This window comes from Macrotis lagotis, chromosome 5 (genome assembly GCF_037893015.1).
Source record: "Macrotis lagotis isolate mMagLag1 chromosome 5, bilby.v1.9.chrom.fasta, whole genome shotgun sequence".
Taxonomy (NCBI): Eukaryota; Metazoa; Chordata; class Mammalia; order Peramelemorphia; family Peramelidae; genus Macrotis; species Macrotis lagotis.
In genome coordinates this window covers 165,624,564-165,676,671 of record NC_133662.1, presented here as the reverse complement: position 1 = coordinate 165,676,671, position 52,108 = coordinate 165,624,564, and the positions used below count along the sequence as shown (strand labels likewise).

General features: G+C 35.1%; 1 long non-coding RNA gene across 1 annotated transcript; it reads right to left on the bottom strand.

Annotated features, from left to right (window-relative positions):
• Positions 1 to 1,836: 1,836 nt before the first annotated feature.
• On the bottom strand, positions 1,837 to 24,043 carry LOC141488090 (uncharacterized). Its single transcript, XR_012468580.1, has 3 exons — positions 23,773 to 24,043; positions 6,846 to 7,033; positions 1,837 to 1,944 (listed from the first exon to the last, which is right to left on the bottom strand). It is a non-coding gene; the product is annotated as an uncharacterized LOC141488090 (long non-coding RNA).
• Positions 24,044 to 52,108: the final 28,065 nt, after the last annotated feature.

The following is a 52,108-nucleotide window of genomic DNA, read 5'->3' as shown; positions in this document are numbered from 1 at the left end:
GAACTCCACATTTGGAATCATGAGTATTTAGCTCTGGATCCTGGTTCTGGAACTAATAATGAGACTTTGGGCAAGTCACTTGATCTCTCTATGTCTTAATTTTCTTATCTTTAAATTGAAGAGGTTGGAGTAGATGATCTCTAAGGTCATTTACTACTCTAAATCTATGGACCTCTGAAGTTCATGAGATAAAATGGAAACTTGGGAGTTTTGAGAGATTTCAGAATCATAGAATTTCAGAATTGGCAGAGACCTCTCTAATCCAAATAAAAACAAATATAACTTTAATGAGGGAAAATCCAAAACTTCTGAAGACATTTTTCTAAATCACATTTTTTCAACTTCTACTTATTGTTCTCAGTTTTGACCTCCCTGAGTCAAGACTGAACAAATCTGTTAAATTTTATTTTTTCTAATTACATGCAAAAATACATTCAATATTTATCTTTTTGTAAGATTTTGAGTTCCACATTTTTCTAACTCCCTCCCCAATAAATCTAATTCACTTTCCCCAGAATAGTTGTCAAATCTTCTCTTAGCCGTCTCTTCTCTAGGATCACTACCATAGGTCTTTTAACTGATACTTATTTTCAAGGATTCAAAAACCTTTACCATTTTTCCCCCTTCTCCCTTCCCATATTCAGATAGTTGTCAAGTCCTGTTGAATGGGGGTAAACCACAATAGTAGCTTCCTGTTTGTTTCCCCTGCCACCAATCTCTTCCATCTCTAATTTATCTTCCATAGAATTGCCAAAATAATATTCTTAGAGCTATGATCATTTTACTCCTTACTCAAAAGTCTTCATTAGTTATTTTCTCTTTAGCCTGGAATTTAAATCCTTCTGCCAATTCTGATATAATTATCCAACTTTCTCATTTTTCCTTTCATACATCCCTTATTCTGGTCTAACCAACAACTATTTGTTCACTGAACTAGGTATGACATCTCCAAATTCTGGGTATTTTCTCACACCAACCACCACTCCTAGAATGAATGTACCCTTATCTTTCTTTAAGGTTCAGCTCAGGTAATATCTCCTCAAGGCTTTCCCTGAATCCCTTGTCTCCTCTATTAGTGCTCTCTTTACTCCTCAAATAGTCTTATAATTGAATTTTCCTTTGGATTCTTTACTCACTACTAAATTTGTGTTATAGCCCCTGAGCAGACTGTAAGTCTAAGGAAAAGAATGGTTTTATTTGTCTTTGTAACCTCTGGAACCTAGCATATCGCTTTGCACTTATGTTGCACCTTGTCTGAGTCTTTGTGAACCAATGCACCATAGCATGCTAACAGTGTCCATGGGGTTTTCTTGGCAAAGATATTGGAGTGGTTTGGCATTTCCTTCTCCAGTAGGTTAAAGCCGACAGAGGTTAAGTGACATTAAATCACACAGCTTTGTTCAGTTCTTTCAGTCCTATTCAACTCTTGGTTATCCCATTTAGAATTTTCTCCAGTCTAATTTACAGATGATGAAACTGAAGCATACAGGGTTAAGTGACCTGCCTAGAATCACACAGCTAGTAAGTGTCTGAGATCAGTGTCTGAACTTATGAGGATGTCTTCCTGATTCCTAGAACTGTCCCTTCCTGACTCCAGTCCCTGAGTTACCAAATTGCCCTTTGACTAGTAGACTCTCAATAAATATTTCTTGAATTGACTTCACCATTTATAAGAACCCAGATAGTGTTGTCAGTGGACACAATGAGTTAATAGAGTAGAGACATAGATATTCCTTTACTCTAGAACAGGTAGATTGAAAAGATTCTGAGAATTCTACTGGGAGTGGCAGACATCAGAACTAGATTAACCATCCAAGAGTCATTGATATCCTGGGGAAATTTTATTACTAGCTTTTTTGCCAATAGATCTATAGAAGAATGGAGGTCATGGTCGAGGGATAGTTGATAGATTGTTCTCCCTTGTGCATTTTCTGAAGGAGGAACCTAGGGTAAATCAAGTAAATCAGGAAGAAAGCAGTCAAGTCAAATCAACAAGCATTTATTCATTACTGTGCTAAATGAACAGAAAACTAAAAGTGTTATTAAATACCATACCACCTCCCCTCTCTACCACTCAAATTCAGTAGTGTTCTTATTTATCTTAGTCTATATTTCTGGTGGGAATAAATATCTACAAAAAGGAAGAAAACTTGTTTTTCTCTGGGAAACATTCTGGCAAGATTCTAAGAGTGAAGAGAGACCTTAGTATTGGTCTTCAAAGAGAAATGTTCTATTCTGGAGCTAAAAAGCCTGTATCTCATTCTCAGCCCTTGCTCAAATTCCTGACCTGTTTCAATGTCTAAAGGATTTAAAATCACATGAAACAGAAATTTATGTAAGGTGACCAAAATGGGGAAAAAAAGGAAACTGCCTGGATTTAAAAGTATGGCTTAAATTTAAAAGAAGGGATATTTATACTACTAAAATTATATATATATATATATGTATTATAAATATGTGTGTATGTATAATATATATATATATATCAATGTGTAAGTAATGTAGCATAAAACTATGACTTTGAATAACTAATGTCTACATTTTTAGCCTAGAAAATATAATTTTTACAGTTATAGGAGGCACTGGTATCGATTTACTTTGGTTTCAAAGTTTAGTATTTTTGACAGTTTCCTAAAAAATTAATTTTTACAATGATCTAAAACACCTTTTAAAAAAGGCACCTTGCAAAAATGACAGATGATGGAATATTGAAGGTCCCAAAAGGAAAGACAAGACACACTAACTCAATGTTGGTGAAACTATGAATTGATCAAACCATTCAGGAAAGCAATTTAGAATTATGCTAAAGAAATGAATAAAACATTCATGCCCTTTGATCCTGAGAGTCTTCTGACATTTACCATAAAAAAGGTCAAAAATAGGAAGATTCCATATATTCCCAATTAGTCATTATAATACTTTCTCTGGCGGCGAGAAGTCATACAGATTGGAAACAATGTAGGTGTCCATTGACAGGGCAGTGAGTGGTGAAACAAATTCCCTGTAAACAACATTTTGTGATTGGACTCCATACATTTACTTAGGAAGTGCCATATGCTTGGAGTGCCTTACTCCTCATCTCTACCTATTAGAATTCCTACTTTCCTTCATTCCTTCTTGCATGAAGCCTTTCCAAATTCCATAGATACTAGTGTCTCCTTTTTTACCTTATATTTTCTTTGTATATATATATATGTATATATATATATATATATATATATATATATTTAGATATAATTATCTAAAATCTAAAATAATTAGATACATGCACATTGGCTCCCTTGATAGATTATAAAGGTCCTTGAGAATAGAGACCATCCAAGAACCTGATCAAAAACAGGACTTAGCATATATTAGGTATTTAGTAAATGTGAATTGATTGCTATGTAATACTCATCAGATTTCCAAGAAGTTAGTTCATATTGAGTCTTACTTTTTTTTATAAAGTAAAATACTAATAATCAGAAAAATAATTTTGTCAAACCAAAGGCAGTGGAATCTCAATCATAAAATTATGATTAGCTAGAGCATGAGGGGAGACCTAGTCTTCAATCACTTTTGCATTCTTTCAACTTACAGCATTAGACACAAAATAAACACCTACAAAATTTCTTTTAGTAGGTTAATGACTATCTTCTAATGAAGTGCTAAATACAGAATTTTAAGTTGTCATACAAAAGGTTATAGTTAGCCTTCAACTTTAAAGCCTTCTTGAAATACAAAATCTTTATTTTAAGAAGAAATTTGAGATCCTGAGTTCCTACTCAATTCAAATCATTCCTCAATGCTAGTTCATAATACTGTGAAACATTGTTTTCTTTTTTCTTTCCTAATCATGAAATGCTTAGACAATATAAACCCATAAAATTATATAATAATATATAACAGATATGCCTTGTTTTATAAATAAGCTCTCTGTATATAAGGAATCACAATGTTTCTGAACTGACATGACCTCTCAATTTTCTTGCTTTTTTTTTAATGGTCAGAAGGAAATCAATGAAACCTTTATCACACCAGAAATCTAATCGTGGTAGGGAAAGATGATCAGATCTGTTAGGGGAAAAGGTCAAGCATTCAAGATTTCTTTCAGGAATGCTTGCTTGAATCCTGTAACCTTCTATGATACTGAGATCCATTAAAATTTTAAAACCAACATGATGAAACTCTGAATTATAATGGAATAGTTTTTAGATACAATGGAAGAAATAACGAAAATATAGAGTATTTTTTATTTTTTTCCTTTATTGATCTTTACCATGCAAATTGCAAGAAAAATCAGTGATCAGAATCATTTCATTGAATTGAGCATGATTCCTAATTTCTGAATAGATAACTGCAAAACATTCGTATGGTATATATATATTTGATGTAGAATAGAATTGAGTTATACATATTCTTTCCATTTTCATTGCTTCATGGTTGAGGACTGTCTCCATTAGATACAATTAAAAATTCCACCCATAACTGAGTCAACAACTCAACAAATACTTTTTTTTTTTTAGGATTTTGCAAGGAAAATGGGGTTAAGTGGCTTGCCCAAGGCCATACAGCTAGGTAATTATGAAGTGTCTGAGGCCGAATTTGAACTCATGTCCTCCTGACTCCAGGGCTGGTGCTCTATCCATTGCACCAACCTAGCCACCCCTCAACAAATATTTTTAAGGCCCTTACTATGTACTAGGCACCAGGATAATGAAGTTTGAATGAGATAATGCAAGCAAATAGCCTTATAAACCTAAAAGAGCTATATAAATGTCATCTATTTTTTATTATTATTTATTTATTTAACAGATATTATTTATTTAATATTATTTAACAAATAGATTTATCAAGTTTAAGAATTCTAAGCTGCTTTCATCTGAGAAGCTAAAACTGCTGCCAGGACAGGAGGGTTACAATTACTCCAAAAGACGTTATAATGGTAAACTTTAAAAATATTTAAATATTCAAAAGGATGAAATGTTGACAACATTGCCATATGTTGCTTTTAATGATATTTTTGCTTGATTTTCTTTATCACATGTTCAGTCTAGAGGGATATGTGTTAAAAACCCAGAGGGGCAGTTAGATGATGCAGTGGATAGAACACCATCCCTGTAGGGAGAACCTGAGTCCATATTTGGCCTTAGATCTTAATACTTACTTAGCTTTGTAACCTTGGGCAAGTCACTTAATTCCATTACCTTGCAAAAATAAAAAATATTTTTTTTAAAAATGGCTCAGAGAAGAGAAGATGAGGGGGGTGAGAGGTAGAAACATGAAAGTATCTTCAAGTATTTATAGATGTTTTTGTGAAAGGATAACATTAATTTTGCTTTATAGCTAATAATAATAGGTAATATGCATATAGTGCTTACTACATGTCTCGAATCTTACAATTATTATCTCATTTGATCTTCCCAACAATGCTGGGAGATATTATTATTATCCCCAATTTATGGATGAGGAAACTGAAGTAGGCAGATTAAATGACTTTGTAAGGATCCTACAGGTAGTTAAATGCTTAAAATCAAATTTGAATTCAAATCTTACTGATTCTAGGCCTAGCACTCTGTGCATTTTGGTACCCACCTAGCTGCTCCTGTTTTGCACTGTAGAACAGAACTAAGAGTGATGGGTGGTATTTACAAAGAGACCAATTCCCTAACAATTAGAGTTGTCCAAAAAAAAGGAATGGACTACAACAAGACATAGTCAATTTCCCTTCATTGGAGATCTTCAAGCAAAAGCTAGATGATGTTAAATAGACAGATAGATGATAGATGATAGATAGATAGATAGATAGATGATAGATAGATAGATAGATGGATAGATAGATAGATAGATAGATAGATAGATAGATAGATAGATAGATGATAGACAAACACACACACAGAGATTATAGAGAGAGATATATTTATAGATAAGACATTTTAATATAGATATTTTATAGTGGAATTTCCTTTTCAAGAATGGGTTGGGGGTAGCTAGGTAAAGCAATAGATAGAACACTGGCCCAGAGTCAGGAGTACCTGAGTTCAAATCCAGTCTCAAACACTTAATAATTACCTAGCTGTATGGCCTTGGGCAAGCCACTTAACCCCATTTGCCTTGCAAAAACCTAAAAAAAAAATGGGTTGAACTAGATAATTGTGGAGTTTCCTTTCATCTCTAAAATTCTCTTATTCTGTGAAAGATGAAAAAAGATAAAAGGCAGCAATGAAACATTCTAATGTTCCATTTTTATAATCCATTCCCAGAATGAGACCAGCTCCATATTAACCCCCACCTCCTCTCTCAGTTACATGTCTACCTCTGCTCCTTGATACACTCTTTGGGGTTTTCATGTAGTGACTTTCTCCTGTTTCTCCTCCTATTGAGCTACCCCTTCTTCTGTCTCCTGTGCTGGTTCTGTACCAGTATCAAGCCCTGAAATTCTGGTCCTGAATATCTTAGTTTCTCTATCTAGTTTCACTTGTTGAGCTCATCACTTTCATGGATTCAATGATTAACTGTATGTTAATGATGTTCAGATCAACTTGTTTAGTGCTCTCCTCTCCTGACTTCCAGTCTTGAATCTCCAATTGTCTTTTAGATATCTTAAACTTAACATGTTCCAAAATGAACTCATCTTTTCCTGAAAATCTTCCCTTCTTGAGGAACCCCTGAGGAGTTGAATTATTTCTTCTCTTAAGATGTTTCCTCAAGACTCATTTCCAAGTGTTTCCCCTCTTAATTGTTAGAGCTTAACCCCCTTAGTTCTACTTTAGCAATTAGTATCAATCACCTTTTACAAAGATATAGTTAATTTGAGATATAGAAAGAAATATCAAGGTTTCCTTTAATATCTCATGGGGGCTCACCGTACATAATTTTCTCATCAGAATGGGCTTTAGCCAAATACAATTCCATTTAGCATTGGTCCCATTTGAGTGCAACAGAAAAATACTAGGCTAGGTGGGAAAGATCATTCTTCAACTCCTGGACTGTCAGCGTCAAAATGGCTGGCTGCATCCTCATCAGAGATGTGAGCTTAGCAATTGTGCTTCAGCTAAAAAGAGGAAAAAATGCAAAGAGGAAAAGAGTGTGTTTTCCTTAGCTATATGTATGTATGTATATATAAACACATAATACATATACAACTAACCCTTTAGAATTAGTATTTGATAGTAATGGGTTTTATATATATGAATCTGCCATATTTCTGTTCTCCTTTCAGCTAAGTGTAAATCCAGGAAGACCTGAGTTCAAATCCAAATCCAGATACCAATTGTTTGAAGCTGGGCAAGTCAACTTAACCTCAGTTTCCTTATCTGTAAAATGGAGATAACATCTACCTCCCAGGAGTGTTGTGAGGCTCAAATGGCACAATAATTGCATTTAACGCTGTGACTAACACATGGCAAGCACTATATAAATGTTAGATAGGAGTAGTAGGAGTAGTAGGAGTAGTAGTAGTAGTAGTAGTAGTAGTAGTAGTAGTAGTAGTAGTAGTAGTAGTATCATCTATGAGCCTATGAGCCTAAGATGTACATACTTTATTTGGCAGTCTAAAGAGGCAAGACTCTTTGAACTTCCTTTGCTGATTAAAGGAAATAGCCTCTGGAGTTTATTAGAGATATCAATTCACCATTTGTCTGAATAAAATAGTAATTGAGTTGAAGGATGAATGCTTTTATTATTTAAATATCATTCCTTAAATATAATATTCACTGTTTTTCTCAACACAAATGATGTAAGAGCAACTTCCTTTCATTATAGTATCATGGAAGAATTCAAAACTAGATGATAATAAAATGAGAATCACTCCACTTTCCAAGCTTCAGTGACTTAGAATCTAGGAGTCAGAAGATGTAATTAAAAAAAAAAGTTTGAACTTCATTTAAAACTTTACTTCCCCATTCAGTTTTTGATCTTATTTGGATTCCATTCATTGGTGCCTTTCTCCTGTCTCTATGTTCCTAATAAAAAGCTGCAAGTTTCATTTTAATATACTCTCAAAAGCTTTCCTCCTATTTCCTTATTCCTCCTATACTTTCTTTAGGCAGAAAGAAATAGAGCATGTTTTAGGGAAAACTCATCAAATCCTCCCTTTTTTGGTTACTTCTGTCTCATTCAACTGTTCTGAAATTCTTAGAATCTCAAAAAATAGCATATAGATCAGGGACAGGGAACATTCAGTCACAAGTTTATAAGACCCCCAAAATCATTTGGTCAGGTCCTGCCATAGAAACTGGAGCAATGAAACCGAAACTCAAGGCTTGCATGTCACACAGCTGGGTGATTGTTGGGTGTATGGGGCTGGATATGGGCTTGGGTGCCTCCTGGCTCCAGGGGTGGTGCTCAGTCCACTGCACCACCTAGCCATACCTACAATTATTACTATTATTTTTTTAATTTTAATTTTAATTTTTTTCTCTCCCCCTTACTTTATTGCTCAAGTGAGTATATTTTTTGGGGGAGGAGGTATTTTGTTTACTCTTAAACAAGAACATTTTATTAATGTATATAAAAAAATTGTACAAAATGAGAATAAATAAATATTAAATTAAAATGTAGGAAAAAAAGAAACTCAATGAATCTAAGAACTTTTTAGGGGTGAATAAATGTCTGACTAAATTTAGCAGGCTAATTTTTAAATTGATAATTTTGTCTTGTCTTTGAATGATATTATAAATAACCAAAGGACCTTTGGCAGAAAAATGGTTCCCCACTCCTGATATAGACCAAGGATTGGAACCAGCACCATTCTGAGGTATAGAAGGGGGTCAGTGGTGGAACAGTAGAATGCACCAATCTCTTTGGATTTGGGCAGTTCAATGAGCACACCACCTTGATTTTCTTAAAAAGTTCTAATATCAATAAAAGTACTTTCAATCAAATCTTGCTAATTTAATTGACTAGCCTTTCTGTAACTTCTTTGTTCTATAGTAGTGTGAGAAGAACACTGAATGGGATGTCTGAAGACCAAGATAAAGTTACAGTCATGATTCTTCTTTAGGGAAGAGAATAGAGAGGGGACCTCAGAACCAAGAACTCTGACCTATACTGGCTAAATGATACTTGGCAAAAAAATTTAATCCCTCACTTGTCTATGCAATCCTCAATTGCACAAAGTGTTTACACCTGCTTTGAAAGGAGTTTTTGAATTGATCCAGTCATTCTGGAGAGAAATGTGGAACTATGCCCAAAGAGCAATAAAACTGATCATACCCTTAGATCCAGCAATACCAATACCAAGTCTATGTCCCAAAGAAATCATAAAACATGGGAAAAGTCTCCTGTCCAAAAATATTTACAACAACTCTTTTTTTTGAAATGGCAAATAATTGCAAACTGAAGGGATGTCCATCAATTGGGGAATTATTGAATAAGTTATGGTATATGAATGTCATGGAGTACTATTCTTCAATAAGAAATCATGAGCGGTTAGAGAAGCATGGTAAGAATTACATGTATTGATGAGTGAAGTAAGTAGAATCAAGAGAACATTGAACCCTTTAACAACCACCATGTGAGATGATCAACTATGATGAATGCACTCCTCTCAGCAGTTCAGAGATCAGTGACAACTCTGGAAAATGCCATCCATACACAGAGGAAAAAAAAAACAGAGACAGTGCATACTCTGTTTACTTTTTAAAAACTTCTTTTATGCTTTTCCTTTCTTTCTCATAGTTTATGTTTTCTCCTTAGTTCTAATTTCTCTTTTGCAACACAACTAATATGGAAATATTTTAAACAGTATTGTACATGTACAACTTTTACTAGACTATTTACTGCCATGGGGAGGGGGAAAGAAGGGAGGGTAGTAGAATTCATAAATTTGCAAATGGATTTATGTTGAAAAACTATCATTGCATGTAATTGGAAAAATAAAATAAAATTTCAATTAAAAAAAAAAAGAAAGGAAGATTTCTCAACTGGGAGGTAACCAAAATTGAAGCATTGAAATCACAGGTTAGGTCCTATTCTCCTTATAATAATCTTAAACAAATCACTTAATTTACTTCCATTTCCTCAGTAGTAAATTAAGGCATTTAATTAGATTATCTAAGGGCCCTTCCAACTGTAGATCCTGTGCTTTTTTTTGGTTTGGAAAACAGTCACCATGGACCTCTTATCTAGTCATTTCCTCTTGATACTCCTAGTCCTTGATGGGAATAAATAAAAAAATACTGAAGCAATTACTTAACAATGGCATTCCTCTTCACTTTCTTGTCTACTGGCTGCTTCCCTGCTGCTTACAAACATTCTCTGATCTCCCCCACCCTCAAAAAATCCTCCCTGGTTCACTCCATTCAGGCTAGCTTACATTCTATATCTTTCCTTTTTTGCTTTTCCCCAGTTCTCCTATTTATCCTACCCCTCCCCTCTGTCTCCTTTGCTGGATGGTTTTGTCCTGGATACCCTTCTTCCACTATTTTGTTTCACTAGATTTCATTAGCTCCCATTGATTCAATTAACATCTGCATGCTAATGATTCTCAGATCAAATTTTTCTAGTCCTTCCTCCTTTTTCACCCAACTTCCAGTTTTGCATCTCTATCATAAACCCTTAATAAATTGAATTCTCTCCTAATCCTCCCTTCATTCTAACTTCTTGGTGTTTTTTTTTTGCAAGGCAATGGGGTTAAGTGACTTGCCCAAGGTCACACAGTTAGGTAATTATTAAGTGTCTGAGGTCAGACTTGAACTCAGGTCCTCCTGACTCCAGGGCCAGTGCTCTATCCACTGTACCACCTAGCTGCCCCCCATCCTAACTTCTTTATTACTGTTGAGGGTACCTTCCATCCTTCCAAGTATCCAAGCTCACTTCTATTTTATGCTCTCTCTCTTACCATGTCATCAGTACTCAAATCCTATTGTCTCCACCTTCATAACAGTCTTTCCATGAATCCCCCCTTTTTTTTTTTCCTGTGACATTGACACTACCCAGGTACAGGTCTTCTTCACCTCCAACCTGGACTGTTTCAGTAGCCTTTATCTAGTTGGTCTCTCTTTGTCTCAAATCTCTCCTGAACTCTAGTCCATTCATCTGTTAAATTGACCTTCCTAAAATATGAGTCTGATCCAGTCACGCTGTTATTTTGTTTTGTTTTGTTTTAGGTAATCAGGATGAAGTGACTTGCCCAGGGTCTCACAGTCATTAAGTATCTGTGGCCAGATTTGAATTCAGATGTTCTTGACCCTTGGACCAGTACTCTATCCACTGTACCACCTAGTTGCCCCCATACCCCAATTCAATAAACTCTAGTGCATCACTATTTTTTTCAGGATAAAGTATAAATCAAATATAAAATGTTCTAACTTTCAAAATCCTTGGCAACCCAACCTTTACCTATTTTCCCCAGACTTCTCATACTTTCTGATCCAGTTTCATTGGCTTCCTTGTTGTTCCTTGAACAAGACTTTCCATCTCCCAATTTCCAGAATTTTCACTGGCCTTCTATCATGCTTTGAATTCTCTTCCTCTTCATCTTTGCTTCATGGCTTCCCTACCTTCTTTCAAGTCTCAACTGAAGTTCCACTTCCACAGGAAACCTTTCTTAATCCTCCTTATTGCTCATACCTTCCCTTCATTTTTTATCCAATTTATCTTGTATATAACCTGTTTATACATAGTTGTTTGCCTATTATCTCACACATTCATCAGTGGGATTAATCCCTTAAGAGCAGAGATTGGTTTTTTGTCTTCCTTTATATTCTCAACTCTTTAAAAAAAAACAAAAAACAACTAAGGGGCAGTTAGGTGGTACAGTGGATAGAGCACTGGCCCTGGAGTCAGGAGGACCTGAGTTCAAATCCAACCTCAGACACTTAATAATTACCTAGCTGTGACCTTGGGCAAGTCACTTAAAACCCATTGCCTAAAATTTAAAAAACAGCTAGAGATTATTATTTTATGATTAATAAATTATCAAATTGATTATGAATTTCCCCACAACTAAATATCACCATTCAGAAAGTACAGAATTTGGTACTTAACCTGATATGTATTCCCAACTCAACAAAGTATCTGACACTAAATAAAGTTGGTGTTTGAGAAATGCTATTTGACTAATTTATAAGACAATTGCTCATAAGTGATGTTTTCTATGGCTGCATAGTTTCAGTTCAATTAAATAAGCATTTATTAAGCATCTGCTGTTTACAAGACATTGATGATTCAGAGACAAAAATGTAATATAGTGGTTAACTTATATAATAATATGCAATATAACTTATGAAATACTTATATTTTTATATAAGTATGCTATATAATACTCATGTACTTATTTATATAATAATATAAGTAAACTTAATAATAGTACTTGCCTTTCAGGAGTTTACAGTGTACTAGGGAAAGATCACAGATAGATAAGAGAATTCAGTATTATTATATTCTGTCCTGTTTATGTAATAATAGTGGATAGCTAAGTGACAGTGAATAGACTGAAACCTGGAGTCAGGAAGACTCATCTTCATGAGTTTAAATCGGGCCTCAGATACTAATCACTGAACAAGTCACTTAACCCACTTTGCTTCAGTTTCCTCAACTGTAAGATGATCTGGAGAAGGAAATAGCAAACCACTCCAGTATCTTTGCCAAGAAAATCCCAAAAAGGGTCATGAAGAGTTGGACACCAGTGAAAAATTACTAAACACAATAACAACAAAACATGTAATAGATATAATTTGCGGGGAAGGGAACACTAAGAGAGAAGGAGAAGAAAGGAGAAGGGAGGAAGAATCAAGAAAGATCTCTTGTAAGAGTGTTTGAGCTGAATTTTGAAGAAACTAGGAATTATAAAAGGAGGCAGGGAGTAATAGAGGAAAGGCTGTATACAGTTGCAAAGTGTAGAAGACACAATGTCTCATAGGAGACCTTATGCAGGTCAATTTGACTGGAACATAGAGTATATAGGGAAAGAATATTGAGTAGACAATGTATGCTAAGCTTATATTGGTAATTATCTATATAAAAAGAATATAGCCCATCTGTTGATGGAATTTACCATTTAACAGAGGTAACATTAGAAAGGTAATTTGGAGGAGGTTTATAAAGGGTCTTAAATGCCAGATTAAGGAACCAAGATCTATTTCCTCATCTTTACAAGCTAGTTGTTGGATACTGAGTAATAGATGAGATCAGTTTGGAATTGGTAGACTCATATTTTCCCAATAGAAATATTAGTGTAAATTATCTATCTATCTATCTATCTATCTAATCTATCTAATCTATCTATGTTAGGTCTGGATTCATTGAACTTGTGTGCAAGAGAACTAGGAAATGAAAGAGGACTTACTTCCACTGAATTTGACATTTATAAAATGACATTTAAAGAAAACTGAATGTTTCATTGAAAATTATCTCCTTGTTCTTTATCTGATATAGTTTTCTACTAATATATACACTGTGAGAGGTAGAAAAAATATTAAGTATATATTTTTTTCTTTTTGAAATATTTCATTTAGGTTCTTTTTCTTTTTTCATTGTTATTTTTCCCCCAGTTATTCTCCCTAGTGTACCCCAATAGTATCTTCTTTTATAACAAATAGTCAAGTAAGCCAATGATCACATTGATCATGCCTGAAAAATACGCCTCATTCAGCACCTACTGTCAGATATCTTTATAAAGAGAGGCGGAAGGCATCCTTCATAATCCTCTGAAAAATATCTATGCGGACAGTGTATGAAAACTCATATAATTTATTTACCAGAGAAAGACACTTTGATACTCAGAATAAAAATTTTTTTGATGCTTGGAATAGAAAACATTTTAAAACAATGCTTGTTTGCTGGATTGACTTAAAATAAAATTAAAAATAAATAAAAAATAAAAAAATAAATGCTGCTTGAACCGATATTGGTTTATTTAGTCCTTACCCTAAGACAGTGACTAATTTAGTGTATTGCCTCTGAAAATGATTAATTGTAGCTAATAAACCATCATTTTCTGCATGAATTTTGCAGTCAAGTTAAAAAATATTTGTTTTACATGCAAAATGTCATAGATGCTGTGAAAACATTATTTTTCAAGGATTGTTAAATGACTCTTGAATATGCAAGGATACCTATTAAATCCTAAGGAATTTTTTACTCTCAACAGGTTAAGCAAAAAGCATTTTCCAAGCATCTCCTTTTGTCCTGGTATCTAAGATACTAGATCTGATCCTATCAGAATCCACTGGATAAAAATCCAAATGGTGCTATTCATGTTTTAGTCAAAAGGAATGCTGTAGTTGAAACTTTTAGTTTCAGCTCAAGGTCAGGTTTGAGTATTCATGAGAAAGAACTATGACTACAAAATGAGGTCATTATTCAGCTATGTCCCCCACCCCCACCCCAACAATTTTTCAATGAAAGCATTGCTATAAAAAGAGAACCAGAGAAAGATTTCTCTAGCAAGTGTGATCTTTTGTGGTCTTCTCAAAGGTGTGGAAAGAGCAGAGAGATACCTTTTCAAGAATAACAAAATCCCATTCAATTTTTATTAAAACTATAAGTAAAAATAGGGACTTTTTTGCTCTGCTTTCTTGCCAAATTTTTATAGTATGCTCCTTACTTTTAAGAGGTAAATTTCTGAATTAAGCTTTTAAATCTGTAATGGAGTGTCACATTGATAAGAGGACTTCTTGGAAATAAAGGCTATTATTCTTAGAGAGAAAGTCATTTTCCCAAGAGGCCCATTTGTAACTAGCGTCTAAGAAAGGTAAAATAAACACACCTTATAGTGGAAATAACTACTTTGTCTTGGAGGCCTAAGAAAAGTTTATGGTTACTCAGACAATAGAAGTAATAAGGCACTTGAAATGTATTGAGTAAATCAACATTTGTAAAGAATACAATTGCTTAACTGGGAGTAGCCAAGATTAACCAAACCCAAAAAAGATCTAAAAGGAAATTCCAACCAGATTAAAGAGAAAGTGGAGGATTTAATTATTGGGGCAATACAGAATTTGAATTAGATTTAGAATTAGTATGTGAAAATGTTTGCTTTTACCAAATAATGTTTAATCAGTGAAATTGACTTATATTGATTGTTCTTATTCTCTTATTTTTGAATGATTGGTTATCTTTGCAAGAATGTTCCCTAAGGAATGACCATTACCCCAGGAAAGGAAAGTCAATTGTTATATTAATAAGGTAGAAATTTTAAATCAGTGATGACTCTTTATTGAACTATTATATGTCTCATAGTGTTAGTCAGCTTTTATTTTACCTACAGAATTTGTAAGGTCTTTGAGGAACAGGGCCATGAACTTGATACTTCACTGTATCCTGCCATCCCCTCCAAACCCTTCCCTGCAGAAAAACTCAGTAATTGTTGATTTCCATTTTCATTTTGTCATAAGAAAAATTGATGTTTTAAAAGAGATTTTCACTTTTAGAAGAAAATAAGAGAATGAAAAGTGCACTGAAAATGATTTGTATCCTGGGCATACAAAAGGTGAAAAAAAAGGAATGGGTAAAAGGGTATCTTTGAGAAGGGGTAGATATATAAGGCGAGTGAAGTTTGTTTTTAAATAAATATTTCTCAAAGATACCTCTGAATCTTAGTAAAGCCAGAAGATTAATATATTAAAAAAACCTCCTGAAATTCTGAAAAGTGAGGACTGCTGGTCTAGATAATAACAAAATGTGACTAGGAGAGGCAAATATCTATACTTACCTATAACATATTTATATATTATTATTTTATTTATTGCCTGTCTCTCTGGGTTATGAAAGTTGGAATGAAATAACTCAACAACAGAAATAGTCTTCAATGCCCTATTTTCAGGTTTAACATTTTTATTTTCAGAGATTTTCTTAGTCTCTTTCTTATCTCCAGAATATTTCCCCTTTTCCAATCTCCAGTCTTTACCCTAGGCTTCCTTTTTTTTTTTTTTTTTTTGGTTTCCCTTTTTCTCTTTTCCTCAGTCCATATTTACTTCTTTTTATTTTCTTAGGGAGATTTTTTTTTTAACTTCTGGAGCCAGTTAGGGTCAGTGTAGAATGAAATCATCAGATTTCAGAAGGGGGAAAGAAAATTCAGATTGCCCTCTATCCCCACTCCCTTCCCCCTCACTTCTTTCCTTTTGCTTCCAGGTGCCTGTCAGAAGTGTAAAAGTGTTTGTTAAAGTACCCATTTGGGCTCCCACTACCACATTTGCCCATCCTTCAGATCTTTGAGACAGGAATTACTGCCTGGGGAGAGACTACCTAGAGAGAAAGGCAAGTAAGCTGATTGGATCAAAGCTTTGTTCTGGTCAGTTGTTCAAAAGTGAGACATTTGAGAATTTCAAACAGCCCACACATGTATCTAAGGCAAATAATTTCTGAGATATAACGATTATTCAAAAGGCTTAAACATGCATTTTGAAATTTGAAAAAGAGAAAGGACAAAATTGAGAAAGCATTTGTATATCATACATTTCTTTGGCCCTTTTAATTTCTGTAATTATGCTGAATATAAATAGTATAAGAAATTAACTTCTAAAACTTCTTTTTAGAGGCAGCACTTTGAAGTTGGAATATATTTAACTAGTGATAATTATAGTAGTGTTTCCATTTTCTAGTTTCTCCCCACAGCTAGACATATTGTATTAAAGGAGTATAGATATCTTCGATTATTTTAAAAATTATTGTTGATAACATTTTGTCTGGACACAACAGACACCACTTCAATAAAACATCTTTCCTCCCCATCAACACTGTCCCAAAAGAGTTCAACAAAATGGAGCCATGTCACTTTATGCTTTTTAGAATTTATAGACTGTTAACAGAAAGGAAGGCAATGTTAAGCGTTGCAGTTTGGTACCAATGTGGTCTCTTTAATTGATCTGAGTTTTCTTGCCTATTAACATATATTTATTATTTTATATGTTTATTTATGTGGCTGTAATCATTTTGTGTATTTTTTTCATGGGGCCATAACTCTAGATAACATGTCCAAAGACATCTAGTCTAATCCTCTAGTTTTACAGACCAGGAAATAGAAGTCCAGTAATAAGACTTACCCAAAGTCTCACAAGTAGTAAATACTGGAGGAAGGATCTTTTAGATGCTTCTTTCACTGAATCTTTATGAAGTTATCTTATTACATTCATATCAAAAACTTGGTCCATCATTCATCAATTTTTTTTTTTAGGTTTTTGCAAGGCAAATGGGGTTAAGTGGCTTGCCCAAGGCCACACAGCTAGGTAATTATTAAGTGTCTGAGACCTGATTTGAACCCAGGTACTCCTGACTACAGGGCTGGTGCTCTATCCACTGCGCCACCTAGCCGCCCCATCATTCATCAATTCTTAGGCTCATAATTTGTTTCCAGGTTTGTTTTTTTTATTATAACGTTATTTATATTTTTGAATGTATATATCTTTTCTTGCTATAGTTGAACTTGGTGGTATAAAATCATTAGTAGGATTTTTGTTTATTAGGGTAAGAATAATTCCATAACTTTTCTTGCAGAGTTTCAAATTGTTTCCTAATGATTGGAACCCTTAAACATTCTAAAAGTAGCAAATTAGAAAGTGCCTAAATGTCAGAGGCACTTTAATAGATAAATTTTTTCTCTCTAAGAGGTAATTTTTCTCTTTAATAGGTAATTTTTTCTATCTTTTACAAACTTCACTAGTTCAATTGATATAAAGTAAAGTTTCATGGCTGTTTTAATGAAAAATTATCTTATATTAGTGTGATTTTTATATTATTTTCTTCTGATTATTGATAATTTAAATTTCTTTTGAAAATGATGAGTTCATTTTTTTGAATTGTGGTTAATAGTTCTTCATCATAAAGTTCTGCCAATTGCTCAACAATTTTATATTTGTCAGAAATAATTAATACAAATAGTTTTCCTAACATATATCTTTTTTTCCCCCTAATTTCTTCCTGCATTGATTTTGATTGTGCAAAATCTTTAAAATCATTGGAATTGTTTATCTTTTTTTCTTTTATAATACCCTCTATTCTTCTCTGGTATGAATTGCTCCTTATTAATACATGAAAGGTAGAACTTTTCCATTCTCTAATTTTTATGCTATACCCTTCTATATTTAGATTATTTATCCATTTTCTGTACAACAAATTAGATGTATTACATTGTAGAAGATTTTGGTTCAAAGCGATTTTCTGCTGACTTTCCATTTTCCTTTGTAATTCTTGAATAAAATGTTATTTTCTATAGTTTATTGAACATTAATAAGCAACTAGTACATAGTAGATATTTAATAATTACTTGTTGAATAATGATAACTGACAGTTATTTAATACTAAAATGTTTTACATATAATCACTTGATCCTCACAACAAACTTGGAAGACAGGAAACTGCAAATATTATTGTCTCTTTTTTTATGTAGGTAGAGCTTGAGAGAGAGACAAAGAGAGCAAATATTAATGAATGTTTATTATAGTTAGACATTGTACTAAATTTTGAGACTACAAATACAAGAAAACAAGTTAACTCCTGACCTCAAGGAGCTTATGTTCTAATTGGGGTGGGGGGGGGGGGGGGGGCGGGTGTCTATATATAAAAGAAAAACATGAGTTTAGAGAAGTCCAAGAATTAAAGTAGATGCTTGGATCTGGGCAAGATAAGATAGCCTACAAGTGTTCGGAGAAATTCCATGGAGAAGGCATTTCTCTCAATTCAACACATTTTTTAAGTTGTTTTTCAATTGTTTCTGCCTCTTCAGGTCTCCATTTGGGGTTTTCTTGGTAAAGATACTGGAATAGTTTACAGTTCCTTCTCCAGCTCATTTCACAGTTGAGGCAAACAGAGGTAAATGACTTGCTCAGTATCACAAAGCCAGTAAGTGATATGAACTCAAGAAAATGAATCTTTCTAACTCCCTGCCCAGGAATCTATTATCTAATTATCCTTCATATTATTCACTTGATTCACAAAGAATTCCATCATTGTAATCTGTCTCTTTTTTATTTATATTCCTAGGAGTTAGCATAGCTCTTGTCACTTAACATGTGATTAATATATATTTTTATCATGAATTCATATTTTTCATCGGTCAGCTATAAATTTTTTTTGCTTACTCTTTTGTGTTTTTCCAAATAAAGCATCATATCTTTTGTAAATACCATGACTTTCCTTTTTTTATACCTGTAATTATCCCTTTCTCTTCCCTTTTTGGTTGTCTCTAATATTTCTAGTTGTCAAATATACCATATATAGTAGACATTTTGTCTCATCTCTGATCTTACTGTGAAAATTTTCAGCATTCATTAGACAAAGTGCTAGCTTTTACTTTTATGGTAAGTACTTTTGATGGCAGTGAAGAAAGTGCCTTTTATCCCTGTGATTTTTAGTATTTTTACATAAATGAGTTTTAGATTTTGTAAAATGCTCTTAATTGTATTTTTTGGATGTAATATTATTATTGTTGTTTTATCATTAATTTAGTTTATTATGTGAATTATCTTTTTTTATTTTTTTTACTTTTTTTAGGTTTTTGCAAGGCAATGGGGTTAAGTGGCTTGCCCAAGGCCACACAGCTAGGTGATTATTTAAGTGTCTGAGGCCGGATTTGAACCCAGGTACTCCTGACTCCAGGGCCGGTGCCCTATCCACTGCACCACCTAGCTCCCCCTATCTTTTATTCTTGATTGAATTGCTTGTTACCATTTTATAATCCACCTTTGTCCTCAGTTTTGCTTTTCTAAGTGAGATAAAATCAAAACCACTTTCAAACTATTGCTATTAAAAATAGAATCATCCTTTGTTGTTTTTTTTTTAAAGGGGCGGCTAGGGCGCAGTAGATAGAGCACCGGCCCTGGAGTCAGGAGTACCTGGGTTCAAATCCGGCCTCAGACACTTAATAATTACCTAGCTGTGTGGCCTTGGGCAAGCCACTTAACCCCATTTGCCTTGTAAAAATCTAAAAAAAAAAATTTTGAAGATATTCTTTTCTATTTTTAAAATAACTTCCACTTCCAAATGATTTTCTGCCTCCATAGAAACTTCCTTATAATGGAAAAATATGCAAAAAAAATACATGGGCTTTATTCAAATATTTATGCTTCATTTTCTACTAGTTGTCTACTATCCCTCTTGAAGTCATGACTACTCAATCCATTGATCACAGTTCAGAAGTCTTTCAGTGTTTGTTGCTGTTGCTATTGTTTACATTACTGTGTTCATTGTAAAAATCAGTCTTTGGTCCTTTTCAATCTGATTTAGTCTGGTGATTGATCTCAAATTTCACTGAATTCTTCATATTTATCTTTTTAATGATATGGTAATATTTACAATATAATTGAATACCATGAGTTGTTTCATCCATTCTCAAACTGATAAAACACTTTTCTTTTAAGCAATTCTTATGTGCTTATTTCTATCCCTTGTTTAGTGAAGCTAATATTGAGTTATCCTTGCATTTTTAATATAATAATCTATCATAGTCAATAATTTTTTGAATATGTTGCTGTAGTACCTTTATAACTTTGGAATTCATTGCATGAATTGCTGGCAAAGGACCACCTAGCATAGTATGACCATATCAAAGATGAGCTCTAGGAGCAATGTAGAACAGCAGTGGCACAAAAGAAATATGAGATGCGCAAATTTAGAAATATCTCCATCCCAAATGTTCATAATGACTATTTGTGCCTGACTTGTGGTAGAACCTTCTGAGCTCATATTGGTCTGATCAGCTCAGTTGGACACCTTGATTCTAACATAGTGGTGTCATGATGATGTTTGTCTTTTATTTTTGAAGAAGACCATGAAACACACTTGAATTGGAGAGATTGTGGGAAAATAGCTATTCTCGAAAACAATTTGGAACAATGCCACAACAGTCTCTAAACTATGCATATCTTTGGAGGCAACAATATCATTACTAATTTGTACCCCAAGAACATTAAAAAAAAAAGAAACAAAGAGATTGTGTGTATAAAAATATTTATAGTAGCTCTTTTGTAATACCAACAAAAAAGAAAACAAAGGTATGTTCATTAATGAGAGAATGATTTATGCAAAAGGAATGGAATACTATTGTATGAAATAATTGATGTTTTCATCTCTTCTTTAACCTTGGAAGACTTGTTTGAACTGATGCAGATTGAAATGAGAAGATTCAGAAAAGAAGATATCTGACTAAGTATATTTCTTAAAAGTATTTTGTTTCTTTCTCCCCCCCCCCCCCCCGGGGGAGTGGATGACAAGGAAAGAAAATACATGCAATTTAATTAAAAAATAAATTTAAATAAAAAAAAATAAATTTAAATAAATGAGTAATGAAATAATAGCAAAATTACCACATATCATACCATGTCCTCTTCATGTACATTACAAGGTAATGAAAATGATCAAATCTAATGTCACAAGATAAATCAAAAAGTTCAAAATTATCAAGAAGAATGTTTGAAATATACATTTATAGTCATTAAGGTTAATTATGGAGCCTGTCCTAAGTTTATAATGTGCCTTGAGAAATTAATGACAATGACAATGACTAATGACAATATGAAACCATTATAATTACCAAGACATGTAAATTTCTGTTGCCCAAAATGATCCAAAAGATTTTTATCATACTTAGAAAATGTAGAAACAATTTTCTATCCTAAATGTCTTCCAAAGAGTTTCAGTGGGTTTTGAATTTATTTATTCAAAATGCTGTATCTTCTGATTACCTTTCAAGTATAATACTTGATATGTAAAATGGAAATTTATATCTCAATTTTAACCAAAACCTTTGTAAAAATTGTGGATGCTACTTAAAAAAATAGCACTGAGGTTTAGCAAGCACAGTTAACAATACATTTCTAGTTGAATCTCAGTATCTTTGTAAATTATCTAGTTATACCTAACCAGAATTCAAATTTCAGTTCCAATCCTGGGCTTGTCAACTTTGCCTCATTTTCATTATCTATTAAAGGGGAATAATGCTACTTTTGCACTGCTTTTACCATAGGCTATTGTGGGGAAAAGTATTTTTATAAACCATAATAAAATATTATGTCAATGTGGGTTATTTCAAGAGAATTTTTAGTTATGTGATTTTGTAGCTCAACAAAATGTAACAACATACTCTTATTATAAAGTTTATAAAGAGAATTGATGAAAGATGTTAATTGATGAAAGATGTTAATAATTATCTTGTAGTTCATATTTCCACATCATCTCTTGCCATGTTTCCTTCCTTCTCTCCACTCACATAGATACCATGCAAATTCAGAAATTATCTAGAGTATGTATAATATGCTTCTTTTTTCTTTTTGCTTTTAATTAATTTTTTTTCACTTTGCAGAAATCTGCTTTCATTACTCTTCTACTTTTGTACCCACCTCAAAGGAGAAAGCAAGGAAAACAATCCTTGTTAGGAACATATATAATCAAGGAAAACAAAGTCCCATGTTGACCATATCCAAAAAAAAATTTAAATCTTCTGAAGTTGGGCCTAATCTCAATATGAAATCTCATACTTATTAATAGCTCTTCTCCATGGAATTGTATAATCACCCCATTCTCAGTCCAGTTTAGATCTCTAACTTGTCACTGGGTAGTGAGGAACAAAGCTTCCAGTTTGTGCCAACTCCACACTTTCCATGCTGAATATGGAAGCTTTTCTTATCCAGATGTATAGCCTCTTTCTGTTTTGGAATGCTATATGAAGCCCTTTCTGGACAGACCCTAATCCTGGCCATCTACAGACACCTCTGTCTCTCTATGCTGACCTGAGTTAGAAAAAATATTCACTGTAATTATTTTTCTTGGATTTCCTGATCAAGATTTGGTCTCAGTAGGTGTTTTGAGGTAGGGAGATCAATTTAGTTTTTTATTTGAAGCACATTAATTACACTACAGAAATGTCATCTTTAATGTGTCGGATCATTTCTTTTTTCCTTGATTTCAATTTTTTACTCTGAACTTAACAAATACCAAATGACATGAGCATTTCCATATACGAACCAGAATAGCTAAAGATTCTACATATGCTCCTGAGCCTGTACCATGTTGAGCTTACTCCAAGTATATAATAAATGCAACACATAACTTTCAGTTATCCTATTTGTCTATGTTTCCTAAAGATCTTTCTTCTGTGCATTTTAATGTTTCAATGACTAACTTTTCTTATTAAAAAAAAAATTGGTATCACTAACTCCTCTTTCCCCCCCAAAATCTCCAAGTTGAAAGAAAAAAAATAGCATTAGACATATCAAAATATGCATAGTTGAACAGAATAAATCATCATATTGGCCTTCTCTGAAAACACATGTCTCATTTGCAGTCTTATTTCCCCTTGACTCACAAAGTTGAGGAGAAATAAGGGATAAGAGTCTCAGGGGAATACTAAATGAGATTTTGTTGCCTGAAATGAATTTCCTGGGAAAGGTGGGTGGAGTGGGCAAATACATTTAGACCAAGGTCAGGATGCAGTGACTGAGGAAAAAATAGAACCAAATTCTGTCTTGGCTAAAGCTAAGCATCAGGACACCAGAGAACCCTATGCAAAATACAAACCACTAGCTCATTCGCCAACATGTTCAGCCCACTGTTAAAGACCGATTTTTTAATTCAATTCAAAGTTATTGAATAAACCAGTTATATTAAAAAGTACTGTTAGGTGAAGGGTATACAAAGATTACAAATGACAGTGGATATCCTTGATGAATTTACACTGATATACAGTTTTCACAGAAATAAATATAATCCAAGACAGAATATAAGAGGAAGGCCTTTCCTTGACCCTCATCAGTTATCCTGATCTCTATGCTACCACTAAACCCAGATGACTTTGCAGGAAAGAATGAGGCTGGTGACATTGCACAGCACTCCCTCCCTCAGATCCAATTTACTTACCAGTCATTATCTTCCTGATGTCATGAGTCCTCTGAGAAAAAGGACAAACAAGGAAAAAAACAATAAAGGTAGGAGTACAAAAACTTCAAAAAGGGACATTTAAGGAGGAAGAACTCACTAAAATCTGGATGCATCAGGGAGGTTTCTTGAAGGAGATGGCATTTGTGTTGGTCTTGAAGGATTCAACAGGCAGAGAACTGGGAAAATGATCCATTCATAAGGGACAGCCTGGATTTGAGAAGGCAGTCATAGTATTTCTGAACCAATTCTGGAAAATAAAAACCTTCTTCTAAGTAAACAGTAACTGAACAATTTATGACAGTCCTTGAAATTCTATATTGTGACATCATTGCCTAGCTAAGTAAATAATAATAGGTAATTATTAGCTAAGTAGTCTTCCTAAGATCCATCCTAATCACTATCCTGCTTGGCAGCTGGACACTCAGAGGTTATAAAGTAGGAAGGAATTGACTTCCTTTTATTATAATAGAGTTCATTAAAACTGGTTAAGGGCAACATATTCCAATTGCCTCAGTTTACAATAATTACTATTGTTCACAGAGAGAATTAAGATCTCAGCTAAAACTAGAACCCAATCTTCAACCTCATATGTTCCCCCAGCCAACCCCTAGAGAAATCCAATCCTCTTATTTGTTCCTTCAGATTCTTATTTCTTATTTATTACTTTAGATTTAATTCTGTTTTCTCTTCTAAGGAAAATAATCTTTGCACTGAAGCTGACAGAACAAAATAGCCAATAGGGAGTTGATACTTCAAATAAATAAGGAGGTGGTAGAGGAGTACCTGATTGCCCTTGATGAATTCAAATCACTTGGCCCAGATGAACTGTATCTTTGGGGACAAAGAATTGGCAGATCTGATTGCTGAACTGTTGCTAATCATATTTGAAAGATCTTGGGGGGGAAAAAAAGAAGTGCCAAATATTGGACAAGGCAAATGTCCTGTTTTTTTTTTAAAAAGGAAAGAAAACTGAGTCAGTAAACTATAGGTCAGTGAATTTGGCTGTCATCCATAGGAAAATTCTAGAATAGATCTTGGCAGAAATAAAAACAGACCTAAATATTGGGAAAATATTAATTTTTTATTATGGGATTATCTCTAAAAAAGTGATTTTGCTACCTAAAGTTATTTACTTATTTCAATACTTTACTAATCAAACTACCAAAGGATTACATTGTAGATTTGTTAAAAAATGATAATAAAATTCATCTGGAGGGGAAAAAATGTTAAGAATTGCCACAGAAATGATGGAAAAAAAGTGCGAAGTAGGGGGCTTTGAAGAAACAGATCTCAATCTATTCTTCAGAGCAGAAGTGTCAAAATTATTTGACACTGGTTAAAAAATAGAACGGTTATAGTGTCATAGATTAGATAAACAAGATCCAGAAACAAACTAATATAGCAGTACAGTGTTTGATAAAAGCAAGGATTCCCAATTACTGGAATAAGGATTACACCATATGACAAAAACTGCTGTGAAAACTAGAAAACAGTATGGAAGAAATTAGGTTTAAACCAACAAAACACACCATATGCAAAGTTAAGCTCTAAATGTATACATGACCTACATATAAAAGGTTAAATCATTTTTAAAAAATAGTTTAAGGTAGAAGGAAGAAGAAATTGTTGGAGAGGCAGTAGGAGGACAGACACACCAAAACCCTGAGGTTGAGAACTGGTCTTGTCATTCTGGAAAGCAATGCAGATCTAAATTTTTCCAAATCACTAAACTGTGCTTTCACTTTGGCTTTATGATACCATTAGTAGATCTGGATACTAAAGAGAGGGAAGGACTCATGAGCAAAAAATATTCATAGGATCATTTTTTGTTGTAACAAATTACCTATCAATTGGGGAGTGTTAATACTGTTTAAATTATTCTCCTAGCTCTGCTTACTTAGTTCTAAAGTTCTACATAAGTTCACAGTCTTCCCAATTTCAACTGAAGTTATCTATCATATATTAAGGTAAAGTCATCTTCTAATTCTTCATATAATGGATGTAATTTATTTACTTATTTAGTCATTTCCCAATAGGACAGACAGAGCTTCCAATTTTTTGGCTTCTACAAAAAGAGCTACTACAAATACTTTTCTATATATGGATTCTTTTCCTTTTTTTTTATTTCCTTGGAGTATAAGCCTAATTGTATAGTAGTATAGTTGATTTAAAGAGTATACACAATTCTAAATGTTTTCCAAAATGGCTGGACTAGTACAAAGCTCCGCCAATACTCTTTTACTACAGCCTCTCCAGCATTTATCATTTTCCTCTTTTCTAATCTTTGTTAATCTAATAAGTGAGAAGTGAAACCTCAAAGTTGCTTTAATAGACACTTCTCAATTAGTGATTTGGAACTTTTTTATATGATTGCTGATGACTTGGTTTTCTTTCCTTGAAAACTACCTGTTCATATCCTTTGACAATTTCTCATTTGGGGGATGGATTTTAGTCTTATAAATTTGAGTCAATACCTTATATGTCTTGGAAATGAGACTGAAAGATTTGTTTTCTCATGTCTTCTTTCTTTTCTAATTTTTACTGTTAGGTTTTTACCAAAAAAAAAATTATTTTATCTGTCCAGTCTGTCCATTTTAGCTAATACGATCCCTTTACTTCTTGAGTCATGCACTTTCCCCAATCATGGAAAGGAAAGGTAATTTCTTCCTTCTTCCAATTTATTTATAATGCATGGTTCCCTTTTGAAAAAGACACTGAAGTACTAGAGCAAATGGTGGCAAATGAAATTCTGAGATAAATAGAACTGGGGTGAATAGGAGTAATCTAGTTATTTGAGAGAGATAATGTGCTTGTTCCAATTAGAAAAATAGATGGTATAGGTCAACCTATGGGATATTTCACAAAATTTCTTTAGCACCATCAAGTTTGATCTTCAGACAGCAATTGTTTCTTCAAATTCTAGAAGTATACTATGCTTGATTATTCCTAACAGTATGGCTCATAAGCCCCAATCATTGTGCCTTCCACAGATAATCAGCCAATAGACTTGATGAGTATGGTAAGACTGGTGGCCCTAAAATATTCCCCCCATAAACCTGGCATGTACTCTTCTAGTAATTTATACAGTGTGCAAGAGAAGAATGAGCATAATCTGAGAACAGAATTGTAGTGAGATACATATGTAGGGAATATACGAAATCAAATCTATTCACTATTCTGATATTTCAGGGTCTCAATTTTCTTTCAGTAGGCTCTTCACAAAGTTTCCTTTTATGGAAAGGGTCTCTGCTTAATGGAATGTGGAAGTAGGCTTTTCTCCACCAGAGTTCAACTCTTGATCACCAGATCTTAAATCCATAATCTGGTTTTTTTTTTTTTTTTTTGGTTGTTGTTGAGCATTGCTTCTTCCCTTTGCATGTGTGACTTTCTCTGCTCTTTCAACTCTGGCTCAAAATTTCTTAAACTGATAATCCAGCTACTGGATAGAGTGTATCCTTCTGGCTAAATAGTTCAGATGCTAGGAACCATGACTGGGAAAATGAAAGAGAAAGAAATCCTGTCCTCTTTATTTGCAAAGATTCACTCCAAAGGCAAATGTCTTGTTCTCTCCCAAATGTTAGAATTCTATTCAGGACTGAGCCATGTAAAATCCCTAAGGAAGTGGTCTAATTTTTAGCCAGATAATCACATTAACCTTTGTGATTCACTCAAAGATATTTACACTTTGTAAAATGTTCATCAAGTATTAACATCTTGTTAACACAGTAACACCTACTTATTTCTGTAATATGCTCCTTTTTGTGGCTGAATGCTCCTATTCCTATTGTGTGGCTGAATGTTCCCCTTCTCCATTAGTGAGTTCTTCCTTGCATTTTGAGGAAGGACCTAAATCCACAATCTCTCTTTCTCCATACTTAGCCACTACCCCTTTTCCATTGACTTTCAGCACTCCTCTTATATATTTTATATTTTGTTTTCTCCCATTAGAATGAAAATTCTTTGCAGTCAGGGACTATTTTGTATTCCCAGTGCTTAGTTCAGTAAACTCTTTTTTAAAGATTTTATTTATTTTGAGTTTTACAATTTTTCCCCCTAATCTTACTTCCCTCCCCCCACCCCACCCCCACAGAAGGCAATTTGCCAGTCTTTTTTTTTTTAAGTTTTTGCAAGGCATTGGGGTTAAGTGGCTTGCCCAAGGCCACACAACTAGGTAATTATTAAGTGTCTGAGGCTGGATTTGAACTCAGGTACTCCTGACTCTGGGGCTGGTGCTCTATCCACTGCACCACCTAGCCGCCCTTAACAGTTTTCCTAATATTGAACCAACCCTGAATTCCTGGGATAAATCCTACTAAGTCATAATGTATTATCCTAATGATAACTTGTAATTGTTTTGCTAAGATTTTATTTAAGATTTTTGCATCTATATTCATCAGGGAGATAGGTCTATAATTTTCTTTCTCTGTTTTAACTCTTCCTGGTTTAGGTATCAGCACCATATTGGTGTCATAGAAAGAGGTAGAGTTCCGTCTTTCCCTACAGCTACAGTAGTACAGGAAAGTCAGAAATGACTCAAGAACAGAGAAGACTGCACTAGAGAGGACTGAGTCTAGATTGTTGTACTAGAGAAAGGTAACTGAATAACAATCTATGGACAACAGTCTAGTAATCAAGGTCATTTTCTTTTTCACCTATATCAAATGAAATATTCCTGAAATAGAGCAGGATTAAACACAAGGATGGATTTCCTATAATAAATATTAAGCCATAACAATAATGTTGCATCTAAATGGCGATTTAAATTTTACAAAATTATTTTCTCACAGAAATCGGGGAAGGTAATCACTTAGTGTCCATAGTAACATTGTTTATATGGGTGAGAGGATGTTGTAGAAAAGACAGGTGAAATCTATTGCTCAGGATCATATAGCAAGTGATCTGCCATGGAACAAGGTACTCAGAAGGCTTCAATGGATAAATCAATGCCTTATATTTTCTGTGGTTTTATGCTCATCTCAAGAGAATGAATATGGTAAGAAAAAAAAATCAAGAAGAATAAAAAACAAGCTAAGCTTCTGACATATTTCCTTTGACAATAGCTACCTAGCAGAGAATTGTCTTATAGGGCCATGCTAGAAATATTTTTGGATGTGTTAAAAAAAAGGAGAAAAATTATATATTGAAGAGAAAGAAAAAGCAAATGGGGAAAGGCATAAAGAAATCAATCTTAAAAAGGAAAAGGGGAAAAGATGCCTTTGGGTAAAACACAAGGGAAGGGGAAGATTCTTGGAGAAAAGGAATTTTGTTTTGCCAACTAAATGGAAAGTAGAAATAGATTGTGTCTACCCAGCTGTCCCCTGGGTCTGTTTCTTTTGTAGTCTGCCAAAATTCTTTTTGAGGATAAAAGGGCTAATCATCACTCCAGCAATGCCCTTGTATCTTAAAATGAGAGAGAATGAAAAAAGATTAATGACTTTAATTCCCTAACAGGGTAGGAGCCTTGTGGGGCTTGTCGAAGGATGTGACATATTGACAGGTCATCTATACAATGCTTTTCATCTAAGGCACTCCTCATGTCAAATTGAACCTAGGTGCTTCTAACTGTAATAAATAATTATGAAAGAAGCAGTTATAAATTTAGGAACTTGTGGCCAGTTTTTATGCTTAGAATTTTAAAATATGTGTGCCCAAGTATAACTTTCTTTAAACAATTATCATTATTAAAACTTACAATTTTGTGTTTTTATTAAGAGTAAAATTTGAAGTCCATATTATTTCATTCTTAATGTATATCCATACCTGTGTTATGAAGTTTGAGGAAAATCATCATGTCCTAACTGCTCCACAAAATCAGGTTTTTATGGAAGCTGAGTTTTTTTGGATCTTTCACTTCTTTCCTTTTGTTTGAAAATTTGCATATAAATATAGTGGGAGGGTTTTTTTCCCCTCCCCTAAAAGCCTAACTCTTTGTCTTGGCTGAGAAATTTTGTAGCTCTCTTTTACCGGGACACCAAGATTCTTAATGAAATCCTACTGGAAATAATAGAGACATCCATATATGTGTATCCAACCATGGTTAATGTTTGCTAAGCACCCACTGCGTGAAGAAGTGAGACTTTCGGGAAAAGATGGGAAATGAATTAAAAGTGTGGAGTTTAAAGACTAAGAGAATCTATTGTGATAATTAATTGCATTCAGAGAAATTTTGACGATTCTGAGGATTTTAGAGGTTGCAAGAGATCTTTTCCTTACTGTCTTTCCTAGAGGGAACTAGGTGGCTCAATGGATAGAATGCCAAACCTGAAGTCAAGAAGACTTATCTTCCTGAGTTCAAAATCTGACCTTAGACATTAGCCTTGTGTTCCTGGCTAAGTCACTTAACTTTATTTGCTTCAGTTTCCCTCATCTATAAAATGAGCTGGAGAAGGAAATGGCAAAACACTGTAGGATCTTTGCCAAGAAAACTTCAGATGGGACCTTGAAAAATCAAACATGATTTGAGAACCCCACAACCTTTTCACTAATCATTTAATCACTTACAGCCAATTCTTTTATATGTCAGTGTCTTAGGAAGATTCTACATGAGGAATGAGAAAATCTTGGATTTGCATTTGGAGGACTTCCATCTGAATCCTGAATCCCTCTCTCATGTCACAGAAGGCTCATCACCCTGGAAGTTCAGTCTACCCCTAGATTTCTCACATTGGAAGTTCTCTGAAGATCCTTTCTCTGATTGGTTTCATCCTCCTAGACCCTCTAGGTCTGCCATGTCTTCATCCCTCTTCAAGGTCTACATTACACAACATCCCATTAGGATATAAACTCCTGAGGACAGGGAGTTTAATTTTTTTCTTTTTTACTTATATTTATATTCTCAGTACTTTGCAGTGCCTTGAGCATAATGCTTAATAAATGTTTATTGAATTCTCAACTTGATAACTGCTCTCTTTATAATCTTGTTTAAGTCACTTACAGGTGTTGTTTGTGCTTCATTCTCTAAGAAGACCATGACTTCAGGGAAGTGATGCCATGACAAGCACATGAATTGGATTTGAGTGAGGGTCATCTGTACTAAGTCACCATTCTCATTTTCTCCTCCAGAGCCATCTGAGTCCAGTGACCAGATATGGATCAGAACAACTGGAGATGGCTGTGGATGTGAGGCAGTTGGGGTTAAGCGACTTGCCCAAGGTCACACATCTCGTAATTATCACATATCCGAGGTTGGACTCCAAGGTTGTGACTCCAAGGCTGTCTCCACAGCTGCCCTTCAGAAGTTAGTTTTTTCTTTGGTAAAAGAAGAAGGGGATCCCTTTCAGTTCAAAATACTATAATAAAAGGAAAGGTCTGAGCACTTCAATAGCTGACAGGAACTGAGTTTTCTAATGCAACATTCTCTACACAGTGAGTGCTCCTGACATATTGGTGATAAAATTCCCATTTTTACACATGTATTTATTCTTTGAATAAACATTTATTACAAGTCTACTATGTGGAAGGCAATATGCTTTGTACCACAGGAGAAACAAGATTTATAAAACTTAGGAAGTCTTAGGGTATTATTAGCTACTTTGCCTCATTCTAACTTGGCCCTTGTGGACTGCAGGTGGATTCCCAGGGGATCAATTATTCTCATAGTCTAAGGGGTGGCTAGAGCACAGGTCCTAGAGTCAGGAGGACCTGAATTCAAATCCAACCTCACATTTAATTCTTATCTGCTGTGTGCGCTTGGGCAAGTTGCCTTGCAAAAAAAAATAACTTAAAAAAAAAAGAAATTATTCTTAAAGGCTCAATGACACTCCATGGAGTTTCACTCTAACTATAGCTCAGAATCCCTTACTGGTATATTTACCTTTAACTGTCAGTTATCAGACACAAAGATTTCAAAGCAGAGAAAAACAATTACTAAAATGGCATCTTAAGAAAAATAGCTATACAATAATCCCACTTTAAATACATAGCATTTATTGTTTCATTGTTTTTTAGTTGTACTCAATTCTTTGTGACCCACTTTGGGTTTTTTCTTGGCAAAGATATTGGAGTGGGTTACCATTTCCTTGTCCAGTTAATTTTACAGGTGAGGAAACTGAGGTAAACAGGGTTAAGTGACTGTCTGAGGCCAGATTTGAGCTCAGGAAAATGAGTTTTCCTGACAATGGGAAAGACTGGACATAAACTACTAAACTGATTGAGCCCAGGAAGATGAATGGAATCTTGATAGTCTGAGGTTCAAAGGTAGGAAAGAAAAGAGGAAGATTTTTTTAATTTAAAAAAATTATATACTAAATTATATACTAAAAAAATCAACAAACAAACATTTCAATAGACAAAGGACAGAATTTAAAGAATAAACCCCACCCCCCCCCCCACACACACAAATTTACTACATATATGTTGGTTCATTTTAACATACACTATTTAACAATTCACATTTTTTTTTAGGTTTTTTTCAAGGCAAATGGGGTTAAGTGGCTTGCCCAAGGCCATATAGCTAGGTAATTATTAAGTGTTTGAGGCTGGATTTGAACTCAGATACTCCTGACTCAAGGGTTGGTGCTTTATCCACTGCGCCACCTAGCCACCCCTCATACACTAAATTTAACATGGTATCCTGTTTCTCTGTGTTTCTTTCTAAAACCTCTCATCTCCTTTGTGTATTTTTTTTTTAGATTTTTCAAGGCAATGGGGTTGGATTTGACTGGATTTGAATCCAGGTACTCCTGACTCCAGGGCCAGTGCTCTATACACTGTGCCACCTAGCCGCCCCCATTTCTTTGTCTGTCTGTCCTCTCTCTCTCTTTTCCTCTCTTTCTTTCTCTGTCTCTGTCTCTCTCTTTCAAAGACAATTGTAGTCTAGACTTGTTGCAGTAGATTTGAACTTGTCTCTCCCCACTCCAGTCCATTCTCCATTCAATTGCAAATATAATTTTTCTAAAGCAAAGAAAAGAAGGAAGAAAGGAAAGAAGGAAGGAAGGAAAAAACCATTTATTAATTGCCTACTACACACTAGATGTAATACTAAGCATTTTACAAATATTTGATTTGATTTGATTTAATTGTCAATTCTTCCTGGAAAGCTTTCCCTCCTCTTTGCTTTGTAGTTTTTCTTACTAAAGTATGCTGGAGCCAGATCAAATTGTTTTTTGATAACTGATTGTTCAATTTTTAGAGTGAGTCACTTACTGATCAGGACTTGATTTATTGTGTTGTTGATACTCTACTCTTAAGAAAGTTATAGAGAACATGTAAGTATCTCAGATTAAAAATGTATCCAACATTTGTTTTTCTGGAGAGTTGATTGTATAATATTTACCAGTATACCCTTGCCTGGTTCCTTCGAGACTTAATTCAAATCCTACCTTCTGCAGGAAATCTTTCTCATGTCATTTACCCCCAGCTATCAGTGACTTCCTCTTGAGTTTACCTGCTAGCCACTCTGTCTACATCTTGTAAGTCCTTGTTTATTTTCATGTTGTCTCTCCCATTTGAATGTGAGATTCTTCAGAATGGGGTCTCTGTTTTTTGCCTTTTTTCCTATCTCCAGCATTAATAAATAATAAGTCAGAGGCAGCCTGGAACAGATTGTTGTTGTTCACTCATATCCAACTCTTCATGATCCCATTTTTGAGCTTTTCTTGGTGAAGATGGTTTCCTTCTCATTTTACAGATGAGAAAACTAGGCAAACAGGGTTAAGTAACTTGGCCATTATCACCTGACTAGTAAGTGTGTGAGGCTGGATTTGAATTCAGGTCTTCCTGACTCCAGGTTGGGTGATTTAGCCAGCGGCCCCAGGAGCTACAAGATAGAGTATTAAAATGGCATGAAAGAAGATCTGGCTTCAAACCTTCTCTCTAATACCCTCTGGGAAAGCCAGGGAAATTCATTTCACTTCTATAATCTCAGATAACTCCCCAAAATGTAAGTGATTGGGGGCAGCCAAGTGGCACAGTGGATAGAACAGTAGTCCTGGAGTCAGGAGGACATGAGTTCAAATCTGAACGCAGACATTTAATAATTACCTAGCTGTGTGACCTTGGGCAAGGCATTTAACCCCATTGCCTTGCAAACCTCCCCCCCTCCCAAAAAAAAGAATAGGTGATCCTTAGCATTGGTGATGAGAGCTCACACAATGTACAGTGAGGCACATCCCAGGAGTAAGCCAAGGCAGGAAGCTATTTGAACTCTTTTAGGACTCAGAAGAATACTACATTATGCATTAAATAATAATTTTCTCATGTCCACCTCATGGTCTACAAGAACTAATGGAATTTCCAAAAGCACTTGCTTTACTTGAAGACTTGCATATGGGGAGATTTAACTCAGCTGTTCAGAGCTTCCAATTTTATTTCCTTGCTGTTCTGTGGACACTTTTGGGCACACTCTGTTGTTATGCAGATATTTTTATTCCCAGTTGTATTCACTGGAGTCCATGTAACCACCTGACATGTGCTGTTCTCTAATAGTATGCAGAAAATGGAGAGAGCCTGGAGACTTAGCATGAAATATTTATTAGTCCCTCTCCAAATCTTAAGTTATCTTTCTGGATCTATATCCTCCATGACAAGATTGCACCTGGAAGAACTAGACCCACCACTATTAAGCCTTGGGTTCTCCAAAATTAAACATGGTCTGAAAGAAATCCATTTTTCCTCCTCTCCACTGAGTGTGACATTCCAGATGTCAAATTTTCCTGTATTGGTTAGTGGATGTTCAAGGGGAAGAATTTGGAAAATCTTACTCCAAGGCTTTCCAAAAATCCCCTTCAAGATGCTCATTACATCAGTATGCACTTTTGCTCCCAAGATCTGTACTTCTGGGGAAGGAGAGGAAGAAGTAGGAGGCCTGGGTGTGTCTGTGGCAAAGGGGAATCTGTTTGCTTCGGGGAAATAAATTAATACAATTTAACCCTACCATGAATCTATCAGTAAGAAATTGGAGATGTAAAATACAGGCTGTCCTAACAGCAAAGGAATTAACTCTTTCTTTAAAAAGTCTGAATATCTGTTGTTCTTAAAAATAATTTCTTTCCAAATATATTCTTCAGTCATCTCCAGTAACAAAGAACAAAAGAAAAAAAGAAGAAAAAACAGTTAAGCAAAATCAACCAAGATATCAATCCATCAACTTATCTAACAGTTTATATCTGATATCAATAATCTTTGTGTATATATAATCTGTACATATATATATATATATGTATAATATATATAGTTCTCCACCTCCATAATTTCCTACTCATACAAAGGAGGCAGGGAGTTACATTCTTTCAACTCTTCTTCAAGCCCAAGATAGGTCATTAAAAACATGTCAATATAGTATATGTCAACAGGTATGCCAGATGAGAAATGAGGAGGCACTGAACTATACAACTAAACATATATACATCATCACTTGCTTCTGGGAGAACTCTTATTCTCTGATATCTTTCCAAACAGAAACCAAAGTGACACTAAACCAACCAGGTATCCATTCCAAATGCTTTGAAAAGAGAGGTCCTTTTTTTTTTTAGTTCTAATACAATTTTTAAAATTGTCTTTTTTTTATATATGAATTTAATATTACAAAAATTTTCAAGGTCTTTGCTAGTCACTGCACAAATAAATCAGCACAGGTTAAAGACACATGGGAACACTACAATTTGTTTATCCACTCAAGAGTTTGACACATATCATCAGTAGATGATGATTACATGTCTTAGAATTTCACAGATTTTATTTATATATATATATAAATATATATGTATATATATACATCCACAGACACATGTATATCAACATGTGTATATACACTATATATTATATGTATACACACAAACATATATGTGTATGTGTTTTTCCCAACATCAGGATCTTTTTCAATGAGTCCTGTCTTTTTCATCATATGGCCAAAGTATTTAAACTTCAGCTTCTGTAATTGTCCTTTCAATGAGTTTTATTGTTCAATTGGTTTTTTTTGTTGTTTTTTTTTTGCAAAGATATTGAAGTGATTTGTTATTTCCTGCTCCAACTCATTTTACAAATGAGGAAATTCAAGCAAACAGAGGTAAGTTACTTACCCAGAGTCACACAGCTAGTATCTGAGGTCAGATTTGAAATCAGGAAGATGAGTCGAAATTCTGACTCCAGTCCTGGCACTCCAGTCAATCTACCTTGGGCAAGCCACTTAACCCCATTTGCCTTGCAAAAAAAACAAACCTAAAAAAAAAAAAGCATAGCCATTCAGAAACTTGGGTTAGACCAATATCTCACACCCTATACCAATGTAAGATCAAAATGAGTACAGGATTTAGACATAAAAGATATTATAAGCAAACTATGAGATTAAGGAATAGTTTATCTGTCAGATCTATGGAAACGGAAGTAGTTTATGACCAAGGAAGAGATGGAGAACATCATTACAAACAAATTAGAAAATTTTGATATCACTAAATTAAAAAGCTTTTTTTTTATTTTTTGCAAGGCAAATGGGGTTAAGTGGCTTGCCCAAGGCCACACAGCTAGGTAATTATTAAGTGTCTGAGACCGGATTTGAACCCAGGTACTCCTGACTCCAAGGCCGGTGCTTTATCCCCTGTGCTACCTAGCTGCCCCAATTAAAAAGCTTTTGCACAACAAAAACACTGTACCAAGATCAAAAGAAATGTAGTAAATTGGGAAACAATTTTTACAACCAGTATTTTTTTTATTAAAGATTTTATTTGTTTTACAATTTTTCCCCTAATCTTACTTCCCTCCCCCCACCCCCCACAGAAGGCAATTTGTCAATCTTTACATTGTTTCCACGGTATACATTGGTCCAAATTGAGTGTAATGAGAAAGAAATCATATCCTTACAGAAAAAACATAAAGTATAAGAGATAGCAAGATCAGACAATGAGATATCAGTTTTTTCCCCCTAAATTTAAGGTAATAGTCCTTAGTCTTTGTTCAAACTCCACAGTTGTTTCTCTGAATACAGATGATATTCTCCATTGCAGAGAGCTCCAAATTTTCCCTGACTGTTGCACTGATGGAATGAAAGTCCATCAATGTTGATCACTGCCCCCATGTACAACTATTATTTCTGACAAAGGACTCATTTCTAAAATATCTAGAAAATTGAGTCAAATTTATTTAAAAAAAAAAACCAAGCCATTCCCCAATTGAAAAGTGGTCAAAGGATATGCAAAAGCAATTTACAAGGCGTGGCTAGGTGGCGTAGTGGATAAAGAACCGGCCTTGGAGTCAGGAGTACCTGGGTTCAAATCCGGTCTCAGACACTTAATAATTACCTAGCTGTGTGGCCTTGGGCAAGCCACTTAACCTCATTTGCCTTGCAAAAAACCTAGAAAAAAAAAGCAATTTACAGATGAAGAAATCAAAGCTATCTGTAGTCATATGTAAAATTGCCCTAAATCATTACGGATTAGAGAAATGCAAATTAAAGCAGCTTTGAGGTACCACCTCATACCTATCAGATTGGCCAATATGACCAGAAAGGACAATGTTCAATGTTGGAAGGGATATGGGAAAACTGGGATACTAACTAATACATTGTTGGTGGAGCTGTGAGCTCATCCAACCTTTCTGAAGAGCAAATCTGGAATTATACCCAAAGGGCAGTAAAAATGTGCATGCCTTTTGATCCAGCAATGCCACTACTGGTGCTAAACACATGAAAAAGGGTAAATATATCACAGGTACAAAAATATTCATAGCATCCCTGTTTGTGGTAGCAAAGAATTGGAAATTGAGTAAATGTCCATCAATTGGGCAATGGCTGAACAGATTGTGGTATATGTATGTTATAACACTATTGTTCTATTAGAAACCAGGAAGAATGGGAATTCAGAGAAACCCAGAAAGACTTGCATGAACTGATGCTGAGTGAGATGAGTAGAACAAGAACATCATACACCCTAACAGCAACATGGGAATGATTATCAACCTTAATGGACTTGCTCATTCCATCTATGCAATAATAAGGGATAGTTTTAGAGTACCTGTGATGGAGAAGACCACCTGCATCCAGAGAAAGAACTATGGAGTTTAAACTTGAAGGTAATAGACCTTTAAATTTTTTTTTAAGTGTCTTATGTACTACATAATTTTGTTATCTCTAACATTTTATTTTCTCAAGGATATAATTTCTCTCTCAACACATTCAATTTGGATCAATGTATAGCATGGAAACAATGTAAAGATTATCAGACTGCCTTCTGTGGGGGGATGGGGAAGGGAAGGGAGAGTGGGGGAAAAATTATAAAATTTAAAACCTTACAAAAAATGATAGGTAGAAACTACTATTGTATATAATTGGAAAACTAACAAAATATTCAAAAAATAAATAAAAAATAAAATCATAACCATTTTCACTGCACTAATGGATAAAGTATCTTCTTTATCAGTTAACTAATCAATATTTGTTAAATTAGATAGGTTAAAGGGGAAGGGGATGAGTTCCTGGAACTATTTAAAGTTCTGTGAGTTTTCTTTTGTAACAGTAAAGTGATTAGGTGAAGAGAGTACTAAAGAAGGCATCAGAAGTACATACAGTGTCACACAGAAAAAAAAGAATTATTTAGCAGCAAATATAGTACACAATGGAATCAGTTGTGCCCTACAAAAAGACTCTTTTTTCAACATTAAGAAACATCATTGACTATGAATATATTCTTAAACAAAGAAATCTAGATAAAGAATATTGTACAGGACACCAGGAATTTCAATTACATACAGTTTTCTGAAAAATCAAGAGTTCCAATATCAACCATCTTCAGTGTCACCTTCTAAACTTTGTTCTGATCTCTTTTGTGTTTTAAAAAAAATGTTATTCATTTTTTCTTTATTTTCTTCTTCTTTTAATGTCACTTACTTATTCTCCCTAGGCCCCCCCCCCAAAAAAAAAGCCCTCCACCCTTGCCAAAAAAAAGTGTTTTACCTCATGCAAGATCACAGGAACTCTAGAACTCAAACCTTATCAGTAGCCCCCTGCTTTGGGGGCCATTCCCTCCCTCTGACTGGAGGGCTGAGATCTCCTAGAACCTTCAGTTAAGGAAGGATCTCAGGTTAGTCATATCATCATTTCTTATCCAGCTGTTTTTCCTTGAACTTCTTCACCATGTCCCCAGGTCAGGTACTTTCCCTTTTTCTGCTTCCTTTTGTTTGTGGTAGTCTTCCAGGTCAGATTGTAAGCTCCTTGAGGGTAGGGACTGACATTTATCTTTCTAAGTCAGTAGGTCCTTAATAAACATTAATTCTCTGATGACATAATTATTGTCAGGCTAAATGAACACAACTCATTGAATTTTCACTCTTCTGGAGTTGTGATTGGTCATGGCTTTGATCTACGTTCTTTTAGTTATATATCTACCTATCTATCCATCTATCTATCCATTTATTTTTAACATTCTTTAAAAGTTTTGTTTAACAAATTCTCTGCCCCCCCTCACGTTCTGAGAAGGCAAGCAACATATAACTTATACATGGGAAATAATACAAAACATATACTCATATTAGCAATATTTTATTTAAAAATCAAGAAAAATAAAATGAGAAAATTGATCTTCACATTGTACTCAGTTTGTCAGTTCTCTTTCTAAAGGCAAAAAGCATTTTTTTCTTTATGAGTCCTTTGGAATTGTCTTGGATCACTATATCCATCACAGTAGCTAGGTTGTTCACAGTTGATTATTATTACAATATTGTTATTATGTATGATTTTCTCTTGGTTCATTTCAAAGTGACCTCTAACTTATAACATTTAATCAGTTAAAACTAAAATGTATGTATAAGGGAGTTAATTTTTGAAAACCAGGAGTTAGTCAAGTCACGTTAATTAATGGGCCAAGACTGAACCAAATTAGTGAAACCAGACCTAGTGATCTCTTTGTGAAGTACTAAGAAGTCCCTTAACTGGATTATATAGGGGAAGTGTTATTGGCTGGACAAGATTCCCCTTAGTACATTTGATATTGAAACAATAAAAGGCAGTGAAAACCATCCAATAGTTAACAAAAGGAAATTTGTCTTGCCAGGGCAGGAGGAAGACATTCAACAAGGTTATTCAATGAAAACACTTGATTTGATTAGGGTGAGTAAATCTCCATTGACTATTTCCCATCACTTTCCACTGGTCCAGAATCAGAGTTCCTGACTCTTTTTGTGGCTATTCTGGACTCAGGTGACCCAGAAGTAATGTTAACAGCCTAAGTCTTTAGTCCTTTGAGTTAATCAGGTCATGAGAACAGTCTCAATACCTTTTAAGGAATTACTAGCTTAATTTGCATGGAGGGGAAATATTAGGACATTGTTCTTACAGCTGGTTGAGCAATGTTCCTGTCATCTCTGAGTGACCCTTAAAGATAGTGCAATAATGGCATCCAGGCAGGACTTAGTCTTTTTTTTTTTTAAGGTTTTTGCAAGGCAAATGGGGTTAAGTGGCTTGCCCAAGGCCACATAGTAATTATTAAGTGTCTGAGGTGGGATTTGAACTCAGGTACTCCTGACTCCAGGGCTGGTGTTCTATCCACTGCACTGCCTATCCACCCCCAGGACTTAGTCTTAAGGAGAACCCTGGTTCTGGATTTGTAGAACCAAAAGGAACTGGAGAAGTGGGGCTTATGAGAAACTAATTGGAGTTGTGAGAGGGCAAGCACAAATATCACTGAGGGAAAAAATTTGTGTATCATGTGTCTCTTTAGCTTTCTATTTCAAGGTTATTTATCTAAAATAATGTTTCTGCCTTCACTAGAACATTCAAGAACATGCCGGGAGAGTCAAGCCTTGTGAAATAGAAACATATCTTCATCTGCTAAGGCTAGGGCTGGACAAGTAGCAGGATTTGCCTAGGAGTTAGATGCACTTGGCTTCATGTGGAATAATTATTGCCCATGACTGTAGGCAAGACAATAAACCTTTCATTCTACAGGCAATTCTCTAAGTGATTAAGGTACAGAGCAATTGGGTTGGCATTATCAGCGGGAATTTCCTATACAGATGTAATCATAGCTCTGGGCAAACATATATTTGCACTAATTAGAACTACAAACTGTGAATTTGCTAATTGTGTTTACCTCAATACTGACAATTAGCTGGAATTCCATAATGAACCATAATTAATGTCTAGATGAATGGACAAGCAGATGGATAAAATGTCTTTTATTTTTCCCTGGTTACATGCAAAACTAAATTTCAACATTCTCTTTTAAAACCTTCACTTCCAAATTCTCTCCCTTCCTCCCACCCCAATCCTCCTCATTGAGAAAGAAAGTTATTTAATATAGGTTAAAAATATGTGGTCATGAAAAAGATTACCACAGGAAAAATATTGGAGAGTTTGTGAGAGAATTGGGACAATAATGCTCTGTTCGTGGAATTGTGTACTGATACAACTATTCTGGAAAACAATATGTAATTATGTCCAAAGACCACTAAAACTGATCATACCCTTTGACCCAGCAACAGCACTACCAGACCTCTATTCAGAAGAAATAATAAAAATTGGTAATATTCCTACATGTTCCAAAATATCCATAGCAGCTCTTTTTGTAGTGGCAAAGAATTGGAAATTGAGGGGATGTCCACCAATTGGGAAATGGCTGAACAAATTATGGTATATGGATGTTATGGAGTACTATTGTTGTCTAAGAAACCATAAATGATCAGACTCTAGAGAAGCATGAAAGAATTACAGGAACTGATACTGAGTGAAGGCAACAGAAACAAGAGAACTTTATATACATTAACAATAACATTGTGATTTGATCAACTTTGATGGATACAAATCCTCTCAGCAGTTTAGAGAACTAGAACAACCCTGGGAGATCTGTTATGCACAATGTTATTCTCCTGAGGGAAAAAACAAAACAAAAACAAACTACAGAATCTGAATGAACACTATGTTCACGTTTTAAAATTTTCTCTTATGTTTTTCCTTCCTCTTCTATGGTTTTCTTTCTTTTCCCTTAGTCCTAATTCCTCATACAGAAAATGACTAATATGTAATGTTCACTATACTGTTTGTCACTAAGGAGAAGGGGGTGGGAAGGGAAGGTAGAAGAAAATTATGTAACTTATAAATATACATGTGGATGGATGTTGAAAAATTTTCTTAACATGTAATTGGAAAAGTAAGATATCAATTAAAATAGTCATTTTGTAAAAGTAAAATAACATGTAATTGGAAAAATAAAATACCAATTTAAAAAGAAATTTACCAAATAGTCATGCTGTAAAAGTAAAAATAATACCTCCCTCAAAAAAAAATAAAGTTAAAAAAGTAGGCTTCAATTTGTATTCAGACACTATCAGCTCTGTCTTTGGGATGTATAATATTTTTTTATCATAAATCCTTCAGAATTCTCTTGAGTCACAGTATTTCTGAGAAAAGCTAAGACATTCACAGCTGATCATCCTGCAACACTGATGTTACCTTGTATATAATACATTTCCCATTGCAGCAGATGGTTCTGCATATAATAATAAAAATTATCTGCAGACTTCAGAATGAATCTTAAAACAAGAAACTCATGGAATTTGTATTAGAACCTACACTGACTTTCTTCCCCATTAAGAGAACTCTGCCTCTACTGGAGATGTTATTAAAAAAAAAACAAATATCATCCCCTAAACAATGAATCTTAGAATATTTTCCTTTATGCTCTCAACCACTTTGCTCTTCTCACTCAAGCTCTTAGGTTTTGGATCAGAGTTCTGGGAAAGATGTACTTTTTTTTTTTAAGAAACTAATGTTTATTTTCCATCAGCATTTTTCCAACACTATTAGACCATCTGGGTAAAACTTGGGACCACTCTGTAGTAGTTCCTACCCATTCAGTGGCCTGAGCAGTAGGAGCTGCAGACCAGCCCTCAGTAGCCAGCTGAGCACTCCAATCTTCAGTAGGGAACTGCTGAATGGGCACAGATGGCACCTGGATGCCCTCAGACCAATCAGCCACCTCTGGCTGAGCAGCAGTGAATTCTGGGGCAGGTGCAGTGCATTCACCCTGAAACTCCTCCTTTGTCACTGCCTTCTCAGCTGCGGCCTGCTCTTCCTTTTCAATCTCCTCTGGATCTCTGTAGAAGTAAAGATCAGGCATGACCTCCCATGGGTGCTCACGGGAGATGGTACTACACATCCGCAGGACTTCTCGGGCCAGAATCCACCACATCAGACCCACTGAGTGAATCAAGTTAGACTTCTAGGTACTAAATCTGAATTTCTAGAAGAATAGTGATATCCCTGAAAGAAACAGAGAAGTTAGTAGGAAGGGTAAGTTTTTTTGGGGGGGATGGGTTCTGTGTTTGAGAGAACTATGGGGGAAGAAAAGAAGAGATGACTATGGGAAATCCAGGTGAAGATACCATTAATGCAGGGGAAGATGGGAGACTGAATCTCAGGAGAGGTATGAAGTCTGGATATATGGATTTGGTATTCATTTACATAGACATGATATTTAAACTCATATTAGCTGATGAGATCTTCAAGAAAGAATATAGGAAGAAGAGACCAAAAGATAAACCTCCAAGATATACTCCTACTTAGGAAGTAAGACAAGGATGATAAATCTGGAAAGAAAATCAGGAAGGAATGCTTCAGGGGATAGGAAGATAACTTTGAAATAACAATAACAAAAAAGAAACAGGGAGAAAGAATAATATCTAGAAGGAGGAAAGCCATGGAGGCTTCAGAGAGGTCAGAAATGGTGAAGACTGAGAAAAGGTCATTGAAATTAGAAATAAAGAGGTTGTTGGTGACCTTGAAGAAAACAATTTCAAATAGCTAGATTGCTTAAGAGTTGAAAAGTGACATTTGTTATGTCATACTGGATTGTTGGAAAAGCTAAACTTTGGACACATGATGGATTTAACATCTTAACAGACCTCCTTGCAGATTCTAAACTTTATTATTCAGTGCTCCTCTCACACATCTTCCTTTGAAATATAGAATGGATTCTTCTGATTCTTGTCTAGTTTTTTGAATTTGTTTACTCTGTATTTGTTATATGTCCTTCATTCCTTGAAGAAGACCGTGACATTGAATTTGGGGGTGGGGGGTCCTCCAGAGCCATCCAGATCAAGTGGTCAGATATGAATCAGTACAACTGGAGATAGCCCTGGATGTAAGGTGATTGTGGTTAAGTGACCTGGCCAGAGTCACACAGCTAGTTAGGTGGAAGTGGATTTGATGCTCAGTGACAGTGATAGTAAAGCTGCATTTGAACTCAGATTCTCTTGACTCCAGGATCAGTACTGTATCCACTACACTGCCTACCTGTCCTACTCAGCATTATCTGGTTTGACCTAGAACAGCATTCGGTTTCCTTTCCTACAACAGGATATTTTCCCCTTCTAGAGGGAGTTCCTAATTGCTTCTGGCATTGATGATGGCAGCAGGTAGATATGGCAGCAAGAGTTCAAGCCTTTAAAGGTTTTGCTATTCATTTGAAAGACAGAATATGAATGGGTAAATTCTGAGACACTGACCTTGCCCCCAGACTTGACTTTGTCTTGTTATCTTTTCCTCCAACCACTCATCTGCATGTAAAAGTAGAAATAACTTGACATTATAGAGCACAGAAGAACCTAGAAACTTAGAATTATTTGGGCCACTAGATCCTATATAGAGAATGATCAGCTATAGTTTATCCTTTCAGGGATTAAAATCAGGATATGTGTGCAAAATGCTTCCTAAAATTAGAGTGAAGTAGGGGTGGCTAGGCGGCGCAGTAGGTAGAGCACCGGCCCTGGAGTCAGGAGTACCTGAGTTCAAATCCAGCCTCAGACACTTAATAATTACCTAGCTGTGTGGCCTTAGGCGAGCCACTTAACTCCATTTGCCTTGGGAAAAAACCTAAAAAAAATTAGAGTGAAGTAGTGAAACAGATCCTTGAACCTAGTAATGAAAATTTAATTCCAAAGAGAAGACCATGAGCTCTTTAGCTAGTAGTATTATTTTTTCCTAAGGAGCATAAATCTTGGGCTAAGGATCTTCTGCTAGAGATAAGAAGTCTCCTAGGCAATATTCTGAAGAGGGCAAAGCAAATGACTCCAAAGGGAAAAAAAAAGCTGTGGGGAACTCCACCCCCCACCTCCACCTCCATCCCAACAAACAAACAAATATCTTGTAGATGATCCTATAGTTGTATGACTACTGTTTTTTGAAGAATTGTAAAAGCATTCAAAAGAGCAAGGCAGAGCCCATTCTTCTCCTAAGGAAGAGATATTGTAGACAAGGACTTTAGGTGAAATCCAAAGTTAGGGATGCAAAAGAAGAAGAAGAGAATTTGAAAGTAACAGAAAGAATTTGGGTGGAGATGTAAATTGATTTGGAAGTAGAGAATTGTGATTGTAACAAAAACAATTGTAATCTTAAAAGCTGCTTGGGGTGGAGACCCTCCCAGTTCACCTTTGATTCATTGTTAACGTAAAATTTCTTTCATGATCTCCTCGGGCTTTACCCTCTACCTAATTCTGGATCCACTATAGGGGAAGGGAGTTCACCTTTTGCCCTCTGGATGAGAGGCAAGACTTAAAAACCTGGGTTGGACCCTGGTTCAGAGCCAGCTCCATCTACTCTGACCATGGCCCAGCCAAGACTGCTTGGCTGTTCTTTTATCTCTCTTTCTCTCTCTCTAGTTCTTCCTATGTCTTGTAACCTTTTAAATAAATTTTTGTTTTATTTTCACCCATGCTTTCCCAGTCTGAATAATGATTCTTCATAGGCAGAATTGAACCCAAGTAGCCAGGGGTTACATTAGTTCATAGTCTTAGCTGGGAGTTCAGCAAGACTCTTGTCTTAGCTGCATCTTAAAGAAACATAGGTTGCCCCACTGTACTTGTCCCCCAGCCATACATGTTTTCTACATATGTACATCACTACATTTGCTAACTATACATTTTCACTTTTCCCATGTATGCTATGTGACTTAAGTTTTTTTTTTTTTTTGCAAGGCAATGGGGTTAAGTGGCTTGCCCAAGGCCACACAGCTAGGTAATTATTAAGTGTCTGAGGCCGCATTTGAACTCAGGTACTCCTGACTCCAGGACCACTGTTCTATCCACTGCACCACCTAGCTGCCCATGACTTAAGTTTATATGGGAAATGTGTTATTACTGTTTTTTTTAAATATGTATTTGATTAAGTTCCTTTGTTTTGCACTAATTGTGCCACCTGTCTAATTATTTTTTTGAATTCTATAATTTTTCCTTTAATCTTGCTTCCTCCCCCTCCCCCCACAGAAAGCAATCTGATAGTCTTCACATTGTTTCCTTGCTATACACTGATCAGAATTGAATGTGTTGAGAGAGAAAACATATGCTTAAGGAAAAAAAAATTATAAGAGATAGCAAAATTACATAATAAGATAACTTTTTTTTAAAATTAAAGGTAATACAACTGTACAAGAAGACTGATACTGTTTGATTTTTGTCTTTGTACCCTCTCAGCACCTTGTATGGTGCCTGGCTCTTAGCAGACACTTAATAAATGCTCTTGTGTTCAAAAAAACCCCCCAAAATTAAAGGTAATAGGGGCGGCTAGGTGGCGCAGTGGATAAAGCACTGGCCCTGGAGTCAGGAGTACCTGGGTTCAAATCTGGTCTCAGACACTTAATAATTACCTAGCTGTGCGGCCTTGGGCAAGCCACTTAACCTCATTTGCCTCGCAAAAAAACTTTAAAAAAGAAAAAAAAATTAAAGGTAATAGTCTTTGGTCTTTATTTAAACTCCACAGTTCTTATCCAAAGAAAGAATTGGATACAAATAGTATTCTCCATCACAGATACTCTAAAATTGTCCCTGACTGTTGTACTGATGAAATGAGCAAGTCTATTAAGATTGATCATCACCCCCATGTTACTGTTATGGTGTAAAATATTCTTCTGGTTCTGCTCATCTCACTCAGTATCAGTTCATGCAAATCTCTCTAGTCTTCTCTAAATTCTCATCCCTCCTGGTTTCTAATAGAACAATAGTATTCCATAATGTACATATACCACAGTTTGTTCAACCATTCCCCAAATGATAGACATTCACTCAATTTCCAATTCTTTGCTACCACAAACAGGGCTGCTATGAATATTTTTGTAGAAGTGATGTTTTTACCCTTTTTCATAATCTCTTCAGGGTATAGACCACCTGGCTAATTATTGAAAATGAATTCATTGGTGAGAATTTGGTTTCAGAACCATAGGATACCCTGAACCTCTGTGTGTGTGTGTGTGTGTGTGTGTGTGTGTGTGTGTGTGTGTGTGTGTATCTCACTGGGATCTCCTTCAAATTCTAATTTAAGATTCTTGGAAGCAAGTCACAAATAACCCTTTTTTAATACTTATTTTTTTTGCATTTCTTCCAGATTAGTCATTGTTTAATTTTTTTTTCTCTAACAAAGAATTGTGTATCTCATCTGTGAGAGAAATATGACATTTGTCCTAGGGGATCTTAATTTCTCTCTCTCCCATCCTCTTCCTTTTCTTCTTTCTTTCCCATCTTCCTATCTTATGTACATATGATAAAAAAGGAAAAAAGAATGAGAGGGCACTATTAAGACTCAAGCTAAATAAGACCCTCATATTTTTCCTTTTCTTTGACATATTAAGCACCACTGAACTATAAAAATTCACAGCCCCTTCTCCCATTGGATTTAAAATGGAGGAACATAAGACAGGCAAACATAAAGCTACAAATGAAAAATCAGAATTTAATGGTTTTGGTCTCCAAATGGCCTTCAAAAAATCAGAAATGCATTTTAAATTCATCATGGAGATGGTTTCTCACATGAAATAAAGTATCTCAATTCCTAACAGAATCAAAATCTACAGCTGGTATAAAATTGCATTTGTTTTGGAAGTGTTATGTAGAGAATCTAACTGATTCTAATTTTTTTTTAAATCCTCTATAACAAAGCTTCCTGAATGGAGGGTTATCAAAAATCAGATTTTACAGATGGTTCATTTCAAAATACCATTGGAAGTATATCACTGAAAATCTAGTCAAGATTTCTGATGATTTTGTTGATGCTGTAAAAGGAAGATGAAGTAACTAAAATTGACTCATGATACTAGATCATAGCAACACAAAAAGTATTATTGAAATGTAACTTCTTTATTTTACGAGAAATGCAGAAAACCTTTGTTAGCTAGATCATCTTTGAAATATATCACAACTGAATTGTTGTTTTTTTTTTGGAGGCATTTGGGGTTAAGTGACTTGTCTAGGGTTATATAGCTAGTCTCAGAGATTAGATTTGAACTCAGGTCCTCCTGACTCCAAGGCCAGTGCTCTATCCACTGCTCCATCTAGCTGCCCCATTCTTAACCTCTTTTGCTGGATCTTTATCCATATCACACCTACTACTGGTGGATGTAACCCAAGGCTTTGTCCAGGCTCTGTTGTCTTTTTACTGGGGATGGACTTTATTGCAGGGATAATCTTATCAACTCCCAGGGATCAATTATCATCTGTTTCAGATGACTATCAGACATGTGTATGAATTCATTTCTACTCTCTCTCCTTAGCATCAATCTCACTTCTCCAACTGCCCATTTCACACTTCAAATTGAATGTCCTATAGGCATCTCAAAAATATGAACAAATAGAACTAATTGTCTTTTTCCACAAACTTTCTTCTTTTTTCAAACTTCCCTATCACAGTGGAGGATACAACCAGATATCCAGTTTACAATACTTAACCCCACTGTTTACAATTCTTGAGTCCATATATAGAGTTGCCAAATCTTGTCAACACCTTGCATATACTCTGCTCTCTATTTACAGCCTTAGCTCAGACTCACATTAGCTCTGACTATCTGAAAGACAGCCTTCTAATTTATCTCCCTGCTCTAAACCTCCCCAACTTCAAACCTTCTTCCACATAACTTCCAAAATAATTTTTGTTAAAGTGCAGATATAACTATATCATTCCCCTACCCAAAAATGTAATCTTGAAGACAGAACCTGCTGTCCTTCTGTCCTTCTCCCCCCTTTCTTCCTCTCTTTCATTCCTTTACTGACCTTCCTCACTGAAACAAAGTACTCAGTAAAATGTTACTAGTTTCTTTCTTTGGTGATGTCTCAAAAACACTATTAAGAATTCCATTATTATGACATCTTGAGAACAGATAGTGAAGGGTGAAGGGTTAAGTTGAGATCTTCCCTATCAACCATCATGGTCTAAGGAGAAGGAACTTCTTGAGTACACGAACAGAAGTATGATTGACCAAGGCATGTTCCAGGGTAGGGAGTGCTGGGGAAAATTCTGAGTAAACAAGTTTTGGGGTCCACTCTTGGGGACTTGCCCGTCCCTGTGTAGCTGATTATTGAATATTTAGAGATTGAAGACAGAAGACTTAAGGTCACTGAAAAGATGAAGGAATTTGAAGCTCTCTGGGATGTTAAAACTGCTCAGGATTTTAAAATGGAAAAGTATTGTTACAAAGTACACTGACCAGAATTAGTAAGAAAAGCAGTAAGCACCCTAAGGATAAGCCAGGTGAAGTCTGAGGGAGAGAGAGAGAGATAGAGAGAGGGAGAGAGAGAGAGAGAGAGAGAGGGAGAGAGAGAGAGAGAGAGAGAGAGAGAGAGAGAGAGAGAGAGAGAAAGAGAGAGGGCAAGCAGTCTTGAGACTTGGTTTACCTTGGCCACATGGTGAGGCCCACCATGCTCCACATGGATTAAGGAATAGGAGGCCAGAAGAAGCAAGGGGTGGTGTTTCGTATTAAATATCCTTCTATGGTAGGTTGGACAGAGGGTGGTGCTTACACCTTAACTCAGGTATCTTCCCTTTTTTTTGGAACATGTAGGACTTTTCCCTTTTTCTTTTCTTTTTTAATCAATTAATTAATTAATTAATTGCCATCCATTTGTGCATACATATTGCCAAGTAATGAAATTTCCGTCCACCCTCCTTTACCACCTCCCCTCCCCTCAGTAGGGAATGGTCAGGTTAGCATTTTACATACATATTTTGATAAACATATTTACAAATTAGTAATTTTCAGTACGAGGAATTAGGATTAAGGGAAAGAGATACATGAGAGATAATTTTTTAAAGTGTCCATTAGATTCAAAGGGTTGTATCCTCCAATGGCAAGCTATGTACTGGTCCTTCCTGGCCCAAGTTCAACATGTCATTTCCTGTCACACTAGTGAGTAGGCCAAGGTTAAAGTGAAGAGGAAAATGGAGGACAAGATCAACAATCAACAATCAAGGTCAGCTTCCATCTCAGGAGCAAACAGCCCTCCACAATAAACAAGATTTTAACAATATTAAAGCTACATTCATAATTCTCTATATCATTTCCTCTGCATCACCTGGATGTTTACCTCAAGACACCTGGAGAAAGTGATTGTACTCAGGATCTGAGGGTGTCTTGTAAACTCTTGGACCTATGCCACATTTTTGTGAGCACTATAAAGGTCTTGCTTGGGAAAATGGGCTTTGGAGGTCACCCCCTTCAGAGAGGATGCTCTGCTTGATGCCCAGTGGAGACTCTAGAAGTTGTGTTGTGGTTTGACTTCCCCATCCAGTCAGATTTTCTAGTGCTGAAGTCCCCTCCACTGGGTAACTTTTCTCTTCTTTATCTCTTACCTTTCCTTTCCTTTATCTATGCTATTGTTTTTTCCTTTATATGCATATATGTAATTGTATATCTTTTGTATTATACATATATTTATCTTGGGTTATAAGTATATTCATCATTAATTTTTCATTTAAAGACTTAGAGAGAGAACATGTCATTGTGGGACAGATTCAAGCTGACCAAATTAAAAAATCTGTGCGGCACATAATCTTCTCTGTAGATATAGATAGTATTGTATATAGGATCAAGGGAGTGTGGAGAGGCAGTCTAAATTTGTAGAAACCATGTCCTAGTTGGAATCAGGAAACTTAAGTTCAAATCTAAACTCTGAGGGCTAGGTGACCATTAACAAGTCACAAGACCTTGTTGAGTCTCATTAATAGCCCTTAAAGTTATGGGGAAAATTTGAGTTATTAGTATATGTTCAGTCTCATAACCTGCTCACTTAACCCATCCTTAAGCCTATTCTTCTATTCCCAATTATTCTTTCAAGAGAAGTCACATTTATATACCTTTTTAAAAACATTTAGTTATTTATTTTTCCAACTCCATGCAAAGATAGTTTTCAACAATCATTTTTTGTAAGGTTTCATGTTCCATATTTTTCTCTCTTCCTCCTTTCCCTTTCCCCTCCCTCTGACAGAGAGCAATGTAATACATTTATATATCTTAATCTAGACTCATGACTATATCTCTTGAGATAAGGAATTGATTTTGTTTTGTTTTGCTTTTTTTGATCTTTCTTTAGTCCTCTGGTGCTTAGTGACAACACAGTGCTTGGTCATAATAGGGGCTTAATAAATGCTAATTGACATTTCATTGTTAATAGAACTCTGTTTTTGTTCAGTCATTTTTCAGTCATGTCTAACTCTTAATGATGCCATTTAGGATTTTCTGGGCAAAGATGCTAGAGTGATTTGTCATTTCTTTCTCTAGCTCATTTGACAGATGAGGAAACTGAGGCAAACAGGGTTCAGTGACTTACTCAGGGTCACCCACAGAGTAAGTGTCTGAGGTCAAATGTGAACTCAGGTCTTTCTGATTTCAGTCCCTAAGCTCTATTCACTGCTATCACCTAAAGCTACCCCATAGAGATCTCTAAGATAAGGAAATAGTTTCTTTCAATTAAGATCACCACCTTTTCAGTTATTTATATTCTTAGAGGGGTTGCCTGTAGGCAATGAGAAGTTAAATGACATATATATACAGGCTCATATAACATGTGTCAGAGGTTGGACTAAAATCCAAGTCTTTCTGATTCCAAGGCAGGCCCTTGAAACACTCTATCATATCTCCTTTCCCCAAAACAAAAAAAACCCAAAAAAATCAATTCCATCCTCTGTCCCTTCCAAGAGACAGATTGACTCTTCAAATTGCTATGTAAAAGGGGGTGATTATTTTTCTACTTTTAAATCTCAGCAACCCTCTAGATGACTGGCCAGACTATTAAAAGACAAAAAAAAATAAACAGTTACTGTTTCTGAAGGAGGAGCAAAGGGATTTGCTAATTCCATTTGCTAATTATTATTAAAAATCACACTTGATTACTCATATAGGCAAATCAATGAATGCATTATTTTGCCAATAAAAAAGTGAGTATTTCAGCTCCTTTAGGAGTTTTTGTCAAAGCTTATTTGCTTTGACAAAAATAACCTGGGAAATGCCCTCCCTTAACAACACCCACTAGGCAGGTTTTCTTCCACCTTTCTAGTTCTCATTGAGTTTCAATAGGATCTTGACCCAGGCTGCTCAGGGTTTCAGATTTCCCCTTTGTCTATCTGCTGAGGCTTAGT